A 53,543-nucleotide genomic window follows, 5' to 3' on the forward strand; every position below is an offset into this window, starting at 1 on the left:
CACAGTTTTGCATGTAAATGCATATAAATGGCAATGCAATTTCAATTTATTAGAAAAGATCCTATCCAACTCCGTTACACAACATAGTAAGAGTTCCCTAGAACTCGTCCATCCCTACACATCGTGTTGGGGATGAACCACCAAAAATTTGCAGATAAACTACCAGTAAAAATTATGGACAAACCACTAGTATTATAACCTCCCCAACCCGGCCTTGATGTTAGTCCTGAATTTGGGAGATTACATTGGCCATCGAAATGACCTAGTAGCTATTGGAGTTTTTAAAGCAGACATTTTAAAACATTTGTTTATCTTAAAGGAAAACTTAACCCATTTCCAATAAAAAAACACAAGTTAAAAAAAACAATTAAGAAAAACATTTTCTTGTAACGGTGACTAGAATTCACAGTTTTATATGCACATGCTTATGAATGACAATGCAATTCTAGCTTATAAAAAAAAGTCCTACCCCACCGCTACACACCACACTATGAGTTCCTTAGAACTCATCCAGCCTTTTAACTCAGGGTTGTGGATAAACCACTGATAATTTGCAGTTATTGCCACTTGTTGTAGGTGCATACCATATTTGTAGAACAAACGAACTACCACTTGGTTCGTGATCGAACAGCATATTTGCAGTTATTGTCACTTATTGTGGGTGCACAACATATTTAAAGATTATATGAACTGTCACTTGGTTCATGATTGAACTACATATTTGCAATTACTGCCACTTGTTGTGGGTGCACAACATATTTGCATATTAAACGAACTACCACTTGGTTCGTGATCAAACCACATTGTTTGCATATTATTAAACTTCCACTCTTCCTCCGTACATATCCTCCCACCCCATGCAATGAAATATGACATGCTTTGTAATAGAATAAATCAACGCTAGCAGTAATCATGCTTAATTTGTATTCGATTCATCACTATCAATTAGCATGCTTAACGTGTATTTAGTTCAATACAAGCAGTAAACATGTAATGGCCCAAATTTAAGGTTATCAGAACAATGGTTTCGAAACCACAAATCCAATGAGGAAAAATTTATTTTTATTATATTTCTATGGCCTACAATTTCACAGAAAGATTTCATGAAAATTTCGTTCAAAAATTTTGACGTTTGGGCACTCAATTTAGTCAAAAGGACTAAATTGTAAAAAGTGCAAAAGTTGAGTTCTATATGTTAGAGGTGTCCAATTTTCATGAAATTTTAAATTGGAGGTATTTATATGGTAATTAGACCATTGGTTAAGTTGGTTGATAAAAATGGACATGGTTAGGCATGTTTCCAAAGATTTTCATTAAGGGCATTTTAGTCATTTAGTTATTAAAATGAATTAAAAACAAAATTAAAAGCCAATTTTTGATCATCCATTAGGCCGAATTTAGCAAGGAGAGAAGCCATAGTTAGGGTTTTCAAGCTTCCAAGCTCCATAGTAAGTGATCCCAACCCCCGTTTTTAATGCTCTTTATGTTTTTGAGATCCCGGTAGCTTAATTTAGCTTATTCTAGCAATAATTTAACCTAGAGTTTATATTTGGAAAAATACCCATAGGTGAAAAGTGTTTATTTTGATGTCTTATGATAGAATATGAAGCTAGAAATTATGTTAAACAACTTTTGCTAGCCGATTTTAAGTGAAAACGAGTAAGTTAACATAATCGGTAAAAATCCCTAATGTACATAAGTGTTAGAGTGAGAATTTGATGTTGTCATAGAAGAGAAAAATGTTCAGCATGTTATATAACATAAGAATATGAGATGAAGTTTAATTTCCGAACTTTGGGGCAAAAGTGTAATTATGTAAAAGTTTAGGGGTAAAATTGTAATTTTTCCAAAGTTAGAGTCGAGGGCTATTTTGATAAATGTGAGTATTAAATAAGTTAAAATTTCTATTTTAGATCAAGAAGAACGAAACTCGAGGTTAGACAAAGGAAAGAATAAAGTTGAAGGCTAAGTTGGTGAATTTGGCTATATTTTGTACCGAGGTAAGTTTACGGTAAATAAATACAATATTTTAATAATTATTATTAGTGTTGCTATTTTCCAGCAATTATGTATTTATTTTATGAAATTATTTAATGTTGACTCAAGTATGAGATGACAGAGAATCGGTGTTAAAAAGCCCCGTTGAAACATGAGGAATGTATCGAATACAAATGTCATGACATTTGGGTAAAGAGGTCTCACGTAAGACCATGTCTAGGACATGGCGTTGGCACCAAGATGAGAGGTCCCATGTAAGACCATGTTTGGGACATGGCGTTGGCACCGAGATGAGAGGTCCCATGTAAGACCATGTCTGGGACATGGCGTTGGCACTGAGATGAGAGGTCCCCCGTAAGACCATATCTAGGACATGGCATGGGCACCGATATGAGAACATCCCATGTAAGACCATGTCTGGGACATGGCTTTGGCATGTTATTATCAGAAAAGACCCAAGTATCCTCATTATTCCAACGTGGCTCAACGGGCTAGTAAACGAATCATTTTAAAGAAAGTTCATTTAAAAGCATAAATGGCAAGCTCAGATGAGTTATAAGAGTTAAGAACTTACTATATTATCAATTGATACTCAATGTTTCAGCAAGAGAAGAATAAGTTACGATCATGAGTTAACTAAGTAAACCAGCAAGAGAACGAGAATGAGATTAAATAAAGAGTAAACTAAAGATCTTGACATTTGAGTTTAATTATTTGTGTTAAATGTTGTTATTTATTTGCTATTAAACTTACTAAGCTTATGCTTACTTCTTTTATTTTTCTTTCTCTTATAGTATTGTAAAGTTACTTTCGGGAACTTAAAGACGTCAGAGATCGTCCACACTATCAATGACAACAACTCGGTATTTTATGATGAACCATGTTTGGGATATGGCATGTATAGGGACTTAGTTATTTTGAATGTTTGTATTTATGATTTTGATAAAGAATGATATGTAAGTATTTGATGATGAATGGTTGTTAAAATGGCTAAGTATGAAGGTGTTTGTTGTTACAAATGTTTAGGTGATAAACCATGCATAGAAATCATGAAAGAGTAAAATTTGTAAAGAAACAGATTTCAAGCAGCAACAGTAACGTGACTTTGAAAAATCACTTAAGATAGTATAAAATGAATTAGAATGTGAATGATATATATAATTGAATCTTATTGAGTATACTTTCATATAAAAATAATGGTGTAGCAAAATGAATTTTATATTTTAAGATATGTGAATTTTAGTGAGACAGGGTCAGAACGATTTTTGGAGTCCTCTGTTTTGAGTTTAGAAAATCATTAAAAATTTTAAAAAAATGGTTATGAGTTGTAGTTTATATATCTAGATTTCTTATTGAGTCTATTTTCTGTAGAAACAAGTGAGAACACCATATGAAAATCCTAAAATGAGAAAACTTATTTTTAGTGACAAGAGGTTAGGATAGTCGAGTGGTGAAAAAGGGGAGACATTAACTAATAAACTGTACTAATTGGCTGAACAAAAAATTCTTAAAAATTTATGGTAAGAATACATATGAGTCTAGTTTTAAATAAAATTTACGGATTTAAATTTCGAATTTCGTAGCTCGAGTTATAACTAAATTAGTAACTGTTGCGCATGTGGACAGCTTTGTTGTGAATAGTGAAATTAATTTCAAAAGTAAAATTTTATGCCCCGAATTTTTAAGTTAAGTTAAGTAAAGTAATGCCTCGAGCTCGACTCTGGCAATGGTCTCGGGTAAGGGGTGTTACAAAACATACTTTAACAGGTATTAAATAAGGTGGTGACAATATTATCATTAACAGTTTATCTATTCTAACAGGAATAGAATGAAATGAATGATGATTTGATTCGAGAAGGCAAAATAATTATAAAAAATTAGGATGAAAATATGGTGTAAAGAAAAGGGAAAGAAAATAAATAGAGAATAAATAGAAAGATGGAGAGCAAATTCTATTAGTATTTGAAAAGGGGCAATATGAAAAATCCAATTAGGAAAATGAGAGAAAAAGTTAGTGGAATTCTAATTCTATTGGGAGGGGGCTTGAACTTGAGTAAGCAAGGGGAGTTTGGGCATGTTAACCATTAGACTGCTTCCCATTTCATGGTAAATTTTATCCCCGATGGTATATATTTTAGCGTGGCTTTTATCCTAGGTTGGTGAAAATAAAAGGAAAAGAAATGGGAGAAAGGTGACTTGCACTTTAACTTCTAAAGAGGAGGCACCAACACCTAACCTGTAACATCTCAGTTCTGGAAGATTCAAGGTTATGGTGCATAGTTTCAGAATAGTCTGCGTGGTGAAGTAGTATCTGCCCAAGTATTTCTTTTGGCTTATAGGAAGGGCATATTCCAATCAATGTTTAAGTTAAAAATGGTTCTATGTCAGATTACTATGGTAGTTGGAATAAGATATCAACCAAGTAAAAAGGTAATTGGTATGAGTTCAAATAAGAGGTATAGTGCGCCCTATTTGTCTGAAGCACTATATAAGCGAATAGAATACAAATACACGTTAGGAACCAACGTATTCAAGGTAATGCAATATTATCATTAACAATATTATCATTCTAACAGGAATAGAATGAAATGAATGAAAATCAAGGTAATCTAGTTAGGAGCCAATCAAATAGAATAATCGGGTATTTAAAATATTTGATTTTCATTCATTTCATTCTTAGATTCTGTAGGCCATTATGAAAAACAAACTTTGAATTCTGGTGACACATGTTGAGCTCTTGTAAGTGGAATTAGACCATTTATATATATTTTTAAGGTTAGAGAGGAGGTTGTTCTTCTTCTTTCTTCTTCTAAAGTGTTACTGTCTGATTTTTCAAGGAACCAAAATAATTTCTTTCTCCTTTAAGCTAAAAATTGTAATTCTGGATCTTATCAGTAATTACTCCACGTTAGGGTAAGTAATATAGCTCTGCATGTTAAGTCATGAAAGGTTAAGTCTGTATGGATGCATGAATAGTTAGATAAAAAAATAAGGCTTTGCATAGAGGTTATTTGTGTTTGAGGTAATGGTAAATAGTATGCAGATGAGTTTTAGTGGTGTTCCTATGTTTTATAAGCAGTGGTTGGTGCAGTTTCAAGTATGAATAATTGAGTTTGAAGTTCAAGATACTGTAGGTATTGTCAGGTGAGTTTCTACACTGACTCTTATATGTATATTGTCCATACTAATGTATATGTAGGAAATTGATTGAACTATGAAGTCGAAATCATAAAAAGTATAATATGTTATGTATGTGACTATATGATTGATTACTAAGGAATATATATATGAGTGTATGAACATTTTTCGGAGTATAGTATGTATACTTGGTATGGAAACTGATAAGTTCATGCATGTGATGAATGGTGTATGAGTACTATGAATATGAAGTATGCTTGTAAATGTATGTTTTGAATGTATGCTATGAGATGTGTGTTTCCTTTAGGAGCATGTTAGTGAATTAAAATGTTGGTCTTAGATTGTGTCAGTGCATGAAGAGTCTGTACAGTGAGTTTGTGTCTAGTCACCGCGGTGGTACCTGATAAGGTCCGTCTGGACATAAAACATGAACTCTAAAATGGAAACTTGAAAGGAAAATTCCATAACCATGGCACCCTCTGAAAAGGAACTAATGAATGGTGATTACCTAATAGGGTTTTCTGCATGTCCTAGAGCGATGATGGGAAAACCTCATGCAAGTGAGTTTAGGCAAATCCTATAACAGCCCAATTTTCAGTAGTGTCATAACATTGATTTGAGATCACTAAATTCGATGAAAAAGTTAGAAAAATTTATTAATTAATAATTATAAGTTAAGCGTGATTTTAGAAATATTTTTGAATTAGTGAATTTTGTGATTTAAAAGAAATTATTAGGTAAATTGGGTCGAAAACGAGGTATCGAGACCTCGATATTATAAACTAAGCCGTAAATATTTTTATAAATATTTACGGAGTGTCATTAGGGTAGTATTAAAGTTTCGTTACGAAATTTTAACGTTTCGATGGTTAATTGATTAAAAAGGATTAAATTGCAATAGAGATAAAAGTTTAATTAAAGATTAAAGAAAAGTTAAAAGGACCAAATAGGAAATTATGCGTTTTTCTAAACTTCAGGTGACATAAGTAGATTCTTTTTTTTAAATCTAAAGTTAATATATATTATTATAATAATATTACTTAAAAGTTAAGTTAAGTTATATATTATATTATATTATAAAAGAAATAAAAGATAGAAAAAGAGAATTGAAACAGAATTGAAAAATGAAAACAGAGAAGAAACAGTGGAGAAAGAAAGAAAGAAAAGAAAAAGGAAAATTTGGGGGTTCAAAGTTCAAAGTTAATTTGGTAAGTCAATTTAATCCCTTTTCTTGTAATTTTTGAGTTTTTGGAGTTCTAGAACAAAATATTTCATGGTTTATGTTGAAATTTTGAAAGATAGTTGATTTTTAGACATGAGTTATGTTGAATTAATTGACGAATTAGGGGTTAAATTGATTGAATTTCAAGTTAGAAGTTAGTAAAGGGTTGATTTGTAAAATAAATTATAGGTTTTAAATTAATAGGGACTAAATTGAGAGAATTTCAAAATTAAAGATTTATGGTGAAATTAGAGAGTTAAATTAGTTTAAAGTGGGAACTGAATGAAAATATGAAATTAGTTTTGAGAACAAAAGTTAGTCTCAATTCTGGGACTAAATTGGAATTTAGGCAAATATTAAGTAAAAATTGAAATATTTAATGTGAGATTGAATGGTGTTGTATTGATGATTTTGAATTGTTTTAATTCCGTAGCAATCGTCGTATCGAAATTCTCAACTAAAAAGGGAAAAAATATAGTCGACGAGGACTAGCTCGGAATTCTTGGTTTGTATTTCTATAATCTGAATCTAATTATTAATTGTTGTATTTTTAATTAAATGTTATGGTAAGTGATTGAGGTGAGAATTATTGTTTTTTTTTACAATTGAAATGGATTGTCTTGATATGTGATGAAATTATATTGATTGAATTAAAGTGGAATATATATTATGAATATATATGTGTAAATGTGAAATTGTGCAAATATTATAATTGAATTATTTTTTATATGTATAAAATTCAGCCTTAATGCCCAAGTAGCTGGAATTTAGAACTACTGGGATATTAGTGGCATGCCATTAAGGAACTTTAGCACGCTCTCTGATTATTAACACGTTGGTGTTCTCTGATTATTAGCACGTTGATGCTCTCTGATTACTAGTACGTCAGTGCTCTCTGATTAGCACATTTGTGCTCTCTGTATAGCACTTCAGTGCTCTCTGTTCATTAGTGCATAATAATGCACCTCTGTATTTTTTTCCGTATATCCGGTGTGTTCTATAAAATCTACTTTGGGCTAAGAATAAGAATATGAGATAGTAAACTGAAAATAGAATGTGAAATATGTTGTAAATACATGGAATACATGAGTTATATACTCATAAATTGATTGTGGAATGGATAGTGCTATTGTTTAAATGATTCGTGAATAAATTTTGGAAAGGTATTATATATAGCAAGTGATGAAAATTGAGTATTGTGTGATTTTAAATGTTCAATTGTGCTTAACATTTTATTATACATATTTTATTGTTTTATTTTTAAATATTCGGATTATAAAAATACCACTGAGTTTTTACTCAGCGTACGGTTTTGTTTTCCGTGCGCAGGTTAAGTACTTAAGTTTGATCGCTGATTCAACATCCAACAACGATCTCGAACTCAAATATGGTGATGTTTATTTCTTTGTGTCGGCATGTACCTAGAGTGTCCAAATATTAGTTATTTTGTGGTTTGATTGTAAATGAAGTTATAAGATCTATTTTTGAGAGTTTATAATTTGGATTAAAACGATGCTTGATGACTTGTTTTGATGATATAAAATGTTAGAGATTTCTGTCTGTTTGATCTGAAATCTCCGATAATGCTCCGTAACCCGGTTCCAGCGAGAGATACGGGTTGGGGGTGTTACAAATCTATTTAGCAAACACGACAAGAATGAATAGCCTTTATGGCACACTCTAAAAGAATTGCCTCTGTGGTAAGCTCTGAATGAACAACCTTTGTGGTGCACTCGGAAAGAACTGCCTTTGTGGCAAACTCTGAATGAACTGCCTCTGTGGAAAACTCTGAATGAACTACCTCGGTGGCATAATCTGAAAGGATTTCCTTTGTGGCGTACATTAATGGATGTTCTTTGTGGCGGGTTCCGTATTAAGTTTAATGGCATATTCAATATGGTACTTAAGCATATTCAGTAAAATCAGTATGGTATTGGGTATCTTTTAATTAAACTATAAAATACTATATAAGGCTAAGATTCGGTTAATGAAAATGAATTGAGGAGATGTAGAGAAGCAATAGGTTAGCATTGAAAGTTTTTTTCTGAATAAAGGTTCGAATCTGTATGTTCAAAGAAGGTATTTGTCATCTGTGTATGTGCTAGTCATGAATTGTGATTACGTTGTGGGTTAAGTATCACATTAAATGATATGTTGGTTGCAATGATCTTTGAAAAGGAAATTGTCTTAGATATATTATTGTTAAGATTGAATGATAAGTGAAGAATCAAAGTCATCGATGGGAAATAAAAATGAATTCAGAGTAAGGTATGGTAAGTAATGTGTATAAAAGAACAAAATTTGTGAAAGTATCCTCCAGAAACAAAGTTAAATGATTACGAACGATAAAATTGTCATTATGTATCATTAGCTATTTTGAGCAAGTAACACTAAGGTAAATAGTATTTCTCTCTCTCTAAGTTCTTATGAGCTTTTCTGTGTGTGTTGTGTTATAGGTGTGAAGTTATTAGTGTGTGCCAAGAGGGACTACACCAATGGAGTGACATGTCGGGTTATTATGCATACAAAACAAACTTGACGGCATGTTAAAGTCAGTAGTATTACATAGAAGCCTATACTTAGGACAATTGTAATAAGTTATGTTATTAAGGATAATTGTTGTAATTAAATATCTCTACTTACTTTTGTATATGTATATCATTGTTATTTAGGTGTTCAATTAAATTTGTAAATAATTGTGAGTTATAGTAATCAATTTTAAATTCAAGTCTGTATTCGTTTGGGGCTAACACCCAAAATCCGGATCCAACAAATTGGATCGAGTTGAGGGCGATACATAACCACTCAATCTATATCTCATTCCTTCCTTATTTTAGTCACTTAATTGTATATATTTATTTCGGGATCAACTTACATATCTTTTATTAGCTTACACATTTACTCATTTTTTATGAATTTATTTAACTTTGTAGTTCCTACCACATTCTACTTTAGTTTATATATAATAATTAATACTCATAGTCAAGTTTCATTATTAATATTTTAATTCATTTCACTCATTTTCCAATTAGGTCCTAACTCAATTAAAACAAACTATTTTCAAATTATACCTCGTAATCAAGTTTCTTTTTAGACTAATTAATATAATAAAACTTGATTATTCTATTTTAATACTTTAAATTAATTATTTATGACCCTAATTTCAGTATCCGTTTGAAACCCTCGATTTATTTTACAAACACATGAAGATAACCTTAAAAATCGGGGCGTGACCACTCTCGATTTTCACAAACCCAATTCTTATAACTTGGTTTTTGGAATGTGACAAGTATTTTCAGATAAAAAGTTTTCAGATAAACTGTTGGTGTTTCATTCATTCATATCGTCCCACCCCATGAAATGCAAAATGTCATGCTTGTAACAGAACAGTACAGAAACAATAAACATGCTTAACATGTATTCAGTTTAACAGTAGCAATAGGCATGCTTAACTTGCAATCTGTAAGACAAGAGCAGAAATAGCAGTAATAGTTTAATAGCGGTTTTGGAATCTAAGATTTGGGGATATGATTTAAATTTTAGCAAATTCAAGCTTAATTTCATAACACATGATTTTTTTTATTTTAAAATTTATTTTAAAACTACAAACTTTCAAAATCCAATATTCATAGAAAAGACCAAGGATTTTTTTTTCTCTCTTGATTCACTCTGGGTCCAAAACAATGTACTAAGTACCGTACTAAAGAGCGCGTATCCTTTTTCTCTTGGTACCGGTATGTATTGATATTGTAAAGATCCGATTTTTAGTGGTGTCGGAAAATACAATTTTGGAACTCTATTTTCAGAAACCAAGTCTGTAAGGATGAAATGTAAAGATTAATGAAGGTAGTATGAAAATTACGTTTGGTTAAGATAAATAAACACTGATTACATTTGGTTATTGATTTCATTCAAATTTAAACATTATTGATTACGTTTGGTTAGTGGAAGTAAATTAGAATTTTTTTTTAAACCAATAAGGCTAAAGAGTCAAAAGAAGCCCTCAATAACAACTTTTTTTAAAATAATCAATTAAGCCCTTTTAAATTTTAAAAATTATTAAAAAAGTAAAAGCAAAATTCATAAAAAAAAAGTTATAAAAAATTTAAAATTTCTATTAAAAAATAACAATACCGACCCAATAAAAGAGTACGGGTCAATTTTTTTAAAATCTTATAACCATTAGATTTTAATGGGTCGGTATTGTTATTTTTTAATAATTCTTTAATAATTTTAAAATGTTATAACTTTTTTAATAAATTTTGTTTATGATTTTGTAAATATTTTTAAAATTTTAAGAGGGCTTAATTGAGTATTTTTTATAATATCTCAAACCCGGTGTAGACGTTACGGCCAGATCTAGAGAAGTTACTATGATTCACTTTAAAAATCCATAAATCATTTGGGTTTGTAGAAATAATGCAAGCTTTTGATAAAAACAATCCCGGATCATTTTAAAAGAAAATATATTTCTTACTTAACTTGTTAATTAATAAATATATATAATAAAACGCTTATGTTTGCAACAGAACTGTTAGTTAAATTCAGTTTGGAAAACGCAATTTGAATTTTGAAAATCTAATGTTTTGTTGATGTTGTAATTATAATTTTAAAATGATAAAACGTTTTAAAACAGAAAATAAAAGTTCAAAACAAAAACAGTCTGAGACAGTCCAACAATACCAAAACAGAGTAAACCAAGTTTTAAGAAGCACAAACTAAATTTCACATGCAAAAATCTATTAATTATATTTTATTAAATGAAAATAATCTTCGATGAGTGGAATTAAAGATATCAATTCAATAAATTTTTTATTTCTTTGAAACATTATAAACTTATAAATTGATTATTTGAATTTAATAACTCATGATAAATTAATTATTTAATTTGGTAACTCCAATTGATTGATTGAACTTGCTACATTAACGAATTTCATAATTAATCATACAAAAAAATTTAAAATATGCATAAAAACAATAATGCATGTACATCTTCTTCTTCTTTTTATTTGATTCTCACTTTTTTTTAACATAATTCACATTTTTTTTATTTGATGAAAATTTCAGTAAGTTTATAATAATTCTCTCTCTATAACATGTTATATATATAACAACCACCTCTTTATAAGCATACAAAATATGCTATTCTAGAGAAGATTAACTGTACTTACCTCCAAAATTGTGGTGTTCTAAAATATTATGCCTAACCCTTTTCTAAACATGTGGATTAATAAATAATCTTAAACACCTTAAATCCAAATTGACATTTAACATCAAAATTGACAATTAAAGTGACAAAAGACAGATCTTTAAAGATTCAATTAAAATATTTTGAAATTTAAGCATCAATTCAAAATATAACTCATGGTTTTGGAGACTTGAGGTGCAAGTAAATCCGATAAAATTCTGGAAATTTTAGTAGAAAATGACTTTTGGGGCAACTACCCCATTGCCTATAGAGTTAGAATTCAGTAAAAATTTTTAACTAGTGATATCTACATACAAAGCACCATTTCCCAGCTGGAAAGTATAAGAGAAAGGAAAGATACAATGGCTATGCCTGAAACCAGTGTCTTCATCATATACTTGCTTCCCCACTATTGATGAAAATGAGGCCTTATTTGTTCATGCAGCACCACCACCACCTTCGTCACCTTCGGGATCGAGGGGAATTTCATGGCGAGGCCTGTTGTACTTCTCACGAAGCTGCTTGATAGGGATGAAATCACCGGCTGCATCCATCCCGTAGAATAGAAAAGAAACATAGGGATGGTCAAACCGTCTCTGCACATGGATATAGGCAGCCACGGTGAATCGAAGAGGATGGTATCAAGTATTATGTTCTGTTAATTACAGTTCCACTCACCAAATCTGGTTGTTCTGGGGCTAAAAGATTCTCCTCAGGAACTGCAGCATAAAGGAACATAAATTGAGTTCACCAGTGGAGTAGCTACATGACTTTCAAAAAGTTACTACAATACAAATATATCTAGCATTGCTATCAGAGGTAAGAACTAGGCAAAAAGATCATAACTTCATCAAATTAAAAAGAGATAACGATGGAGAAACTACCAATTTCAAACAGCTAAAGAGACAAAGGTAATCTATATCAAAAGGAATCAAGCCAACAGCAATACCGAAATGGTTTACCATATGCTACTAGTAGATTGGGGTCTGCATATACATCAACCAAGACCTGACAAACAACACAGACCACATTAGAATATATGGTTAAATCAGCCCATTCTATATCATGCATGCTCTTCGTCGTAGTTGCTGCTATTTTATAGATTTGTATTTCGGTACTATGGCGTTTAACCCTTATTAGTGTACTCTAATGAAAAATCTTTCCAGGTAAAGCAAATTATTTCCTCTGATTTCTCAGAATCTTTGAACATTATCACTGCAATAAATCATGGTAAGATTTTAGAAAGTTTTTTTCTGAATAGGGACACGAGTCTCCTTTTCCGGGCAAAGCACGCAACAGCTATCCCCTTTCTTTCTGTAGCACATGATCCTATCAATATTACAAGGAAAAATTGTCTATGATTAACTGACCTTATACCACATAAAAAGCATGTTCTTATTTAGTCGACATTGTAAGAAACAATATGAATGATAATTAACATTTTTTATAACTGAAAATTTTAAATAAAGGTTCTTTTATTTTTGGTAATCTTTTTGAGGCAGGAAAAGCACATTCCCTGAATATTAAACAAAGACGGCATGTAAATATTGTGGATGCCATCAGCGCATCCTCAATGCTGGAATGACCTGGCAATACACACTAACATGCACTAAAGGAAATAAGTTTCCAGTGGCAGAGACTAACTGGTTATTCAATTGATAGTCAGAACGGAAAAGCAATGAAGGTCAAGTGTATAAGGTCCAAATTTTGAACAATCATCAACTAGAAAATAGGCAAAGAGAAGTTAGCGCACTATTGAGCTCGGTCATATTTGTTTATTGTGTCGTAAAATCTTAAAGGAAGCACTCATAAGGCCTACCAGGATTTTTCTGATCCAAATACTTATTGTTTCTGTATAGAAATTATGTTTTATTGGTTTCTATGTCATAATAATATATCCATACCAAAAGAGAAAGTTCATTGGCCATTGCAAAACTTAGGAGGCTTCAAGAAAAGAAGAGCAGACATAACATACATGGGGTTCATTGCATTGAAAGCTAAATAATATCTCGATTATAAGATAAGTATACTGCCCATTCCAGATGAATTTAAATATAAGTACTAATCAAACCTGATAAAATGGCTGATTAGAACCATGAGACAACTTTTCAACCTGTGCAGCTTCCATCCATGTACTTGATTCACAGCACACTGGATCCATCCCACAAATTACAGCTCGATAACCTGAATAATATAAACAAGTAGGGAATGACAAGACAAGAGGACAAGAACCTTGTATTAATGCTTGTCACAGGAAATCTCGATAGATGTAATACTTTACAGGGTTGTACTTCGCTCTCATCTTCTCTCTGACCTATCTTTCTCTATCTTTAGAAAGAAGGGTGGGATTTTCGGGGAGGGGGGAAGAGGGAGGCTGAATGAGTACAAAAGCTGTAGCACATCGACAAGCAAAAGAATACTGAAATATAAAGGAATTATTAAATAGAAAAGGAAAAGGAAATCAATTCCCAATAGTGGAATTTAGGGGAAAGGGATGGAGGAGAAGAAACAAAGGAAGGAAACTAATAGCTGATATAATTTAGTGGAAGTCATGTTTGATGGTATACCAAAAATTTTATGCTGAACTTTCTGTCCCAAACGAAAAGTGTATTGTGCATTTTCATATGCCAATGCTTTTGCAGATGCAGCCAAAGATTCAGCCTCGAGTTTAGAAATGTCATCCCGTAATTGAGCTGCCAAAGCATAATTTTCATTCTTGATTGCATTGTGCAGTTCTCCACTGCAATGAAACAAAGAAAATGAATAGCCTGAAGCACTCAAGTGTATCTAAATAAAAAATAAAAAAGAAGATACTCCAAATCCGCAATCTCTCACAAAAATCAATACTCTGCACTATAAGAAGAGTGCATATAACATAAGCGAGGGGACTCACCGTAGACGCACAAGACTTAGAGCCTTATCTTGAGCTTCACTCTTTGAGGACAAACCTCTTTTTGCTTCTTGCTGCTTAAGGATTTCTGCTTCAACCTTCATAGCAGAACACTTGTTAATGAAAAGACACTTACATACACATTTCTCTACTCCATTTTTTATGAACAAACATGGATACACATTGTACCAACCAAGCTTACATAAATTAATGATACTATATAAAGAAATAAAGAACTGATGCATGCAAAATGGGTACAAAGAAAACTAAAAATCTACCAAAGTAATCATTTCATTAACAACTAATAGCCAGTGGAAAGCTTCCAAAAGAGTCCAACAATTAATATCAGGTCTTTCTAAGTTCTAACCTCAGTAAGCTTATTTCTAAGTTGCTGTGCAAATTCATATTCTTCCAAGTTCAAAGCACGCTGCAAATCCACAGAAAAACAACATAAAAAATGACCAAATCCTATGAACTGAGAGATAAACAGAAACAACTATTAATAAAAGATAAAAATTCATATCATAGATGAAAAAAAAAACACAAGCTCACATCACCAAACCTGAACTTGAGTAGCCAAGTCTAATTGGAAAAAGAAAATCAGTATATCTTCATTAGCAGTCTCACTACGCTCTGAGCTTGCACCCAATTCCCGGTCACCTCCTTTAAACGGCCAACCAACTTTAACCCCAAAGTTCCTTTTCTTCAACAAATTGGGATTGCCATTAAAGTAAAAACTTGGTACATACCCATGCCAGAAGTATTGTCTACTAATCCCATATTTCATATGACCTTTTCCAATTATCTCAAAATGCCGCCTCCCGCCTACTTCTGTTCCATAAACAGCCGTGTTTCCAGAGGTTGTTAAAGCACCGCTTAATGAAAGGGTCTGCACCATTTTTCTTGGGAAACAAAATGATTTTTTTTCCTCGTTCTTGATTGAAACCAACTAAAATGAAATTCTGGGTATTTAATTTCGTCCTCACAAAATTAATTTCAGGCTTTTTTATCAAAAAGAAAAAGGAGAAACTTCATTAATTTCAGGCTTTCAGCGACTGAGATGAAGGGAAGGGTAGAATTAAAAATAAAGATAAAAAACTATATGCAATCTGTGGATTACAGGATCGAGTGTGTTATTGAACAGAATCCTGACACGTAAGATTCCTTAGGCCCCATAGGCCAGCAGCCAACCTGGATCATTTCTTGCCTGTGTTACTGGGCTGGAGCAAAGAAATATTGATTCTATTTTATTCAAAATAAATTATATTTATTTTGATTATTTTTTAAATGTATTTTATTCAGTTTGAATTTCTGTTTACAGGTTGAATTTTATTTTTACTTAATTTATAATTTCTTAGTTTTATAGTGCAAAAATAAATATTTATATTTTAAATGAGTGAAAATAACTTTAAAATGTTTTTTTTTAAATAAAAATAGAAAACGACAGATTTGAACGGTAATGATTCATTCAAAAAATGAAGTACAAATAAGAATTCAAAGCTCAACACTTACAATCTGATCTGTCTAAAGTCGAGACCATGTCCATAATCGACAGATTCAAAACCCGGACAATCCCTTCCCCTCTTTAAAACATGCCAAGAAAGAGTCCCCTTTCTCAGGATGTAGTGCAACATGGTGAAATCAAATAGAAAAGCCCACATCACCATGAAATATACATTATTAACAAACAAATCATTGCTCAAAAAATTCAGCGAATAAAAAGAAACATATCTACATGAAAAACCAAACACAACCAACCCACTACCTGCCTACAAATACAAGGTGATGAGGAAATCAAACCAAGAATTACTGGCTTTCATCAACTCTGAAACTGTGTATTTAAATGTTCTATGGTCGATGATATACGTATTTCGTTCGAGGGTCTACAATAAGACCCTTTCCACCGTTCACTTCTATATCGTGCCTGCAATATCAGTGTTAATCAAATGTTTAGAATCATTTCTATCAACATACAATATAACTAAGCTGAATCATGAAAAAAAACTGTTGGATAACTTGATTGGATTATAGGACTGCATAAGAACATCCCTTGCCAAAAGACTATAAATGATGTGATGCTTCGTTTTATATGATAAAAGGATAAAACTAGAACACTCAACTGAAACGCGAAATCAGGGATGGTCAACTGCTCGCGAGGAACATATTTGAATAGCTGCAGAAGCCTATCAACATATACCACTTTCTTCCATACCTGTATATCATTTCCAAGAACATCAAGTTACCAAGATTCCTCAGCAGTTAAATCAGTCTTCAATGAGAGAAATAGTTAAGAGTTAAGACATACCACCTTATCCACGAACATTTGCAGAGCAAAAATTGCAGTCTTCAAGTGAAATGTAGGATGGAGAACATATATTGCCTATGCAAAACATGTAAAATGATAAAATAACTATTGTTGTGTATGAATACTAAAAACATTAGGAATAGCCTACATACATGCAAGTTACGTTGGTGCTTCCGACCAAGTATTTGCTGTAATCTTCTCATCCATCCCAAGTCCGGTTGGCTGGTTATTCCAGAACACACAAAAAAAAAAAAAAAGGGGTAACATGAGCAGGGAATAAAAATTCACATCGAATTTAACCATAACCAAGACTGGTTTGTATTAATTAAATCAAAATTTCCTAACCAAGATTTTATTTTCCCAAGACAAGGCACAACCTTTTTGTTTGTTTTCATTGCTTTGAGTTATGCAATTTTGCTTGTGATTTTGTCAATGTCTAGGAATTGTTCTAATATTAGAAAATATTACATGCAACATCAGTGAACGAGTTGTATGAGGAGCTCGAAGATTGACTAGCTATCATAAGTGTAAAGAAATTATTGATCACTCAGTAAATCACATACAGATTCTTACCCCATTATCGTTTGCTTCCTCTCTGTTTTCATATATGTTAACATTTGGTGATCAGATAAATCAACTTCACAACTAGGAAAGAACTGACAGCCAGCAGCTATGCTATGATACTGAGATAATAGCATTGTTTAACAACGAAAGGTCAAAAAGCCTTCACTCAGAGAACAAAAACATTTAACGAATCCCACCAAACATTAACCCCAGGTAGTTTCTTTAAAGTGCATCAAATAAGCCAAATTTCTCATAACCATACAATACTTACACTTGTAATGATGCTGCAGAGTGGAAGTATACAATAGTATAAGGCTTCTGTATCAAAGGTTCAAATTCCTGAAATTAATAATTAAAAAAATTTTTGCTCAAAAGGCAGTTATCAATAATAGTATCCAATTGAGTGTCCATACCAAATACTTCCCAACATCAAGCTATTTAAATTATGTGTATTCAATGAGACAGTATGAATTTTAAATATCCAACAAAAGAACTGGAAGCTAATACTTACAACATAGAGAATGAAACGCTCAAAAGCAAGAAATGTCCCAACAACAATCACTGTCCACTCCCCGCGATAACTGACACAAAACAAATAAACTAACATTGTATTCAAACCAGGAGTAATCTGAACATTTATGAAATTAATGTGGTTCATACTAAATGAACCATGGTCTCACAAAGAGTAAAAGCCAACAAATAAAAATGAGACATTAAGAAAACGACAGGGAGAGTAAACTGTCTCAAAACTTCAGCAGCTTGTTTATTATCATAATGTGCTTCCAGTGACTGATAGTGAAGAAAACCAATTAACCGGTGAAAAATCAAGAGTTTAACCAATTCTAACAGATAATGAAATATAATAACAAGGAATGCTAATTCAAGATGGGAAAAATGGAAGGAGATCTGCATGATAAACTTACAGAATTTTCATCTCTGCAATTTCAGAAAGATTAAGAGAATTTGCCTTAGCAAGACATCTGGAGTGAAGTGAGTATTCTTCTGCAGCAGATAATGGAGGCCCACCTATGTCACCAAAACCAAGCATCTTAGCACAATTCCAACCACCTCGGGCTTGAGCAGTTTTTTCCCATCGTTCCTGGCGTCTCTGGTCTGGATCTTTCATCAGGGACATGAAAGCAGGATCCAAATATGTATCTAAGTAACTTGAGTTTCTGAAAAATAAACAATTATTTGACATGGTTAATTAATGACTTGAAATTCAAATAGACCATGATCATTTATTGTAATCAAAAGAACCATGACAACTGAAAGAGAAGACTTGAAAACTGACAAAAAACTACATGGGATCTCCGCGGAGCAATGGTTTGTTACATTTCGCGAATTCTAATTCTCTAGCAACTTAGACATAAGTAAAATAGTAAGATTTACTTCTTGCTTTAATAATATATTCCTCAAAACCTATCAAATCCACAAATATGGGGAAAAAAACAAATCTCATGTCTTATCACAGAATGTAACAAGTACGAGCATCCATATGTGGCAACAAATAAAATGAACTGCATCATTCTAGAAAGGGAAGAGTGATTAGACCACCCAACAGATTTCCAACCAACCTCAGTGAGGTATATAGCTTTACATGGGTTAATGTATCCAAATGCATAATGGAGAAATGCATAATCCATAAAAGGTTGGCAAAGTCAAGTCAAAAACCAGCCTTCATAAGGTGTGTAGCTTTTGGAAGTGTTCATGATGCAAATGCATGCATATATGTAACAGAGAGTGGCTAAGAGAGAAACAAAAACACTTCAAATTTCTTAAAGAACAATTAGGATCGCAAGTAGCACTTGCCCACAACAAGAAATATGCTCCAAGGGGAATCCAAAATATTGAATAGAAACTACTCCGTTTGTAAGTTAAACTTGCTATCACAAGGAACAGCTTGGATGGAATTCAAATTGCTGATATGTTCCACTGAAAAACACTTAGTCTCTTAGAGATGTTGTTAATCATTAAAATGTTGGAGAAAGTGCATATTAAACCACAAATGCACAAGGTTGAATTATGGATACACCTATATTCCAATATCTGCACAGGGACTGACCTTTGTACCAAACCTACATCACTAGCAGGGACTTCAGCTGGAGGTTGGGAAGGCTTTGGGATGACCTTTTTGGGCAATGGCTTTATTCTGATTTTACGCTCATGAATGATAGTCTCACCATTTTCATCCCCAACATCAGCAGGAAGCTTAGATATGGCCACCGCCTCCTCATGCTTATCTCGAGGAAAGTAAAGTGGAAGTAATCTACAATTTACAACATCAAATGAGAAGAAATTATAACAATTTTAAGCATAAGCAAAAAGAAAAATAATTATCAAATTCCTCCAGACATGAAGGAATTATAACAATTTACCCAAACAAAAAAACCATCTCTGCAAGGTAGTAAAAATGAAAAATAATAGTATGATACCTCTTATAGATCTCAGTATCAGATGATGTGCTAGTACAAAAGACAACAGCAGTAATTTTATCTTTCTGCTTTTCAAGCAATCGGCGAACAGTCCCTGAAGAACGGGAAAAAGTTTGAAACAAGAAATATTCAACCTCCAAAACAGTTTAAATAACATAGTATATGAAACATAGGCATGTAAATCCAAACAGAGATATTTTTTAAAAGAGTTTTATCCCTCGTAAAATATTATGCATTTGGATGAATATTTTGGATGGCATGCATGTCAATTAAACGCAATGGATGTTATACAAAAGTAAATGGCCCCAATACATCGTATTTCCTATAACACATTGAAAGAGTCAACTTGAAAAAATTATATGCACAACTGGCACCAATCCATTTCAAATATTCAAGGAACAAGAACATCTTTCAATATTACTTTTTCTCGTTCATTTGATAAGAAAACCATTTCAAAGTTTCGAATTTTATTCCTCACTTTCTGTAATAATATTAGCACATAATGAGAAGAAATAGGAAAACGTGATACTAAGAAAACAAAATCTTTGAAAATCCAGATATTAAGTTCACAAAATATCAACGAAATCAGACAAAGAGCTGTAACAATTTAGGACATTTTCTCACTTATAGCCACATGTGCAGCTGGTTCACGGGGATAGTTTTTAGCCTCTGTGTATATACAGCCCATAGCAATACTGCATTGATACACATCAAAATAGTAAGTATCTTACCTGTAAAACAACAGATGAAGAAATCAAGAAACAGAATACAGCATCTGTGAAATACAAACCTCCGAAGACCATTTTCAATAAGAAGTTCAAGGCAAGATCGATAACAATGACTCAGAGCATTCTCCGCAGCAGTATGATACTTTACTGCATACTTGGGACCAACAGTATGGATAACTCTCCTAACAATATGATACATAAAACCATCAGGTTTTCAGTCTAACACAAGATGTCATGACTAAAACCTAACCTATAACAGTTTTAGTCAAATTCTAAAAAAGATATATAACAAGCATATCAGGACTCAGGCATTGCAGCTCAAATTGGAGCTATGAACAACAGTTTATGCACCATGATCACAAAACTGGCCCGTGCATGATCAAAACAAAATGATGACAACATACTGGACAAACAGTAATTGATGAAGTACGTGGGTAAAAAAAGGATGTCAAACATTTTAAGCATTAACACAGGAAAGTAGTACATTTCGTATAATAAACAAAAATGCAGTGTCAATCTAATTTCTTGAAGAACATCATTGAAATGAAGCAGTTGCAAGTATCAATATTATCTTTGAAAAACCATCAAATTTTTACAGTCTGAAGTGATACAAGAACGTGGACATACACACCTAGCAGGAAGATCATATGCATTAGTAACTTTGGCCATCCCTGTTCTGCAGCCTCCCTGTCCATAAAAGGTCCTTTAAGTCATTCTTGCTTCAGGTTGAAATTAATCAAGGCAACTTGCTATAGAATCATAAAGATTTGTCATAAACTATAGAAAAGCTTAGAACAGAGCTATCAATGTGGTGCAATAGATCATGAAATGCATCCATGGAAACAGTTCCAACATCATATCTTCCCGATTAATATTTAGCATACCAACGTCGTGCATTCTTCTGCAAGACCAGGCCCAGCTGCTGCATGCAAACCTTGGCTACTGTGTACTTCATCCATGCTCTGCATCCAAGAATGTAAAAAATAAATCAGAACATTGACTTCTTTAATTAATGATTCATTCTTGGGCGAGGCAGCTTTATCCTTAATGGAATCAAACCATTAAATGAGTTCCTTATATCAGAACATTAAGGATCACACTTACCCACTAAAAAATCCAACAATATTCACAACATTTCCTCATTTTTAGAGAAACAGAGGATGAATTAAATGTACTCATGCGTGGAACAAAAAAGGAAAAACTCCAATCGGCTCCAAAATTTTGAATGAAGTGGTGAAGCAAATGCAGGTCAATTTTGTGCATCCATGTTATAAGCAATCAAGCCTCCTCAGAAAGTAGCTCTGTTTTATATCATTTGGTTAATCAACTCTATCCTCATATAGCAATTTACCACAGTTCCAATGTTATTAATAGACTTTTCTAATAATTTTCATTTCCACATTGGCTTGACCATGTAACATACGTGCAATAGTGAAAATTTCTAAGTTGTTAATATCCAATGATTATGCAATTCATGTGATTCAGCAAAATACTTGGCATCCGTAAGCATCAAATAAGTAGGGAAAACTTACTGTTTACCTCATTTGTAGAATTAACAACAGCATCAACCTCAAGGTTCCACGGCTGTCCCCTCCACAAGTATATCTTTGAGTTTATTTCATGATCGACCGGAAACCTCGACGCCAACCCATTACTTCCACTCTCCTCCCCAGGAGAGGTTAAGGGGTCGGATAAAAAGGATTTTGAAAATGAAGGATCTTCATTCTCATACTCCAAGGAAGACCTAATCTCTGCATCATTCCACCGTGGGACTTGATCCAAAGTCACAACATAGTCCCCATTGTCAGTTGGGACTCCCCCCGTGGCTGCAGCTGTAGCCACAGGTCGGTACATTGTAACAGCTCCCAACCAAGAGCCCCTAACAGTATGAACCCTTAGTGCTTTAGGAACTCAAACGTTAACAATTAAAAAAAAAAGTAATTCATCATTAAAAAGAAACCGTAATTCAAACAGAAAATCATTGCATAATATCTTTATTTTAACCAAAAAGGAGAGCTTTAGCAAAGATCATCAAAACAAATTCCAACACCTTTTAACCTATTGATATATCAATCACCAGAACTAGTATTCGAAAAATTCTCAATTATCGAATCTCCTATAGTTGATGCTATGAAAATAAAGGAACAAGCAAAAAACCACATCCCTTATGCCGAAATTTAAATAAATTTCAACAAAACAAGCAACAACTACCAAATTAAACTTGAAAAGGAATAAGCAATTACGGATTGGGAATTTTTGTATAAAACTAAATAAAATTTGAAGAGATATATTGTAAAAGAAGAAAAAGAAGGTACCTGAAATTGAGAAGCTGGGGAAAGAAAAATGATGTTTAATTGAATTAGGGGCTTTGATTTTTTGTATTTAAATGTGGAAAAATACAACTATTATTGCTGGGTGAATAAGCTAGCGGTAGCGGTGCTCGTTCTGGCCAGAAAGGGATTTGATTGAAAATTTTAAAAATAAAAACAAAAACAAAACTTCGCGTTAGTTTTGACTGCCGTGCTCTAAAGTTAACTTTTTGGATTCGCAATAGAAAATTTAGATAAAACTATGTTTCAAGTCGCTCCGGTTTTTCTATTTCTAAATTTTAAAAATAAATTACCTTTTTAAATTTTAAGTAAAAATTTAATAATTGGATATAACTCTTTTTTGTTTTTGGTGAAAAAACCTACCAAAATTAAATAATCATAATAATGTTATAATTACTATCTTAACTTAATACTTCTCCTAATTAATTACTACTCTGACTCCCACGCATGAGTAGCATTGTACTGTCTTGCCCAGCATACTAATATTTTAACGGTCTCTATTAAACTTCATGATAAACCTTAGAAGATAAATAAGTTCATATTCTTCCAAAGATACCATGTGACCAAACCAAAGAGGGTTTGCCCAGGGAGCCTTAACCCTTAGCAAACTGCCCATAATTCTTAAATTTATTCCAACCCAATCTAGGATATTTTTTAAAAAGAAATTGAGATTGTTGTAGGTACCAAATTTAACCAAACTTCTTTAGCGGTCAAACAATCTTTGAGAACATGTAAAATACCTTTTGTATTATGATTATAGACAAGATAGGATGTATTTTGGTCAATCCCTCTTTACACCCTCTTTAAGTTGTATTTTTATACAAACTCTCATATTTCGACTAGATTTCCAAGCTTAGACGTACAATCCAACTCATTTATTCTAATTTAATAATTTTTACTCAATATATATTTTTTTAATTTTAAAATTTCAATTCTACCCAAACAATTGTGATTAAAATCAGATAATGCACTGCTGGTCCACATGGTGCAACGGGAGCATGGTGACCCCATGTTTTAACAGAGATCCAACAGATTTGGCGCTACTGTTAACGGAATTGGAAGCTGCTACTGAAAGCTGCGCAGATAGGCTTGCGAGGATGGGAAGATCGTTTGACATTGATATGGTCCTCTTTGATCAGCCACCATATAGGTTGGTGAGCATTTTGGAGCAAGATAGTGCTAGGAATAGAGAGCAGCTTGAGGAGTCTACTGTTGAGTAGATTTTCCCCTTGGTCATCTTTTCTTTTTAAAAAAAATAGAACCAATATAGTTTACTATTTTCAAAATATTTAAAAATAATTTTAATTGATGGATCTAATTGAGAATTTTAAAAATCGAAAAGTATAAAGACTAAAAAAAATTAAATTAAGGAATAGTAATTAAATTCGCAACTTACACCTAATATAAAATAATAGCAAATTTTGATTTAATAAATATAATTATTACCATTTCAAAATTAAAATTTTAAAATTAAATTAAAGTACCAAAATTAAATCATAAAATATATTTTAAAAAATTCATTTTTCTGTGGTAAAATATTTTATTAGTCAACTACTCAATTCATCTGTGAAGTTTTGCTGTTTTCTTGATTGGATTGCAAGCCAAATAAGAAAAAACAAAAGGTTTATTAAGTCATGTTACTTGAAATTTTCAGTTTAGGTATGTTTATAATTGAGTCTGATAATATAAGTGAAAGCAAGTTACTTTATTAGAGAAACAATAAAATGTACAAGAAAAAGAGTAGCTTCGACACAAGGAATACTCTAAACATTGCCTCAGCAACCTACTCTACCTTTTTACCATAGTTGTCGGTTATGGTAATTTAATTATACAAGTTAAATTGAAAATTAAAAGAATTAATAAAAATTTGAAAATATAAAAAATTAATTAAAATTTTGATTTTTTGGGGGATTTTTTTTAAATAGATAAATATTAAATTTATACATGAATTTTGATTTAATATTTAATTTGATACAATTATATACATAAAAGTTGAATTGTAGTTCATATGTATATTTTGATACGACATATAACAAGGGAGAAGTATTAAGGAGAGAAAGGTGGTTGCTATGGAGGCTGGTTCACCTAGTTGGGGCGAAGAGTTGGAGGTTATGAATACTAGTGGAAAGGAAAACGTAAAGGTTGTGGGTTGAAAGAGTGTTGACAGAGTGTAAGCTTAGTTTTTTTGAAGGGTCGATACATTCTCCTTCGTTCTTGGAGGTATTTATAGGTAGAGATCTCATGTAGGATGGTGTTTAACGTGTTGGATTTGCCGTTTAACCATCATTACAAAACGCGTAGGAGGACTATCTTTGATGGGATGAGGATGTCTTTAACAAGACAAATATTATAATTCATTTTGACTTGATGGGATAAAGCAGCTGAGCTCATGTAATGCTTGGTGACTAACAACTTCATATCCTAATGAAAAGTAGGCCACCTGTTGCCCAGTTGGTCACCACGGAAGGATGAGTATGCAGGTGGCCTCTCGGCTTTTTGGTGGCAGGCTTACTACTATGGGGCCTTTTTGACTTGCCATGTGTCTTGACGTGAATGGGGCATGACAGAATGCATGAAACTTTGATTTTGATGCAATTGCGCACATTTAAAATAATGAATACATACATTTATTTTCATATTGGATTAATATAATTGTTTGTGTATGCAATATATTAATGCAAAAGGGTGCTAACTTGATAATGTTGTTAGTGATTTGTGGAAATTGAATCAAAACAAAATTCCAGATATAAAATTGGACAAAATCAAAGTTCATATATGATATTGCCCATTAAATCAAAGTTCATATATAATTTTAATATTTATCTTTTTTTAAATATTCATTATCTTTTAGATATTTTATCTTTTTTTTCAAAATAAGTATTATTTTTAATATTTTTCTTTTTCTTAATTATTATTAATTTATAATTTTTAAATCTTTTTAAATGATTGAAATGTTGATTTCATCATGCTAAGAAAGGTCTAATTATAAATTATCTATAATGATTTATTTGGCCAACTTTACAAAAAAAATATCATTTTATCTCTCCATTTAATTTTTTTTAATTTTTAAACTTATATTGCTTGTTAAATCATCATTAAATTGATGAAAAAGTTAAATGTGTGTTAACTTTGCTGACGTGGCATCATCAATTAATTTTTCATAAATGACACATGGTAATTAATTATTTTTTTAATTTTAAAAAATTCAAAAAATTATTTTTTAAAAAATTTATTAAAGAGTATAAAAATTATAAAAAATATTTTCTTAATATTTTTAAAATTAATTCATTGCTAATGTGGTATACACTTGGATTGCCATGTGAATGTCATGTCAGCAATTGATTACTTTTTTAATTTAAAAATGTAAATAAAAATATTTTTAAAAAATTAAAAATTGTTAAAAGAGTATAAAATTATTTTTTTTAATTTTTTTAAAAAATTAATTGATTGTTAACATGGCATATTACAAAATTAATATGAGTGATTTGACAAAAATTATAAATTTAAACATTAAAAGAGACGAAAAATTAAATAAAGAGTTAAAATAATTTTTTCTATAAAGTTGATATACTTTAATTAAATCTCTCTACTTTATAAAAATTGAAAAATTAGTGTGTCTGCAAACAAAAAATTATCCTCCTACTTTACAAAGTTAATTTGATTAGAATTGGCATGACAAAAATTCAACAATTTATAAAAATCAACTGCTTAATAATATATATATTGTTATAAAATAAAGAGAGATGAACAGAATAAAAAACAAAGAAAATAAAAGCAATATAGAATGTACTTTATTAATTAAAAGAGGTGATTACAATGCTTCATCAGAGTCTTTATTTATAGGCCTAAAAAGTATAAAAGAAGTAAATATTTAATTCTAATAACTATTAGAATTAAAGTACATTAAAATTTTATCTTGATCATGATGGACATCCACTTAATAAGATATTCATAACACTCCCCCTTTGATGTCCATTGGTAAATAATGTATCTCGTTAAAACCTTATTAGGAAAGACCCTGTGAGATAAAAACCTAATGAAGGAAAAAGAGTACACAATCTATAATACGCATAATATGCTTCCTCATTAAAAACCTTACGAGAAAAACCCAATGGGACAACCTCGATTAAGGGAAAAAGAGTGCAACGCGTATTTACTCCCCCTCATGAAAACATCACATATTTTCTCATATTCTACGTACTCAATCTTGAATACTAGTTTTTCAAATGACTATTTGAATGTATTTACTAAGCATTTATATTATTATTCTTTTAAAAGTCATGAGTGAGGGAAATTTAGAGAAATATATTTTGATCTCTTTAAGAGTTTCAACAATAATCATAACAAACTTTAAACATGATCCTTCTATAAAAATACAAATAGATATTTTAGACCATTTTATAATCCTCTTTCAACTACTATTGACTAAGTCAAATTTACCACATATGTTCAATTATTTCAATTCATATATATGAATAATTTTCCGAGAATTTTAATATACTTCTAGCATTCTAAATCCTTAAAAAGATTTTAATATAAACTTTACTATATAGTGATTCATAAAAGGTTGTAACAATAACCATTAGACACAAGTTAAATCTTTTATGAATTGTCAGAATAATATGTCTAAAGGTTATTACATCCACCACAAAATAATATTATATATTTTCATAATTAATGCTAAGACTTAGCGAAAAATTTCATATTTCTATTCCGCTTTTTCAAAACTAATCCAATTGCACCTTCACTGGCTTTATACCTTCAGATATTTGGACTAATGGTCCAAAACACCACGAATTTAATTGTACTTAAGTTGTGTCTTTTTATTTTGATCAATTTATTCTATATCTATACTTCTCAATAGATTTAATCAAGATCCTCCTTTTATTTCATTATTTCAATAATAATATTGCATGCAAAATCCTTGTCGACCACTTTTATTATTCGGTTCCACATTTTCTCGAATTGGCATAACTTATCGAGATCTCTTATTTTTCATTATTTTAAAATTTAGTTTCAGGTAGCTGAATCTCTTCTGAAGTTTTATTTATTAGTTATGCCTTGGGTCTCTTCTAGAGCACCCGCCTCCACTATATGACCATCTAGAATAATTTTCATCTTTGGAACTGATCAATTTATTATTTATTCTAACTGATTGTCCTACTATAGAGGTGCTCATGGACCGGGCCCGGCCCGAAATATGGGCCTAGAATTTTGCCCAGGCCCGACCCGGGAAAAAATTCATAAGCCCGGGCCCGGCCCGGCCCGTTTTTAAATAAATACTAAAAATATATTTTAAAAATTAAAACAAAAATTTAAAAAGTATTTTAAAAATATTTTAAAATTAAAAAATTAAAAAAATATTTTAAAAATATTTTAAAAATATTTTAAAATTAAAAAAATTAAAAAAAAGTATTTTAAAAGTATTTTAAAATTTAAAAAAATAAAAAAAATAAAAATATTTATTATTCGGGCCGGGCCGGGCCTGGGCCAAAAAAGTGGTGCTCGAGGCCCGACCTGTTTTTTAATCGGGCCTCGTTTTTTTGCCCAAGCCCATATTTCGGGCCTATATTTTTACCCAAATCCTCCCATATTTCGGGAGGGCCGTCTGGCCGAGCACCTCTATCCTACTGGGACTTTGATTCAAATTAAAATATTAGATGGTATATAACACTTGGTTATTCTCATTAAGTTTGTAAATACATCTAATAGTTAACTTGTAATGAGTTGTCCTTATTGAACTTCTGGTTCAAATTACTCTCCCCTAACTCATTACAAGTTATTATTTCTCTCTCCCTAATGTCGGGTAAACTATCGAATCAAAATTGTAATCAGAAATCATGTCATAATTGAATCTCAAATACATTCAAAACATCTAATAATATAAAGAAACTTGTAATTAATATATATTCCCAACTTTCTTTGAGGATTCACTCATCTTTGTGCATTGTGGTAGAGCAATTGGAACATATACGCACATACAAAAATTCAAAGATGAGAAATATTTAGGTCTTGATCAAAAACCAATTGTAATGGGGAGTATTTATAACTTATTGGCTTGATGCATACAACACGTAAATCAACATAATCTCATATTAAAATAGGAAGTTTAGTTCTCATAAATAATTGTTTAGACATTAATCAGAGGTGTTTAATTAATAATTTCTCTAAATTATTATGCACAAACTTTTACAAAAGTTTTTCAAACTCAATCAATAAAAGACTGAGATATAAACTTATCAGTATTAGCAAGATGAATTGTCTTAATTGCATGAACTGAAATTAATTATTTAAACAAGCAATCTTCCAAACGATAGGTTGCAAATTGATAACACATATGTGATTATTTTGTAGATGCATCTACCAAAATCATATAATATCAAAACCATCCACATGATAGATGAATGGGCCCATATTCGTTTCAGAAATGCAAGACATTAAATCTCAACTTTAGCTAGGGAGTTTCTAATAATCAATTTTGATTGAGAACAAGCAACATATGAGAATTCTTTTAAATTAAATAATCTTCTGGTTCTTTAATGAATGTCTATATGAATTCTTAATTAATTTTTGCATCATATATGATCCAGGATGGTCTAACTGGCCATGCCAAGTAATAAATGCATTTGTATTAGTAAACTTCTGGTTTACTTTAACATGTGTTCAATTATACTAAATTGTAACAAATTAATAATTTTACTTTGTATCCACATATAAGTGCTATTATGACATTTACTACTGGAAATGTCTAAATCAATGTGAATATTATAATGTCACTAAGTCAACAAAATAAATATAATTTCCAAACAATTATATGCAATATTCGCTTCAGGGAATATGCCAAAATCTTCAAATATGTAAAAAAAAATTGCAACTTTAGGTGCATCCAACCATAATGAGCTTTAGATAGAATTATCATATTTTATTGCTCATAAATAGATCTTTCACAGTTAAATATTTTGCTCCCAACCCCTTAATGGGGATGATGACAAAAAAAGATCACAAAAATTATAAAATAAATATAAATTAATAACTCAATCCTCTCTTTTTCATCCTTTCAGAATAGATATTTATAGCAATAGTGATTCATAAGAAATATAATATTTTCCTCATTCACAATCTCAATATAAAATCCATTATAAATATATTTTAAAACCAATAGATTAACCATCACAAGATATTAATATATTAGCTCTTCTAGAGCTTTCGACTAATTTTGTGCTATTAAATATTGGAATAATATTTGTTTGTTTTAGTACCAAGTAAGATAAATACTTTCTATGTATAATGATAGAATTTATTACTACATTCTCATATCCTTCCTCTAGGGAAAATTTTAACAGGAACAAAATATTTAGGCATATGCCACATATGTGGTCAATAATATTTCATATCACATTGATAACATAAGTTATCTTTACCCTTTGAAGAGTTATCTTAAGAACTCTCATTGTTCTCTTATTTATTACTATGTTCTCACTTTTAGTGATCCATGATTATATCTTTTATTTTCTTTATATTTGCATTCACTTCAGGGAATGCAATAAATCTAATAGGATAGACTTCTAAACGCCTCCATTGATTCTCCATTTCATAATCACCATTGTAAAACATGCGTGGATTTCAAATCAAAATCTATCTAATCATGTTGTCATGATTAGTCTCCAATCACATCCTCAATTACAACAACAAACATGATCTCTATATTTTCATTTTTCATAATTGTTATGTACTGCTACATTCACTTCAGGAAATGAAGCAAAACTAGTGGGAAAAATTTCATAGTTTTTAATTAGTAATTTATTATTTTGTTTAGCCTCTAGAAGGTATGGGATTGTTCGAATATACTGTTAAAGTCATTTTCACAATATTGCTACTGCAGGAGCACATTAGATATTTCAATCACATAGTGTGATGTGTTCCTTCGGGGAATATATATAATACATGAGTATCTCATGTTATTTATATATATGGTTTTAATATAAAATACATAAATGTTTTATTCAACATATATCTTCTTAATCTAAAAAATAATGTTATATAAGCTCTTAAAGAGCTTTTTATAGCTAGATACAATATTAGCTCTTTAGGAGCATATAATCATTTTATTGTATAGCCTTAATGAATGTTTAATTTATTTTAAATAAAAATTTATTTATTCATATAAAAATAAAATGAATAGATATAAATAAAATATATATTAAACGTAACAAATAATAAATTCATGTCACTAATAAATCTTTGTGGTTAGATAATATATATGTTTTATATATCATACCACAATAAAATACAAAATATTATAATGTCAAATTAAAATAACTTCATAGCTATAAAAGTTTAAACATAAACATTTTCTAACATCCACTTCTTATGACATAATTTCATTTCAAAATTTACAATGATAGATGAAGTTATCACAAATAGGGTGAAAATCCCAAAGCTCATGACAAGTAAATTTTTTTACTCACGTTCCGCAATAATTATATATTTTAATCAAAATCAAAATTAAACCAATCAATTCTATTAAAAATGAAAAAAATATTTATCTTCCACATAAAAATCCCAATAACTAAATGCGTGAAGGATTTTATAAATTCATAGAGATACGGATAGTGAATTATATAAATTAAACTTTTTAATAGAAATCAAATCAAATTTCAAAAGAAGTTGATTAGATTGACTTATGTTACCATGGATGAGAAGTAGTGATTATAAACATCCTTTGTAATGAAGAAAAAGAGATCATCCCTAAGCAAATATCAAAAAGCAAACTTTGAGAGAGAATCTTACTTCTCGATTTCATATAGATAACGGAATCAAATCTTTTATCATCCTTAAGAATAAAAAAAGTAAAATAAGTTAATCAAAACAATGGTAACATATAATGAAAGAAGAATAAAAAATAATAATTAGATATGAAACATTAAATAAAATAAACTTCCTGTAAAAACTTTGCATCTTGACGTCAAAGACATTGAAAATCATGAAAGATAAATTTGATCGTCGATAAAAGGAACTATCACTTTGGGCAAGATCATGCTGATAACATGTTATAAAATAAAGAGATGGAGAGAATAAAGAACAAAGAAAATATGAAAGCAATATAGGATGTAATTTATTGATAAAAAAGGGTGATTACAATGCTTCATCAAAGTCTCTATTTATAGGCATAAGAAGTATAAAAGAAGTAGAGATTTAATTCTAATAACTATTAGAATTTAAAGTACATTAAAACTTTATCTTGATCATAATAGACATCTATTTAATAAGATATTCATAACATATATAATAAATTAGTAAAATTAACTGTTGAAGTTTCTATTCTTAGATTAAGTTTTCAATAGAAATTATGATAAATTAAAGCAAAAGTAAACTGATAATAGAAAAGCAATTCAACCTCCTATTTGATTTTTTAAAAATTTATGTGGTTTTTTTTTCTTAAAAATGCAATTAAATTTTCTTTGTCCCTAGGACCATTACAGTCATTTAAAAAGATTAAAAGATAATTGTCGAAACCACCTTTTTTTGAAAATAAAAATTTGGTTGTTGACTTAAAAAACGAAAATAGGAGTCGCCACCGATCTCTTAAAGAGGTGTGATCGGATCACCTTGAAAACGATTTTTTTTGGTCTACGAATTTTGAGAAAATAGGTTCGGGAGTCGGTTACGCACAAGGAAGGGTTAGCACCCTCGTAACGCCTAAAATTGGTACCGAATTTATTGTTTAATGTCTTAGTTTCGAGAATTTGAATACGATCCTTCCTTTTTTATTAATGTTAATTTTATAAAAGATGCTTGGATAAATCGAGGCGAATGCCAAAGACCTTCTCGTCTCAAAGTAATAAAATGTTATGCCCAATATATTGGGACACGACGTTTTTAGTCCTCGAGAATAAGCTTGTCTTTCGATTTTCAAAACTCTTACGGTGAAGTTAAAAAGGGATATTCAATTGCTTTAAGTCAGATAAAAAATTGAAACCCAATACGTTAGGGCACAATTTCTCAAAATTCCTAGCATTGAATATAGCCCTTATCATTTTTTTTAAAGTTTTCATTTTGAGAAAACAACATGTCACGTCCAATACATTAGGACACAACGTATCGAGTTCCCGAGAATGAGTTTTTATTTATGTGTTTTGATTAAAGAAAATCTTCGATTATTTAGATCCAACGAGGAAAATTGGAACCCAATACGTTAGGGCTCAATTCTTTCGAAGATTCCAAACACCGAACTTTGCATTGTCTTGAAAGTTTTTGAATAAATTGGTTTTGATATTTAAATGATATTAAACGTAACTCTTTTGAACGAAAAAAATTGAATAATGATGTACAATGCGAGATGGGGATTCATAAACTAAAACGCATACTAATGAATGTCAAACAAATAATAAATATAGATAAACAATACAATATAACAATGGTAAGAATCTCATATTATACGTTGGTAGATATTAATACCAAAAGCTAAAGAATTAAAAAGAATATCGAGTAAATTAATGTAAATAATCTTGGAAATAAGCTAAAAAATGAATAGCATGCAAGGGAGAAAATCGAAAATTATTAATAAATCATATGCATGAAATTTATCACACACAATATATGTATACATACGGATTTGAAATAAATTTAAAGGAAGATAAAAAGAAAATACTATGTGGAATCATAATATTAAAATGGACTTTAAAGTAAATAAAAAATATATGTATAATATACGAAATAATATACCTGCGTTAATCTAAATAATTAACATGTATATGAAATGGACAGTTTAATAATAATACAAATAATACTAGAGTTAACAAATCGTAATAATATTATTATTAAATTAATAAAAAACGAAAGGGACTAAATTAAATTAAGAACAGAATTAGAAGAGCCAAATGTAAATAAAATAGAGTAAAGGGGCCGAATGCGATGCCCGGATAACTTGGGGGACCAAGTGGGAAATAATTCCCATCCCTCCAAAATGCAGCATATAACCTGGGCCAGGATGAAACAAAAGCAAAATATGGGGGGTAAATTGAAAGGAATGAAGGAAACCGATTCAAATATATCAGAAAAGAGATGGACCAATCACGCAAATATCCCTCCCCATGCTAGAACACGCGGATCTCGCCGCATCCGGGTCGGGTCATCGGGTTGGTGAATTGCATTGCCAATACGACGCTGTTTTGAAGCTATTGAATCAGGCTTCAAACGGTGCCGTTCTATGATCCCTTTAAAGCCGAAATCTAAACCTTTATTTAGCAGTTCCTAAATCAGGTTGGCCAAAACCCTAGCTGTAACAACCCAATTTTGACCCTAATCGGAATAGTGGTTTTGGGACCACAAATTCGAATTAGAAAAAATATTTTAATATTATTTTGTGTGTTTATGATGTGTGAATTTAATTGTGTGAAATTTTCGTGTTTTAATTTTGTCGTTTGAGAGATTGATTAAAGAAAATGGCTTAATCGCGTAAAATGAAAAATTAGGGGTTAAATCTAAAGGAACCAAATTGTTGTTTCTTTATTAAATGGAGGATTTATGATGTAATAAGGCCAAAATATAGTTAGTGGGTGGCAAAGTACAAGTATAGCCTTATATATATATGTATATATATTTATATAAAGGTTAATAAAGTAAACTAATTATTAATGTTAGTGTATGTTTAATATATTAAAATTAAAGCATTATTTCTCCATCTTTTGGGCCGAAACTAAGAACAAAGAAGATTGTTTAAAAGCTTTAATATATTTGCACTTGCAAGCTTGATTGAGATCAAGAATTAAAGAAATCGAATTTAGATCGGAGAAAGACAAAAGTGGTCGAGTAGCCGATTTAGCAGTTGACAACATCCGAGGTAAGTCGATAAGCATTTAAATGTTGTTAAATTCAAGAATATATAAATGATAAGTGATAAATTAAATTATTTATTTGTTATATGTTTTGGCCGAAAATGATTATTAAGATAGGAATTTTCTTTCGAGTTCGATTCGATCGATAATCAACGCCTAAAAGCCCCGTACGAACCCTAGGAATAGATAGGATGCTTATGTCATGACATAGGACTCCGATATGTGTTTTTGTGTAAGACCACGTCTGGGACGTCGGCATCGACTTGTGTTTTCGTGTAAGACCCTGTCTGGGACAGTGGCATCGGTATGTGATTACATGTAAGACCACGTCTGGGACGTTGGCATTTTACTAGCTTTTTAATTATCTGTGTATCCTTTTTAATTCCGAACAGTTCAACGGGCAATGTTAAGTGAAGACCGAATGTGAAATCGAAACAATAATGTGTTCAGGTATGTATTTATATCATGCTATGAAATTAAGGTAAGTTGTATATTGAATTGATGATACAAAGTTATTTGATATATGAACAATATGTGAGCATGTTTGTGCTTATAAGTGATTGGTAGTTTGGCTTATTATTGTAGTTTTTAAATTATATTTTGATAAGTATACAATAATTGGAGTATTTGTGCATTAAGCTATTAAAGTTAAATGTTTATTTATATTTGATTTGGTTGGTTTAATATTAATGTTAAAATGAATAATGTTTGCTTATGACTTACTAAGCTTAAATAGCTTACTGTGTGTATGTTGTTCTTCGTTTTATAGATTTTGGAAGTTGGTTACGAGCTCGGGGATCGTCAGAGAAGATTATCACACTATCGACTCCTCTCGGTATTTTGTATATTTTGAATTTGATCTTATGGCATGTATAGCGTAGCTGGAATGCTTGAATTTAGATTATGTAATACTAAGCCATGCGAAAATGGCTTAATTTTCTTGTTTGTGTTCGGTTTTGGGCTAAATTATGGTTTAAGCATACTTTAATCATGGATTAGTATTTTATGGTTAGTATTTATATGGTAATGTATATATATGTGCATGGTGATTTCATTCAAGTGTTTCGGTAATTATGTGGTTGAAGTAATTAAGTTGTTATATTCATTAAGATAAGTAATGTTAAGTTAAGTGTCTAGGTTATGTATTATATTTGAAATATATATGATTTGGTTGGATTTAGTAGTTAAGTGAATATAGGGGATGGTTTATAAATTGAAGTATGCTTGTAAATGTTGGTGATTAATTACGTTTGGCTTATTGATAGAGTAAATGAATGTATATGCTGTCAAATTTTGATGTACAAAAGCAGTCCAATTATATATGTATATGCTGTCAAATTTTGATATACAAATGCAGTCCGATTATATATGTATATGCTGTCAAATTTTGATGTATAAATGCAGTCCAAATTTTGTATATATGCTGTCCAAATTTTGGTGTGAAAATGCTATCTAGTTTGGTATATAAATGTTGTTCAAATTGATGTATAATAATTGTCCAAATAGGGTAGACTACCTATGTTGTAATATGTAGTATAGTTAGTAACTTGAAATGAAATATGTGTACAAATAAATGTTTGGATATATGTTTGGATTTTGATATATAATCATATATGTTTGGAAATGTTTTAAGAATTTGAATGATAACAAATTTTGATTAGGTAAATGATAATGATATGGTTGAAACTTTGAGACATGGTTAGTATATGTAATTTGATTTATGATGCATGTTTGATTTTAATTGGTTATGTGTTTATATATTTATGTATATATATATGGAATGAAATTTCGTGGTTGAGTTAGTATAATTTATAAAAAAAAATTTGAGTTGGGTTTTGATCTGTAATGCCTCGTAACTCTAATCCAACGATGGACTTGAGCTGGGGGTGTTACACTAGCCGTTCACCCCTTAAAAATCTGGCCATCCGAATGCCGATTAATCTCTACCCAGACTCCGACGGCAACAGAGAGAGCGAAGATCCAATGGCGCTGTTTAAAGGTATCTTCTCCCTTTTTATTCTATATCTATTCTTATATATGTTTGATAAAAAAGGAAAAAGCAAAGAAATATGAATCAGAAAAAGAACCGAATGACAGAAAGAAAAAAAAAGAAAGGAAAACTTTGAAGAATCCCCTTAAAAAACTCAGTCTTTTTTTATTCTTTTTTGTGTACATTGATATTGCATGCGTCCGTAAAAAGATTACAAAGGTCTCGCCTTTTGTTTTATAGGCCGAGAAAAAAAATGAATATGAAAAATACAATTTTTTTCTTTTCTGTTGCGTTGATTGCTCTATTTGCAGGTACGACCGTACGGTGACGTGGCACGGTGGGGGCGTGGTGTGTGGCGGTGGCGTACGTGCGAAGGCAAAGCCTGTGTTCGTTTGTCCTCACTGCAGGTACGGAAGAGTCCAGCTGGCGGTACGGGAACCAACGTGGCGCGGTGGTGGTGGCGTGCGGCTAGCTGCTGTGCGAGTGAGGAGCGGCACACAAGTTTGTTAGGGTTTCCTGTTTCTGCACATTAGTTAGGTTAATTGGGTTTAGCGTTTGGGCCAATTGGGTTTAGTATTTGGACTTGGGGTTAGGTTAAATTTAGATAATTTAAGTTAAAACGGTTTGGGCCCAAGTATTTGGACTGTGGACATTTAATTATTGTTTATTATTTTTGTTTTGTTTTTTTTTGCTTATTTTGAATGGCCCGGGCAAATTGGGCTATTACAATTATCATTTACAAATTAAACTCTATAAAATTAGACCTTTATTAATCCACTCTGCTCCCACCACACAGTAACTTTGTCTTGAAGTTCTTGCTTATTCCTGGAAATTTCCACACTTGCAGAACAAACATAAATTTCAATAGGAATGAAGAAGTGTTTTACTTATTCATCTTAAAACAGCAAAATTCAACAGATAATCAATTAACTAACCAGTCCTTATACAAAATTCCCTTCTTCAGCTCTTCTTCAAGCTCTGGAACAGTGTCTTCAGCATATTCTCACAACCCTCACCAGCCTTTGACCTTTGCTTTGCCACTTCACTGATCCTTGCACATTCCATTTTCATCCTTTGGTTCCCCATCAGGTCCTTGATTTTGTCCCCAATCTCCACACCCTTCACCAAATGGTTCGATCCCCACCCCCAGCTCTTCATACAAAGCCCCCATCCACCTGCCTCTATCACCTCAGCATTGATCATTTGGTCCCCTTGTTGTGGCCATCCGAGGACTGGTATCCCATGCCAAGCTGCCTCCACCACCGAGTTCCATCCACAATGGCTTATGAACCCACCAACAGCTTTTTGACTCAGTATCTGCCATTGGTCCACCCATTCTTTTACAACCAATCCATTATTCTCAATCTTTTTCATCAAACGGTGTCCAAGGATCTCATCTAAACCTTCTTCTTCTTCTTTGTCAACCACTTTACTCTTCACCACCCACAAAAATTTACGTCCACTCAGTACTAAGCCATAGCCTAGCTCTCTTATTTGCTCTTTTGACATTGCTGTCCTACTCCCAAAGCTGACATAAACCACTGAACTTTCCTCTTGATTCTCCAGCCACTTCAATGGTGCGAATAAAGATATCCTTTCCACTTCCAAGGGCAGGAAAGGGCCGAGAGGGAAAACTGGAGGCAACCCTTTTGTTAAATTTCCACTAGCAAGCATCTCCAGTGGTTCTTTTTCAAGTTCTTCAAAAGAATTGATCAAAACTCCATTGAAATGCTTGAGGCTTCCACTGTCGTCTGAGAAATTCTTTGTGAAGGAGCTGTTTGAGTCCAAAAGTATTGGAGGAAGTGACTCCTTGGGAATCGATGAAGGAATGGAAGGGAAACAGGAGAAAAGGGACAACATTCTAGCTGATGAAGTGAAGAGGATGTAGTTAGGGAGACATAGCTTTGCAGTGACTGAAATCACAGATGACATCAATGTCACATCAGTGATGATGAACGAGAGTGGTGGAGATGAGAGGGGAAAGCAGGTGAGCTGATTGGCGAATGGTTTCCCATTGGAGTTGAAAAGGGTCAGTGATGTTAGCAGCCACGGGATCTAGAGGGATGGTGTGAAACTTCTTTTGGGTGATTTGTGGGAAAGCGGATAGGAAAGTGGAGATGAGCTGAGATTCAGCTGAAGAAACAATAGGGTGAGTGGTGATTAAAGTGAGTGACCATTGGTGGTGGATGAGTGAGGCAGCAAGTCTAAGGTAAGGTAGCAGATGACCCATGCCTGAGCTTGGGAGCAAAGCAACATGAAGATTACCATCAGAGCTTGACATTGTTAGCTAAAGACTTGAAACCAACCCAAATGAGTAGACAAAATGGGTGAAGGAAGATCTAGGCTTTCATAAGCTGTGGAGTTTGGTAGTTGGGGATGTAAACCTAATCCCACCAGGATTAGGTATGAAATATAGGTAAAGATTTAAGTCTGTACTTGTGAAGCACCTTTTTATGTCTGAGACAACTGTCAGTATTTTGGCTTGAATTGGTTCTGCTGGTCTCCACACTAGTCCCAATGCTCATTTTTCTTGTACCTATATGTAATTATTGATGAAATTAAGACAGGCAAGAATGGTAGGTCTGAGTGTTATCTCATGAGAGGCTCAGAGTAGTTGAAAGGGGAATAAAATAAAGAAGCAATAGCACTAAGTCCTGCTGACCGAGCTTGATGTTTTCTTAAAGTTCTCGAGTTTTAAGTGAAGTGATGAAGAAAATAATGTGAAAAGAGCTTTTCTCCTTGAGATTACTAATGTTTCTAGATTTGCTGGTCAGGTCAGGCTAGATCCACTTAAAATTTTAAGTTTTTTTAGTACCTTGTTTTGAATTTAAAATTTTGTCTAAATTTAGTTTAAATTAAAAATATTAAACACGAAAGTGATTTGACTTATTCGTATTAACTTTTTTAAATTATTTTTATACAGAAATAAATTTAAAAAATATAATACATTAAATCAACTAAAAATATTAAAATAAATATTTTCTAACAAATTAAAAATATATTAAGAAAAGTTTTTATACTTGAATAACAAGTTGCAACTTAGCAAGTAAATGTGTCTAAAATAGTAGCAAAAGTAATGATAAAATAAAGATTATATAATATCCAAACAATAACAACAAAATAGTAATAATATAATAACAAATTAGTAGTAAAACAACAACGAAATGACAACAAAACTGTAATGAATCAACAATAAAACATTGAGTCGAGCTGGGCCGAGCTTAGGCAAAAAAATCCTACTCAAGGCTAGGCTCGTTTAGAAAACAAACCTTATTTTTGTTCAAGTCTATTTTCTAAACTTATATTTTTGTCTAAAATCTTTACTTTTTTGAAATGACTTCGAGTTTGAAGGGTGACCCAGCCATGATGAAGTTTAAATATCCACTACCACCTCATAATATTGTCATCATTGAAGAACGGCTTAAACTGCACAAATTAAGAAGATAGTGACAGTTTAAAATCTGAAGAACTTGTTAAGAAAAAACAAGTACTTCCATTGCAAATCCAGAAAATAGGCGAAGATATATGTACCCCAAAGGGGTGACCTGAGAACACAAGCTATTTGGTTAAGGGATGACCTGTGTTCTTAGGTGGCACCCCTCTGGGGTAAACCATCTTGGCTAAGTGGGTGACTTCCTGCGTTTAAGAATTTTAGGATGGATTGGGTTTTGCAATGACTCCATTCTGCCCTTTTAAATACACAGAAACTGTTGCATGAGGACATAATGTGCTCATGCTGATGATTGATGTACAATGGATGTCGACATGCATAATAAAGCCAAAGAATTTGATTAGTCCATTGGGGGGTTGTAAATACCACTGTTGCAAACTTTGCAATAGATTAAATGTGGTTATAAAACAACAACCAAATAAAAATTTGATATTTTCATAAGGTTTTGATAAAAATATATTAATTGTGGACATGAATTTGGATAAAAGAAATTAGTTGTTCCAATAATCAAGACCTTACAATTTTGTAAAAAAAAAATTATATTGTACAATTTTATATGATTTCTTCAAAAAATATATATGATTTATTTATATAAAAATTAAAATATATCCATTCAAAAACAATTAAAATATATAATATTATAGTGTAAATATATTTGAGACTATAAAACTTTAAATTATTTAATTAGTTCAATTCTTATAGTAATTGGTTATGAAAATATTAATATAATTAATATATTAATTGTAACTTTGTTCAAATATATATATATTAATTGAACTAAAAAAGCTGACCAAGGGAGAAACCATCTATATGTATCAATAAAAAATAAAGAATGGAGATTTCTTCTTCGTTGTCTTCTTTGGATGACAAAGTTACTAAGAAAGTTCGTATGCGTTGTAAGGATGCGGGGGAGGACGACCATCTTATGGTAGTGGATGATGATGGCAACCGCAATGGATTCGAGAAACCTGTTACTTCAAGTGTGTCTTTTAAAGATATGTTGCTTGGGATCTCAAGGGGAATGGGGAATAGTATGCATGAATAGGATAAGGATGATCTACAGCTTCTTAATGATGATGTGACTAAGGGAACAGACGATGGTCTACCCTTTATTCGTTTCTCTAACAGGGTTCACCAGATACTATATCAGAGTATGGGTGAGTTTAGATGAGCGATTAGGTGCGGTGCGTTTAGCTTACTTTTTGTCTCACACTACAATATTACTACAGTATTTAATCTCATCGCCACCGCTATATTTACACTAATGCAAGTAAACTCATCGCACGTCCAAACTCAACCTATGTCTCGTACGGTCGTGGTCAAACTATTGGGAAGGAAAATAGGGTTCCAAACTCTCGAATAAGATCTATCATCTGCGGAAACCCTCTACTCCCTTCAAAATCATGGATCTGGGAGAATGATTATTTCATGGTAAAATTCCAGGAGGAATCAGACTATATTCAGGCTCTCACAGAAGGACCTTGGATCATTTTTGAACAGTATTTAAAGGTTCAACCCTGGTCGGAATCTTTCTCAACTAGCCAACCATACCCATCTAATGTAGTTGCTTGGATACATCTTCCGGTCTCCCCGACTTTTTGTACCGGAAGAGTATTTTAATGAGTATTGGGAAGACAATTGGGCATGTCATTAAACTTGACGATGACACGGGTAATGCACATACGGGCCGATTTGTTCCTATGGCGATTTTTCTTGATCTTAATAAGCCATTGGTCTCTAAAATCAAGGTGGATGGCCGTATTCAACAAGTTGAGTATGAGTCTCTCCCAACATTTGTTTTTCGTATGGGCGTTTTGGTCATTTAAGAGATTCTTGCTCGTTTTCACCCAGACATGATCAAGCGACGAAGCAAGGAAGTTATGATGACCCGATTCTGGTTGAGAATAGGGAAGAATCGGATATGTTTGGGCCTTGGATGGTGGTCAATTGCTAGAACAACAGAATGGGTCGAAAACCAGCATTTGGCCGGGAAGAAAGGACAGTAACAGATCATACGGGAACGCGCTTTAACATCCTGCATGATTTTAGGGATGGGAACCAAATTAATATTGGGGATTCTAATCCCGCTAATTCAGCTAGTTTGAAAGGAAAAAGGGTTGCCTTTTGTAACAACCCCTTAATCGAAGGTGAGGCAACCTATAAGGAGAGAGATGTGCAGGCAATCGGCGTCCGTGATTCTGTGTTATCTGCTAAAGATGATATTATGGGTTGTGGCCTAGAGAAGGATAAAATAGATGGGGCTTTAGGTCTAGCTGACCCAAACGCCAATGTCTCTTTCAAGAAGGACATTATTTCTTCCAAGGTAGTAGCTACGTCTTCTATTGGGCTCCGCATTCAAGGGCTTAGTGGACCGTTCAAGATGAGTCCCAAGTCTACTGATTTTAATGAAATTCAGAAGATGACAAATTTGGGTACTGTTGTCTCTTCTCCATCTCCTCTTTCGGGTAATACGGGTGACACAAGCCCAAAGGAAGTCCCACCTTTTTTGAAGATTGGAACATATAATAGGGGGTTGTCTTTGAGTAATTCTTGTATTAGCCCCACTGTGTATCGTTTTGAAGCTCCAAATCAGCAAGCCAAAAGGCACCTCTGTTACCCCTTTGGAAAAATTAGATGTAACGATTTTAAATCCGGAATTCCACTCGGCTATAAAAAATCATTAAAAATCAAAACCCCAATATTCCTTTAGGTGGTATGTCTTCAGGGGCTTCCTCATCTTCGCTGAAATTTAAAGACCACAAACGACTAAGAAGAGGTTCTCGTAATTTTAGAGGTAAAGGTAGTAAATTTAATGTGAAGGCTTTAGGTCGTGAATCTGTTGCTGAAGCAATGACAAGAGTTGTTTATAGGATCAACTCCGATGGTCTGATTGCGGATACTAATAATTCTCAAGGGGAGCACCTGGGCTCTAGCGAAATGACTACTGTCGATGCTTGAGGTGGGTCTGTCGTTTTCATATGTTCTTTTTATCGTATGTTTGATGTTACCAAGTATTTTTGTTTGAAACTGTCATTGGTGTGCATCTCCAAAGTTTTTTAGGGTAGTTAGAGATTACTTTGCTGAGTTTGATGTTGATGTTACGACTTTCCTTGAAACTCGAGTTAATGGTATGAAGGCAGATGGAACCATAGCTAAAATCGGGTTGGATTGCTCTCACAGAATTGAATCTAGAGGTTTTTCTTCTGGGGGGTTTATGGATTTGTTGGAAAAATAGCATTCAGGTTCAGATTATCCTAAATGATCCACAGTTTATTCATTGTCGTTTGGGGAAGAACAGGGGCTCTATGAATGTATTAGTAACTTTTGTTTATGGTTTTCCAGACAAACAAGAACACAAAATCTTATGGGACTGGTTAGAGCAAATTGCTTACTCCATCAACAAGTCTTACGACACCCCAAGTTGGTTCGGTCCGGGTCAATGACGACTCGGTTGGTCCGGTCTAGCCACCGGTTGGATTGTCGGTCCGGTTTCACATACCGAACTCGGTTTAACCAGTTTTTGGGTCTTGATCTGGGTTTTGGGCTCCCGAACTCAATTTACAATCTTAGGTCTAATTTTCAAATTCAATTACCCATTGGGCCAATTGTCTGATTTGTAAATTAACTTCCAAAAATATCATATTAATTTTAATTGATTTAATTAATTTAATTTTATTTGATCAAAATTAATTTTTCCAAAAATCACTTAGATTTTTCAAATTAATTTTTCAAGAAAATTCTTTAATCAAATTCTCTAGTTGGACAATTTTTACGACCGTCAAATTTAATTCCACATCGAATAAATCGAATCAATTCAATTATTCCCAAAGTTGTAGATTTTTTTTTGATTCAATTGCAATCCAATCGAGCTTTTGTTGAGCTAGCGGAAGGATCAATCAGACATATACAATTAGACTATAGTGATTGCAATTATGTCCAGAAGCATCGTTCCGATAATTTGCAATTACTTAATCATGGAGTCAGTCTACAAGAAGTACCATGATTAAAAACTCCTTATTGTATGCTCTTTACGAAAGCAATTCATCTAACTGCTTTGTCCAATGACCTCATCATGTGTCTATTACCACCATATGATATCCTTGATTCTTTTGAGTTAAATCCATTCATTCAATACAATCCTATTTTATCTCATTGTCATTATTGTGTCTTCTTAATGATTAATATGATCATTGTCAACAAATGGCTATGATAAATTGCTCATTCGAGAACAAACAACCTCTGGCCACGTTCCATATTTATCAATCACAATGCCAATGAGAGGATATCATTAACTTTTTAATTGAACTATGAATTCCACTGTTGCTAGTAAAGCCATACCATAAACAAGTCATGTACCCAACATATCATCTATGGACTCGATCATCTTTAGAGCATAAGCCTCCACTTATATCAAAACACATGAGTTACATATGCATGGTCAGTGACTAACTTAGGATTTAGGTAAATCACACCATGAACGTCACAAGTGAATTATTTCACAAACGGATTTAGAATTAATTCATCTTGAGTCTAGTCCAATGTATCATTCTACCAATTAATACATCTATGTCTCTACTCGTGAAGTTAACTGCTTCGATAGCCAAGACTAGCCATCTCCCCAATTGGAATTGTAGACGACATAATAATCCTTCTCAGTATTTGAATCAAATGCTCACTTTGATTCTTTTACGAGATTACAGACTCATTAGATTATCTACTGAAGTAAGTCGCCTTTCTCGCAATGTAAACGTTCTTTACAATGCCACTTATCTTCAATTTGAACTTTAGGCAATCAATGAGCTAATATTTGCTTGCCACAATTTCGCTATGCATGCAAAATATAAAAGATATAAATACAAAAGATATAATAGTGAAATGTGAAATTAAATTTATTTATTTATTCACTGTTTAAATAAATAGAAAATAGTTACATGTTTACTACAATATTGGTACATTTCCCAACACCTAGGTTCATGATGTTTTCTCTGGTAAAGTTCTCATCTCTTCTATCAACAACACGTTTTTGGTTCTCATACCAAAGATCAAGAATCATGTTTCTTTATCTCATTTTCGTCCAATAAATCTTTGCATTGTGTTGTATAAGGTTGTCACTAAAATCATTGCCAATTGTTTCAAGCCTATTTTTCCTAATCTTATTGTCTAGAATCATGTGAGTTTTGTGGTAAATAGGCAAATAATGTACAATATCATTATTGGCCAAGAAATTGTGCATTCCATGCATACTAAGAAGGGGAAAAATCGTGGATGGCCATTAAAGTGGATTTAGAGAAAGCTTATGATAAAATTCATTAGGATTTTATTGAAGATACCTTGGTTGATGTTGGTTTCCCTCCAAATTTGATCAATGCCATTATGGATTGTATCACGTCGGCTTCAATGCAAATTATGTGGAATGGTAGACTTTCAACGGGTTTTATTCCTAAGAGGAGTATCAGGTGAGGATGCCTTTTACCTTCGTATATCTTCGTTCTTTGCATGGAGAGATTAGGCCAATTAATTCACAGAGATGTTGAAGGTAAATTCTAGAAACCAATTGTTCTGGGTAAGGATGGACCACCCATTTTACACCTCTTCTTTGCGGATGACTTATTCTTGTTTGCTGAAGCTGAGGTTGATTAGGCGCATAGAATTATGGAGGCTATACTTACTTTTGGTAAGGCGTTGATGCATAACGTCAATGAACAGAAAACTACCATTTATTTTTCAAAAAATATTGATGCTCATAATGCTGCAAATATATGCAACATCCTTAGGTATTGCCATTCAGATGATTTGGCAACTTATTTGGGTTTGCCTCTATTTCATAAAAAAGTCACAAGAATACTTTCAGTTTTGTTGTTGACAAAGTCAGACGTAAACTTGATAATTGGAATGCAAGATCACTCTCCATGGCAAGAAGGATTACTCTTGCTCGATCTATGTTTATTGATTCCAAACTATTTCATGCAAACTGTGAAGATTCCACATGGTATCTATGTAGAAATTGAAAGAATTACAAGGGCTTTTATCTAGGGAAGTACAACATCCAATAAAAAAGTGTCGTTGGTAAAATGGAAAGATTGTTGTCAACCTCAGTTTAATGGAGGGATTGGAATTCGTTGCCTAAAAGATTAAAATGACTCGTTTATACTCAAGTTGAGTTTCAATCTCCTTACAAACAAGCACAATTTATGGGTTAAAATCTTCCGATCCAAATACAAGTTTTTTGAGATTATTTCGGAAAACATTACCTGAAGTAACTACTCGTTTATTTGGAAATTGATAACAAATATTTGGCCTCTGCTTCGCCAAAGCCTCATTTGGTTTGTTGGTGATGGTTACACTGTGAAATTTTGGACAAACAACTAGATAGCGAAATTTGGTCCTCTTCTTAATTACCGAATCCCTTTTCTTATTGACAGTTCTATCACTTTAAATGAGATTGTTTCTTCCAATAGAGACTAGAATTAGGATTATCTGTGATTTTTTTATAGCAATGTTATTTCGTATATTGTGGGAATTCCAGAGCCAAATCCCTTGGTTGGATAAGATACTCTCATATCTAGGTGGTCTCTAAATGGTGTTTATACGGTAAAGCCAACTTATAATATACTCTTAAAGAATTCTTTAAATCCTTAGGATGACAAATGGAAGTTATTATGGGGGCTCGACAATCTTCAACAAATTTGTCAATTTCTATGGCTAGTCTTGAAGGATTGCCTTTTGACTAATTTGGAGAGATGTAAAAGAAGGATCTCTGAGGATACTTCCTGCAAGTTTTGCAGATATGTTGAATAGTCCTGTATTCACATCCTCAAAGGCTGCCAACATGCTAAGGAAGTTTGGAAACAGATTCTCCTTTCGAACCTTTTCACCCAATTTTTCTTACTCTTTGCAGGATTGAATTTTGATAAATTTGAGAAATGCTTTCGGTTTAGATTTCCAAGACGTGGTCTAGCCATCCTTTTTCAACATTGTTTGTTGGAAACTATGGAAACAAAGAAATTTTAAGATTTTTCATGATGCTCATTTGAATTCAGCCAATGTCATCCAATCTTTATGGTGTTGGGCAAGGTGTATCAAGATGAGAACAGAGAGGGTCGAGTCCCTTCCAGAAATGGTAGTCGAGATTGTAGATGGTTCCCACTGTCCACTGACTCTTTCAAATTGAATGTTGATGGTGCACGCAACCTATCTTCAGCAGCCGTCACAAGAGATGAACATGGTAAATGGTTATAGGGATTTGGGAGAAATATTGAAACTTGTAATGTTGAACAAGTTGAGCTTTGGGCCATTTACGATGGGTTACAATATGCATTGAGGGTCAATTTGAAAGAAGTTATAGTAGAGATTGATTGTGATACAATTGTCAAAGATATCCTTGGTGGCCTTAAGAGACGTACAAATAGAGACTTGGTCTCAAGAATTCAAGAACTCTGCAAGCGTGATTGGCATGTGGTCATCAAACAGATCCCAAGAAATGCGAATTTTGCATCCCACATACTAGCAGGCTTAATGAAGGCATTCCCGTTTGGTCCACGAGTATTTCATGTTCCCCCGGCCAAAGTTGTTGATAAGATTCGTTTAGATATAGAGCCTTTATTTTCAACTTGAAATGTTATTTTTGTTAGTTTGTAATTGATTCTGTCTTTTTATTACCAAAAGAAAAAAGCTGACAAAGGCAAACCAAAATGTGAAGCCTAGTCCTTAATTAGCGCTAAATTTAAAAGGGGTGAATTATACCAGTAATCATTCAATTATTAATAAATACTGTTTGTCATTCCATTATAAAAATTTATAAAAGGGTCACTTAATAATTCAATTTTTCTTTTTTGGTCATCCAACTATTCAAAATTTTCTTTTTTGGTCACCAGTTGTTAATTTACTAATGAAAAATAATTTGACAAGTTTTAAAATTGACATAATAGAGATTTTAACCTTCAATATTTATATATTATGTCAATTTAATCTTGATTAAAAAAACCCTCAATATTTACACATTGTGTAAAATGGTCTTTTTTATTTGCAATTTCACTTTAATTTGTGACATTGAGGATTAATTTTAAAAGAACAAGAAAAAATTAACATTATTTTATTAGATTTTCAAGTGTTTCCATTTTTGATATATTTCCTATCAAATTTAGTTGATAGGTTTGTTTTTTTTAGCTTTTTAGGTGAAAAGGTCAAAATAAAATATAATTGAAAAAAAGGATCAAATTACACAATGTGTAAAAATTGAGGGTTAAAATTTTTAAATAACCCAATGTAAAAATGTTGAAGATTAAATTTACTATTATGCCATTTTTAAAAGCTACCATGTTTTCTTTTCATCTGCCATTTACCGGTTGATGACCAAAAAAGAAAATTTTGAATAGTTGGGTGATCACTTTTGTAAATTTTTATAGTTGGGTGATAAAAAAAAATCTTACCTGTAGACACCATTTTTTACGAATTTTGAAAAATGGGTATCGATTTTGAAAATGGAAACTGGAATTGGGAGTCGCCACCGATCTTTTATTGTGGTGTGATCGGATCACCTTGAAAATAATTTTGGTCTGTGAAGTTTGAGAAAACAGGTTCGGGAGTCGGTTACACACGAGAAAGGATTAGCACCCTCGTGACGCCCAAAATTGGTACCGAATTGATTGTTTAATGTCTTAATGTTGAAAATTTGAAAACATTTTAAAATTCGATCATTTTATCTTGAATAAAAATGAATTGGATGATAAGGCTCACTTATTTCGAAGAAATAAATTGTCAACATTCAGTAAATGAGAGCGCGACATTTTAAATCCTCCAAATTAAGCTTATTCTTTGATTTTTTTTAAACCTATGCGTTTTGAGAAGGATATCTGATTATTTGGTTTAAATGAGAAAATCAAAACCCAGTAAGTTAGGGTTCAATTTCACAAAATTCCTAAATATCGAACATTGCCTTTATTTTTAAAATCCTCGTCTCGGGAAAACAACATGTCACACCCAATGCGTTAGGGCACAACGTATCGAATCCCTGAGAATGAGATTTTTATTTATGTTAGTCAAAGAAAATATTCGGTTTCTTAAATCCCGAAGAAGATTGGAATCCAGTAAGTTTGGACACAATCTTTTCGAGGATCCTAGATTCCGAGTGTCGTGTTGTTTTGAAAGACTTTTGAACGAATTGGTTTTGATATTTAAATAAAATGTACCCCTTTTGATGAATAAAACGCCATGGAATGACAATGTATAACGCAAAAAGATAACTCATAATCCTACAAATACATGCTAATGAACTCGAATAATCTATCAACACGAATGAAATGATATAATGTACATAATATCCATAATCACATATCACTTGGAAATATTAGCACCAACACTTAAAAATTAAAGATATAAAAGTCTATCACCAAAACAACGAAACTAAACTAAAGTAGCTAAAAAGATAGAAAAGAAATTTGAAATTATCAATGTTTGCACACGAAATTACATATAAAAATTAAAAAGTAATATCTAATGTGAAGATTTAAAATATTTTAAAAATAGAACACGAAATGAATACTATATGATAATATTTAAAAGAATTTTAAAATGAATATTGCATGAGAAGAAAACCAAAATACATGAAACAATATATAGATGTTACATATGGAATGAAATATTTAAATAAATAATATGTATTGGTATAATAATATATGTAAAAGGGGTTGAAGTGAGTAAAATAATAATAGAAAATTTAAAAGAAATAAAATATTTATATAGAGAAAATAGATAAAAATTTACAATTTGGAATTGGTGGTATATTACTATACATACGTATAAAAAATAATTTAGTATAAATTATATATCCATAGATAAAATAGAATTAGAATTATGAAATATTATTGTATAAATCTTTAAGGTTAAATATATATATGGTAAAAAGATAATCATAAAATGTACAAATTATACTAATCAAGCATAAAATCTATAAAATAATATATTACAAAAATTAAATAATAATATATGGAAAACGCCAAATAATACTATATAGTAAAATAAAATAAACGTATATAAAAAAGGTTAGGAAAATTGATAAAAGGAAAATAAAAAAATACTACTACTACTACTACTATTACTAATAATAATAATAATAATAATAATAATAATAAAGATAATAAACTGAACAATTTTAGCAATAATAACAAAATAGAGGACTAAATTGGCATTAAAGCAGTGATTCAGGGGAGATATCTAAAAATAGAAAAAGGAAAGGCCCAAATTACAAAGCGCGAATGACATGGGGGACGGAAAGGGGAATAATCCCCACCCTCCAAAACGCAGCGTTACATAAGGACCGAAATGAAAATCGCCGTAAAATAGGCGGCCTAATTCAAAAGAACGATAGAAGCTAGATTGAACCCAGACGCAAAAGTGGAGGACCTGGCGCGTAAATAGACCAAATAGGAAAAATGCGCGGATCCTCCCGGGTCGGGTCACACGCGCGGGTTATGGCCCCCCAAAACGGTACCGTTTGGAAGCTATTGTGCAAGCTTCAAACGGCGCCGTTTCCATGATTAAGATAAAAATAAAAAAAAAGAAACCCTAGACTAAACCCGATCTGCCCTTTGAAACAAAAACCTAGCACTCCCCTTTTCTCTCCTGCGCCGTTCATCGCCTCAGAACAGGGGCTTTCCGAATCCCATGCTCGACTCCGATTATGACGGAGAGAGCACAAGGCCGGTCCCAGGTGCGTTCTGACTCCTCTTTTTCTTTTATTTGCTTTCTTTTACAAACAAATAATAGCACAACGTGAACGTTTTTGGAATAGAACAGAAAAAATCGAAAAGAAAAAAAAAACTTTCAGATCACCTTTTTCTTTGAAACTTTTTGTTTTTTTGTATTTCCACCGGTTTTTTGATATAGAATGCGTAAAAAAGAAGGGGATCCCCTTACAATATTAGAATCGGCCTCATATAGCCGAAATAAAAAAGAAAAATAAAACAAAAATCTCCCTTTTTTTCATATTTTCGTCCTTTTTTTGCTGTTATTCTCTGCTATTCTCGTGTCTTCTCTGTTGTTGCTGCGTTTTTTGTCCGTCTTTGTTTGTTTTCTGTGCAGGTACAGGTACGGAGACCGTACGGTGACGTGGCGCGGTGCAACGCGTGAAGGCGTGGTCCCTGGTGGCGGCGTGGCTCGGCTCGGAGGCGTGGCTTTGGCGCGGAGGCACTACATGCGCGCGGGCATAACACGTGCGAGGGGGAAGGCTGGCTCTGTTGCGGCGCTGGAGGCTCACCCTAGCTGCTAGGGTTTCGCTTATGGCTTTGGGCTTAGGTGATTTGGGCCATTGGGTTTAGTGGGTCAGGCTGGTATTGGGTTAACAGTTTAGGCTTGGGACTTTGGATTTTGTAATCGGGTTTGGGCTTAATCTACTTGGTTTGTAATTTGGACTGTTAATAATTTAATTTTTTATATTATTATTTTTTTATTTGGCTTATTTTGTTGGTTTATGGGCCGGGCAAAAATGGGTTTTTACATTACCAATAGCTGGGTGGCTACAAAGGTAGCTTATCCATTCAAAAATTGAATTTAATTAATTATTTGAAAAAAATTTCATTTAACTCAAATTTGAATTAACATTATTTGATTTAGGGTTAATATATACAGAGGCACTTGAACTTGACAACTTATACTTACTTGGTAACTAAACTGATTTTTGGACATAAATGAAACCTAAACATGAAAACCATTAAAATACATTGATGTAGCATTGACGACCAATAACGTGATGACATTTGACAATTTAAAAAAAATAAAAAATTAAACATTTTAACCTAGAGCATCAAACTTTATTTTTTTTCATTTTTATTTTAAAAAAATGTTAATGTTAGAGTTTTATGATATATTTAGATGTGAGTTTATTGCACCAAAAAATCTTTAAATTATGTTTTAAATTTTAAATCTGTTTTTAAATGGGTAAACTATTAAAATAGTCACTTTTGTTTACCTCAGGTTACATTTTAGTCACTTATATTTGAAATGTTACATTTTAGTCACTTACGTTATCGTATTGTAACATTTTAGTCACTGAGCCGTTAATTGCCGTTAACAATATAACGGTAAGCTGACGTAGCATATTAAATCATCATTTTAAATGAAAATTTTAGGTTAAATTATACAATTGATTCTTATATTTTTTCGTTTTGAGCAATTTAATTTTTTTAAACTTTTTTTCCTTATTTTCCATTCTCTTTTGTTTCTCCTTATATTTTCCTCCATTTTTCTATTTTTTTAACATAGTTTTTTTTTATGTTTTTCATTTATTAAAATTAGTCCCTATAATTTTATTTTTTTGAAAAATTTATTTTTTTCCTTTTTATTTTTATTCAAAATTGTCTATAATAAGCAAAAAAAAAAGATTAAAAAATCTTTATTCTGGGTTTTCGTTGAAGATCAATACAAAATTTTTTAACTTTCTTTTTTTTTTCTTTATTTTCTATTCTCTTCTGTTTCTCCCTCTGTTTTTCTCCATTCTCTGTTTCTTTTAATATAGTTTTTCTATATTTTCTGTTTATTAAAACTAGTCTCTATACTTTTATTTTGATATTGGGTATTTTTGTACGTTCTGTTTAATCTTCCTTTTGATTAGTTTTTAATATATTTTCAACTTAGGGTAACAATTTTGTATTGCTCTTCAATGAAAATCCAAAATAAAGATTTTTTTTAATCTTTTTTTGCTTATTGTAAACAATTGTGAATTGGGGTTTTTGATATTTTACACTTATTGTTGATCCTATACAAAGGATCCAAAAATAGATTATTATGGTGATTTTATAGAATTGCTTGGACCTGATATTTCAATCAAGATTTTCATAATATTGGTTAACCCTTCTGATCTCATTAGAGTTAACTTGATTTTTAGTTTTTGGCACCAATTTGGTAAACAAATTAATGTCTTTGGTAGAATTTATCTTGGTGTTCTATTATATATTGAAGAAGAATTGGTATTGATTAATGCAATAAGATCGATTTTATTCATCTTGCAATGATCAAAAACGATCTTTGGGTTTACACACAGAGTATGTAATCAAAGATAATTTTCTTTAACAAATAAAGAAATAAAAATAAAAAATTAAATTGTTCAAGAAAAAAAAGTATAGGGACTAATTTTAACAAATGGAAAATATTAAAAAAACTACATTAAAAGAAATGGAGAAGGGAGGAAAACAGAGGGAGAAGTAGAAAAGAATGGAAAATAAAAGAAAAAAAGAAAATTAAGAGAACATAAAAAAAAATTAAATTGCTTAAAATGAAAAAATATAGGGACCAATTTTTTAATTTAACCTAAAATTTTCGTTTGAAATGATGATTTAATGTGCCGCATCAGCTTACTTTTACACTGTTAACGGAAATTAATGGCTTAGTGACTAAAATGTTACAAAATGATAACGTAAGTGACTAAAACGTAACATTTCAAACATAAGTGACTAAAATGTAACCTGATGCAAA

The 53,543-nt window shown here is 31.9% G+C and overlaps 3 protein-coding genes and 1 long non-coding RNA gene across 14 annotated transcripts; 1 reads left to right on the plus strand and 3 right to left on the minus strand.

Annotated features, from left to right (window-relative positions):
* Window positions 1-11,742: 11,742 nt before the first annotated feature.
* On the minus strand, window positions 11,743-15,606 carry LOC121225045 (clp protease adapter protein ClpF, chloroplastic). Of its 3 annotated transcripts, none has more exons than XM_041108787.1 (8): window positions 14,999-15,606; window positions 14,804-14,863; window positions 14,440-14,534; window positions 14,114-14,286; window positions 13,618-13,730; window positions 12,509-12,554; window positions 12,225-12,265; window positions 11,743-12,142 (listed from the first exon to the last, which is right to left on the minus strand). In XM_041108787.1, exons 1-8 carry the CDS (start codon window positions 15,332-15,334, stop codon window positions 11,984-11,986), a joined length of 1,023 nt encoding a protein of 340 aa, XP_040964721.1. In that variant the 5' UTR covers window positions 15,335-15,606; the 3' UTR covers window positions 11,743-11,983. The 3 variants fall into 3 exon arrangements, with proteins under 3 accessions (XP_040964721.1, XP_040964722.1, XP_040964723.1); XM_041108789.1 differs by having other exon boundaries at window positions 11,937-12,142; window positions 12,496-12,554; window positions 14,999-15,541; XM_041108788.1 differs by lacking the exon at window positions 14,804-14,863 and having other exon boundaries at window positions 14,999-15,538.
* A 276-nt stretch (window positions 15,607-15,882) lies between these two features.
* On the minus strand, window positions 15,883-22,999 carry LOC107920321 (protein GDAP2 homolog). 5 transcript variants are annotated; one of them, XR_005922767.1, is made up of 16 exons: window positions 22,784-22,999; window positions 22,008-22,347; window positions 21,353-21,430; window positions 21,100-21,155; window positions 20,531-20,650; window positions 20,365-20,435; window positions 19,741-19,834; window positions 19,341-19,574; window positions 18,229-18,480; window positions 17,813-17,886; window positions 17,577-17,646; window positions 17,315-17,424; window positions 16,894-16,963; window positions 16,742-16,816; window positions 16,557-16,648; window positions 16,303-16,360 (listed from the first exon to the last, which is right to left on the minus strand). XR_005922767.1 is itself a non-coding variant. In XM_041108784.1 (15 exons), the coding sequence occupies exons 2-15, from the start codon at window positions 22,320-22,322 to the stop codon at window positions 16,285-16,287; spliced, it is 1,674 nt and encodes a 557-aa protein (XP_040964718.1). In that variant the 5' UTR covers window positions 22,323-22,347; window positions 22,784-22,996; the 3' UTR covers window positions 15,883-16,284. The 5 variants fall into 5 exon arrangements, 4 of the variants coding, with proteins under 4 accessions (XP_040964718.1, XP_040964717.1, XP_040964720.1 ...); XM_041108784.1 differs by lacking the exon at window positions 17,315-17,424 and having other exon boundaries at window positions 15,883-16,360; window positions 16,745-16,816; window positions 22,784-22,996; XM_041108783.1 differs by lacking the exon at window positions 17,315-17,424 and having other exon boundaries at window positions 15,883-16,360; window positions 22,784-22,996.
* A 13,746-nt stretch (window positions 23,000-36,745) lies between these two features.
* On the minus strand, window positions 36,746-40,296 carry LOC107920122 (UDP-glycosyltransferase 13). 5 transcript variants are annotated; one of them, XR_005922768.1, is made up of 3 exons: window positions 37,561-40,296; window positions 37,390-37,450; window positions 36,746-37,147 (listed from the first exon to the last, which is right to left on the minus strand). XR_005922768.1 is itself a non-coding variant. In XM_016849655.2 (2 exons), the coding sequence occupies exon 1, from the start codon at window positions 38,555-38,557 to the stop codon at window positions 37,586-37,588; it is 972 nt and encodes a 323-aa protein (XP_016705144.2). In that variant the 5' UTR covers window positions 38,558-40,296; the 3' UTR covers window positions 36,746-37,147; window positions 37,561-37,585. The 5 variants fall into 5 exon arrangements, 3 of the variants coding, with proteins under 3 accessions (XP_016705144.2, XP_016705143.2, XP_040964724.1); XR_001690535.2 differs by having other exon boundaries at window positions 37,390-37,465; XM_016849655.2 differs by lacking the exon at window positions 37,390-37,450.
* A 10,354-nt stretch (window positions 40,297-50,650) lies between these two features.
* On the plus strand, window positions 50,651-51,522 carry LOC107918482 (uncharacterized). Its single transcript, XR_001690117.2, has 2 exons — window positions 50,651-50,784; window positions 51,156-51,522. It is a non-coding gene; the product is annotated as an uncharacterized lncRNA (long non-coding RNA).
* Window positions 51,523-53,543: the final 2,021 nt, after the last annotated feature.

This window comes from Gossypium hirsutum, chromosome D13, assembly GCF_007990345.1.
Source record: "Gossypium hirsutum isolate 1008001.06 chromosome D13, Gossypium_hirsutum_v2.1, whole genome shotgun sequence".
NCBI lineage: Eukaryota > Viridiplantae > Streptophyta > Magnoliopsida > Malvales > Malvaceae > Gossypium > Gossypium hirsutum.

Excerpts from the sequence above, each read along its gene's own strand:
- LOC107920122 (XM_016849655.2), bottom strand. The coding sequence starts at position 38,557 with ATGTCATCTGTGATTTCAGTCACTGCAAAGCTATGTCTCCCTAACTAC.
- LOC121225045 (XM_041108787.1), bottom strand. The coding sequence starts at position 15,334 with ATGGTGCAGACCCTTTCATTAAGCGGTGCTTTAACAACCTCTGGAAAC. Across the intron at positions 12,555-13,617 it reads CTAATCAGCCATTTTATCAG|GTCTTGGTTGATGTATATGC; the intron begins GTTTGATTAGTA and ends GTTGTTTGTCAG. Across the intron at positions 12,266-12,508 it reads CAATCTACTAGTAGCATATG|TTCCTGAGGAGAATCTTTTA; the intron begins GTAAACCATTTC and ends TTTATGCTGCAG.
- LOC107920321 (XM_041108783.1), bottom strand. The coding sequence starts at position 22,322 with ATGTACCGACCTGTGGCTACAGCTGCAGCCACGGGGGGAGTCCCAACT. Across the intron at positions 16,964-17,576 it reads TCTGCAGCATCATTACAAGT|CCAACCGGACTTGGGATGGA; the intron begins GTAAGTATTGTA and ends TGGAATAACCAG. Across the intron at positions 16,361-16,556 it reads ATCCCTGATTTCGCGTTTCA|GCACGATATAGAAGTGAACG; the intron begins GTTGAGTGTTCT and ends CTGATATTGCAG.